The sequence below is a fragment of the Equus przewalskii genome, chromosome 19, assembly GCF_037783145.1.
Source record: "Equus przewalskii isolate Varuska chromosome 19, EquPr2, whole genome shotgun sequence".
Taxonomy (NCBI): Eukaryota; Metazoa; Chordata; class Mammalia; order Perissodactyla; family Equidae; genus Equus; species Equus przewalskii.
Genome location: NC_091849.1, coordinates 51239667 through 51311375, shown reverse-complemented (window position 1 = coordinate 51311375; position 71709 = coordinate 51239667). Strand labels below are relative to the sequence as shown.

The window sequence follows — 71709 nt, the reverse complement described above, 5'->3', positions numbered from 1 at the left end:
ACACAATAGCATTTATAATAACACAAAAAGTATAACTATCAAGTGCATTAGAATGATTGCTATTGGTGGGAGTGGGGATGGAAATCAGAAGTAGAAATAAAAATGAATGATTGAAGGAAACAGAAGAATCTAGCACAGACCAATGACCAAATTACGCTATAAATTAAAGAGGACAATTGGCTCAACCTTCAGCACATGAGAAGAGAAAACAAAACAAAGTCCTAAGTCTTTAGATTGACATGTAACATCTTCTGGTTTGGACTTGACCTACCTTTGTAACTTATTTTTTATCATTCACCTTCAAAATCTAACATTCCATCAAAATGAAATACTCACCATTGACTGTAAAGAGCCTATTCTCTGGCTCCACAATGTAACTCATGATGGTCCTACTGTCCAGGTCCCCCCTCTACATCACAACTTTCCCCCATCCTTCCAAGTCTGGTCCATACATCCTCTCCCCAGGATGCTTTCCCTAGTGTTTTGTTCTCTCAACTTCCAGTGGAGAAGATAATGTACAGAACAAAAACAAACAGCATTTTATCAGAATTTTGCCTAAATATTTATCCTTTTCTAATTTGTATGAGAGTCTTTTGCATTTACCTTCTGTTCTAAAGATCCAGTTCTTTGCAGTGTAGTATCCTAGGAAATGTACCAGTTGAATTCATCTCTGTATCCTATGATGCTTAGCACCATGTCTCAAATACTCCAAGTGTGCCCTAAACGATAACGGGGGGAAGAAAGGGAGGAAGGGAGACAGAAAAGGCTGGAATGAATGAATGAATTGGATTTCAATTCATTGGTTCTTTCAAGGGAGAAAACTGATCAACAAAACACCCAAACTTGTCTAAAACCATAAAAATGATTTAACAACAAAAGATGTCATCGATTTTATATCTTTTATTTCTCAGTTTTGGAGTTTCCTTTTTTTTAAGCACTTTAGCGTATACATCAAATGGTCTAAGAGAAACAAAAATAAAAGGTAAAAGCTGAAAAACACATTCAGAAGGCTTTGTGCTAGGACACTGCCCCCACTTTAGGCCTGCTGGAACAACAGTACCGTATTGTGGAAGGGGAGCTGCAACCCACTGCACTTGGAGGAGAAATGTGTTTCCCTCTCCTTACTCTACTTAATCCAGCCAATCACTTCAACGAAAGGCAAAAACAGCAATGGAGACAGAAGAAAACTCAACGTCTTTTTATAGGAAGTGGCACAGGTGGCTGTGGAGAGGCAGTTCTGGGTTCAAATCCTGCGCCTGGTTTTCCTAGGTCTGTGACCTTGGGCAAGTCACTCAACCTCTGATTTTCTCTGTTGAGTTTTCTAACGTAAAAATGGGGTAATGGCTTCTGTGCTCCCATTGTTATGATTGACTCCCCTGCCTCAATTTTCTTTTAAATGACTTGATGCCTTTTGGGGAAAAGGGAGCCTGTGGCAGTTTTCTTGTTAAGAGGGGGATGGGGTGGAACTGCCTAGAATTTCCGTGAATACCAGGATCTGGGGGAAGGCTGGCCAAAAGGAGGATTGAGGGCTCCAGATATGCAATAAGGTAAGGAGGTGCTGCAGAAGCTTCCCTAAGAGACTTCAAGACCACCCAGCTTTGAGCAGAGCTGCTTCCAGACCAAGGAGAGCAAGCACAGTTTGGCATTGGGGACAGTCCCCTTCTTGCCTCTGCACAGCGAAGCCATCAAGGCTATGACAACTAAACCATGGTGGACAGGGACCATCAGGAGACCTCGCTCTCTGTGCAGACCCGGGAAGTCTTGCACGACCCTCCTTTGGGCCACAGGAAGTGCAGTAGTCATGGCCAGGGGCCAGAGCAGGAGAGAGAGAACAACGTGGGTCCCTTGCGATGATGCTAGAGGGCCCAGCTCATAAACCTGGTATAAGGCAGCCTTTCCAGGGGTCCCAGGAATACCTAGCCGGATACCTGGAAAAGTCGGGGATGAGGGGCAGGGCTGAGGTCAAGCAATCTCATTCTGGGGAGAAGAACCATAGTAACTTGGATATTAAAATTTAATGATATTTCATTTTATACCCCAGGATGAAATCAAGACTTGCCACTGACAACAAGGTGGACATCATGCCGTTGTTTGCCAGTTCTAAGATGCTATTAGTTGAAAGCTGCGCCATTAATTTAAATAAGGAGGTTTTTTGGGAAAAATTTTTTTTACCCTATCCATAACATTAATCACAAACAATGATCATAAAACATATCCTGAATTCAGATATCATAAACTATAACAAAGAAAAATCAGTACTGAGGAACTATGATATTTATACCATTTAACAAACTTTGCTATTATTCAGAAAATAAAAAGTTAACAGTACTTTGCTTTGATAACTATGGAATTCCTTACAAACATTATTTTTACATTTTCAAATATACATATACAGTTTTTACATCAAGTTTTTGCACAGAGGTAAGGATGGAATGTAAAAGATTTTGATCAACATCCTTTCCCACAAAGCAAGATAAATTTACTTTTAATGTAAGCTATTTAAGCAGTAACTTCCAATTGAAAACAAGCTGATGATACACTCAAAAGGTAGGGGGAAACATATATATTTAATTTTATTTTTATTTATTTATTTATTTATTTGAAGAAGATTAGCCCTGAGCTAACATCTGCTGCCAATCCTCCTCTTTTTGCTGAGAAAGACTGGCCCTGAGCTAACATCCATGCCCATCTTCCTCTACTTTGTATGCGGGATGCCTACCACAGCATGGTGTGCCAAGTGGTGCCATTTCTGCACCTGGGATCTGAACCAGCGAACCCCGGGCCGCCGAAGTGGAACGTGCGCACTTAACCGCTGCGCCACCAGGCCAGCCCCTAATTTTATTTTTTTAAAAAAGCTTTGTAAGTGTTTCACTAGGCCACCATTAAAGGTTGCTAAAACTTCATCAGTTTATTCTCTATGAAAATGTGAGCATCTCCTAAACCAAATATTTAAGTAACATTTCATTGGACACAAAACACTATGTGGTTAAATAAATAAGACTTGAAAATGAAATGTAGCTCATATACCATAGAATATGAATAATAAAACACACATATTAAACAGTGAGACGATAATTTCTATTATATATACGGAAAGAGTTAAACCTTAGTTAATTGGGGGATATAAGGAAAAGAGAAATCTCTTTACAAAACAATGGTTATTTTATCTGTAAAAATAGGTGATCATTATGGCTTACTCCAGGTAAAATGAAGATAATGAAATAATAGTTCCTTAAAATTTATAATTACAGCATAGGCAGAAATATTCATTTACAGTTGTAACTTACTTTTAAAAACTGCAGGAAAAGCATGCATAGGTAATAAAAATAAAGGCATTTCCCACTATTACCTGTAAGCTCCATCAAGGGCTCATAGTTGTATTATTCTAGAATCATCGATACACAAGTATTTCAGTATTTATAAACATGTTGTTTTAAACATCACTTTCTCAGAGAGGCCTTTCCCGAAACAATTGCCCCCTCTTCCATCTAAATTATATCCTCACCCCCTTATTCTTTGTATAGCACTCTTTTACCATCATAAAACATCAAAACTTTAAATTATGCGTGAATTCATATGGCTCTTTATTTAACACCAGTCTCTTCTCACCCCATCTGGCTGTAAACGGTGAGAGATCTACCATCCCTTTTGTTCACTTTTGTGTGCCAGCACCTAGCACAGTACCTTACATCTAGTGGGCACTTAATAAATATTCATTAGATCTATCCATATTTCCCCAGTATCCTTACTGTACTCCTTCGCCTGCCTCTTTCCCTTTATCTAACTCCTACCCGTTCCAGCTCCTCCATTAGCCCCTGCAAAGTATTCCCTGACTACTGGAGACAGGAGAACATCACCGAGAAGCAGGAGCTGAACCAACTTAACTCAACGGAGAGCTGTCCTCCGGGATGATGCCACCACCACAAGAGGTGAGGGGGGACACTGATACTCTCTGGAAATGCTACAGGAAACAGGGAAGGAGTGGCAAAAGAAAGGTCACTGACCTCAATGTCCTCACAGCCAACAGCTAACTTGCAGGAGAGCCCCAGGGCCAGTGCCTTCCTTCCCCTATGACACTGGGGAAGAACAAATGGCAGAGATAGCCGGAGAGCTGGAAGTGGAGAAGCAAGGTGGTGAACACCTGGATTTGAACTTGGATTCTGCCATTGACTAGATATGCACCTTTAAAAACTATGGTTAAATCCTCAAAAGGTTGTTTTTTTCAACTGCAAAACAGAGATGTCGTTGCCCACCTCATATGGTTGTTCTGCAAATTAAACGAGAGGACACTTAAGAGTTTGAATACATTGATGGACATACACTGTAGCCTCAATTGATGGAATGTAGCCTCCATAATTATTTGATCCCAGCCTTGAATTCGATGAATCAACCTCCTTGATCTTTTCCTGTCTTGTAGAATGAATCATCTACCCAGTTTCTTCCCAAATCATGAGATATCATATCTTAAATATGCAAAACTATAGTTTATTTTACCATAGGCTCTAATCGAAGAGATCCTGTTCTGCTCCTACTGTACCTTCATACGGTCGACTTGAGTGCAGAGGCACTCTGCGAGCTTTCTCACTAGATAAAGGATGCTGTTCATCTTAGTCTCCGTGCTATGGGCCTGAGCCCTGTTTGGAGGCCACTTGAAATACCTTGAACATGACTTTAAAAATAACATGATAAATGGGCCTGCGCCTTTTATTAATAGTATCTGTAGAGAGGTGTCTTCTGCAGAGAATTTTTTCAAAGCACTTTCATACATGTTGTGTTGTTTAAGTCTCACAATAACTGTGAGACAGGGCCGGGATCATTATCATTTCCAGGTTCTTTTCTTACTTTCTTTTTAATCTTTTTTTTTCCCCCTAGACCCCAGGCTAAGAGGTTAATTTATTTGCCCAAAGTTTTATCCCTAGCACGTGACTGTTGAAGGAATGAATGAATGAGTTAATCAGCGAGCTAGTAAGTGAGGAATCTAAGACTATTAATCCATGTCGTCCCTATTTTATTCCTTTCCCTTCCCTTCATTTTTCCCTCTATTCTTTCTTCCTCTCCCCCTTTTTTCTGGAAACTTCTCATAATCTCAGCCAGTTTTATGTCCTTCCTCTGGGACTCTGGAATGAAATACTAATGCGATTACTAAACTACAAGCCTCAGAAGAAACAAAACATAATAGTCATTGTTGTTTATTATTTCGACACTGTTCTTTCTAAGTGCATTAAAAGAACCCCAGCTTTCATTAATCATGCAACAACACGTTTGCTAAACTGAGCTGTTAACAGGCTTTAAATGTTGAAGTAAATATTTGCAGGCTTACGTTGGCAATTCTTTTTGCCTTTTAAATAAACTACCATATAATCATCTGAATATAAAACGGCCCTAAAACTGTATAAACTAGCCATAACTTGAAAACTAAAACTTGGAAATCTCAAGACATTACTTTAATTAAAATGTAATGACCCAGAATCTCCTTTTTACATGTAGAAAATACAAAAATGGATAAAAGAGAGAAAACTCTTGTAGAGGATTCCATCTTCAGACAGAATTTATGTTGTTTTCTTATGAGGGGAAAAAAAAATCCAACGGGATTTATAAACAATTTGGGGTGTAATATAATTAATATGGATTAAATTATTTCTTACAAATTTGACATCATCAAGTGTATCAAATTTCTGAAAAACGGGACTATGTGTACTTTTTCCCTCTTGTTTTACATTCTGGACGCCTTCCACCAGCCTGTGCCAGGAATTTTATATCCATATAGTCTGCCTGCAGAACATTATAGTGTAATATTAGCAAAGTCATGCCATTGATTATTGGTTTCATCCCAAGTAAATTTTGAAAGAAAAAACCTTAACCATGTAACAACATGTCAAGTCAATTTAATTAACAGACTGAAAATATCAAATCAAATATTCTTTGATATTTTGACACTATTTTGGCTTACTTATAAATCTCATCATAAATCTTTCATAAACCCTTCAGGCTTTAGAAATTGTTTAAATATTATGTTTCTAAGGATGTATAGATGTGTAACAGAAACAAGGGACTATGAATGGCAACTAAAGCATCTGTCTTTCAATAACGTTTCACACTGATTATCTCATCTTGAAGGAATTTAAGAAGGAAGCTATATGCCCTACCTGAAGGAAAAGGGGGAGAAAATTCTCCCTCTCTGCTTTAACGGACAGATTTTTATCCCCAGCTGGAGCAAAGGAAAATTCTCCAGAGCTGGCAGCTTTTTTGCCCTGCAAGATCACAGCACTGGTAGATAAATCCTTAGCAAAACTAACCAGAAGATGGACACACGTGAGTCATCACAATAACAAGAGATGCTCTCCATCATCTTCTTCAAAATGGCATCTAAAGTTATCGAGTTTATTTTCTTATTTATTGTCTGTCTTCTCCCACTAGAAGGAAAGCTCTGTGAGAACAGCAACATTGCCCTTCCCATTTACCCAATGTCCCAGCACTAACAGGAGCCACACAGAGCAGGTACCTAGTAAATATTGGTTAAATAAATTTAACAAGCACAAATTTAATCCAACCGGTAGAGAACTGCCTTATATAATCACAGAAATGTATACATTGTTCAAACTTCCAGAAGTTCTCTGTAGCCCAGGTCAACATTGGTACTAATTTCACAGCTACTTACTGGACACATTTAATCCATGTTATTAAATATTAAAAGACATCTGTAAAAGATTTCTCAGTTATTTGTTTTGCATAGTGAAAACAAGAAGATAGTGCCTCAATACAACTTCAACAATAATCTGACCTTCAAGGACAAATTCTCGCATTCAAGTTTCTAGCTACTGCCATCCCCAATGCAATCTAATTATGACTCAGAAAATCTCCTGAATTTCCCCACCTCATATGCCAGCAACAACAGGCCTCTGCCCCTGACCTTACCGAGGGCAGGGTGAACAGTGATTAGTTCCCTGTACATCGAAACAGGTCATGGTCCCTCACAAACTTACATCTGATTTTCCTGGACAGGATAAAGGGCTCTGCTGTGTGCTTAAGAGACATCTCCAGACAGAGACTTTTCACCTTCAATACCATGAATTTTAGTGAATGATCTTACTAAATGATCCTAAAAAGGAGTGGCCTGTTTTACATTCATGGATTTACTTTAAGGATCACACTTAGGATTTTCCATTATAAAGAAATCATGTCTTGAGGGTCGTCTAGCTGTCCCAGCTCCCACAGGGCTCTCATCTCTCAAGCCCATACTCCAAGGGATTGGTGACTCAACTTCTCATCTGCCTTTTTGTCTTGCTCTCTATCTCCCTCTATCACTACATGACATAAGTATTATTCTAAAACCCAAAAATTATGACAAAGAATTCAAGGGTATAGAGAGAAATAGAAATGTAGAAAAAACAAAAAATATCAAGTTCAAGAGTTTCTTTTGTATAGCCTTGACTCGGTAAAGGAGACTATCTTATTCTGAAAGTCTCTATACTGAACGAAGTTATGCCATCACTCTAGGGCCAAGGAGGGGTCTGAATGTGTAGTCAAAATACCTGGGTTTCAGTGTAGGTTCTAGCATTCAGCTTTTCTCTACCTCAGTTTTCTCATCTCTAAAATGAAGTCATATTAAAATTCTACAAGATTATATAGTCCAGCTGTGAAAATGGGGCCTATCTATTAAGGCAGCCTGTTATATTTTATATTACATTTATATTTTATTAAGACAGTCTTCCGCCTGCAGGAGGTCAGATGAAGGTCCCGTCAGGAAAGACTTGGTGAGGAGGAGATGAGGTGAACCTGGGCAGTGAAGCCATCACCCTGAAGAGGAGAGACACTGCCCTCACCACCTAGCCCCAGCCAGCGATGCCTCTACCACAGAAGAAAGTCATTCTCTTCTTTTTGTTTTAGTTCTTAAAAGACAGTCGACTGAAGATATTTTTTAAAAGAAAGGCAGGGGAGAAACTATCTGCTAAACATCAACTCTTGGAGAACTGGGTTTGTGATGAAATACTCATTGATCAATGTCCACTGCCAAGTGCTGGCTGGGACGGGTCAATAATGATGTGTCCTAACCCCAGCTTGGCCTTGTGCTAGTGGTGCAACTTTTGGGCAAGACAAGAAAGCTCTCAGCCTCAGTCTCCTCCTCCGTAAAATTGCCCTACTTTACATGTGTTATAAGAATCAAATGGCATTATTTTATCAAATATGTGAAAGCTACACTTTTGCACACCAATATGAGTTATTAGTGTGCTCATTCTTTGAGTCCAGTTCTTAGAAATAGTGAGGTCTACAGAGAAAGTTAAGAAAGAGCAAATTAAATTTGTAAAACGTACCAAGGCTATCTTCTATAAGTTTATGCATAAGAAATTAAAACTCAAGATTAAATCAGACTGGCAATGTAGTGCCAAGATGCACTGTAGGTATATGAGAAATGTTCTTTCTTCACCCCTTCATTACCCCTTTCTTCAGTCAGAGCACTCCGTAAGCCACAAAGGCCTTTTCAAAATTTAGGATTTACTGTTTACGCGGTTTTGTTTTGTTTTTAGCAATGTGAGGAAAGTGGAATGAATTTGGATTTTTGAAGGCAAGGAGGCCTGGAATCAATTCCAGTTTCTGCTGTTTACTTGTGGTTTCCAAGGGTGGCCTCTGAGTACACTTCCTAATCTGTGAGCCTCTCTAGGTGCTAGAATTTTGAGTAACAAGGGAGTGTCTTTCTGGGAAAGTCTAAAACTTCCTTCCACTGCAACAGCAGAAGCATCCATGGCTGGGAGATGTTTTCTGAGCTTACTGCTACTTGAGCGTGGCAGTGTTGGGCCTCCTGAAATTCCTCGCCTTGATTCATGCAAAAGAAGTACCACTTAATGAGCCCTCAATATGTGCCAGATGCTCTACATGTTACTTTCAACCTTTACAACCACTGGGCAAAATATCACTTCCGCCCCATTTTACAGACGATGAAGCTGAAGCTTGCCCAAGGTTAAAGAGCTGGAAGCAGGCAGAGTTGGGATTCCAACTCACTCAAGCCAAGGCTTTTTCTAGTATGCCATATTCCCTGATCTAAAGAGTTTTCAGACTTTAAAACTGAATTTTTAAGAAATGTAGACAGGGGGACTAAGACCTCTGCAGTTGAATGTTAATATTGGTACAAGTATATAACTAGTCTCACATGGACAGGAAATAAGACACTGTGGAGAGGAGACTAGGGCTGGATCAGTAAGAGGCCACGAGAAAAAGAGAAATGGGATAAGGAGGGCTCCTAACCCCTCCTGTCATGGGCTCTATCAGTGCACTAGAGATTAGCAGTATATTAGATGGCTATATATATTTGTCCTCACGCTAACTGCAGATAAAATACTAACCCTTGTACACATTCAGTTCTCCTCAACTAATCATTTTGATGACATTAGTGACTCTTGCAAATATTTAAGGAAAGGTACCCATGTAATACTTAGAGTTAATCCTGATATAGGTTGACCAAGGTTTCTCCACTTTGGCACTGTTGACATTTTGAGATGAATGATTCTTTGTGTGGGGCTGTCCTGTGCATTGTAGGGTAAGTTATTTTTAGATGAGTTGATTTTTTCCCCCCAAAGGTGCCTGTTATATTTTAGCTTAAGTTCTAAAATAGGTGGCATCTCACAATTTAAAAAAAGAAAAAAGAAAAGAAAAAGAAAATAAGTGTCAGGGGGGTATGGTGGGCGGAAAAATACCTTCAGGAAGTACAATTATGTTATTCCTTTTTTTTTTTTTTGCTTTTAGGAACTGGTCTTATCGAAGCAAAATTGCTCAATAACCAGTACAAATGCCTTTCTACATAGATGTAATTATGGTTGGCACTTTTTCATACCTCATCATCCACAAATGATGGGTTGCTGTGTGCCAAAGTACAATCATTTGTTGTTATCTAATCTAGAATGAAGTTGACATATAAATATATGTGAAAGGGGAGGAAAATGGCGTAGACTAAGATTAGGAATCTTAAAAGGGTAAATACATGCCTTAAAGACCTTTCACCGTTTGACAGGGGGCCTACTTTGACCATAATAATTATCCATGCCAGCTATTGTGAAACAGTTTACACCACATGTGACCAGCAAGGTTTTTCAGTTTAGTTTTTAAGTGCAAGGTCCCATAATTTAGAACAATAGCTAGAAAATTTGGAATTAAAACAACTGGATAACGTCAACCATCTCCAATTTCAGGATGAAGAAAATTGATTTCCAGTAAGAGACTGGCCTGTTGCTCACTCCTTTCCATTTCCCGGAACACCCCTCATACCAATTGCTCAAATGGTCTTTTACATCTCTCTTTCTTCAGTGCTCACTCAGAGCTAACTATTCAAAACACACTCCAGTAAGATTTGCTTTAAACTAAGGAGAGGGGGTAAATGCTTGAAATAAGATTAGCCATGCTGTGATACTGAAGACGGGCGACAGGTACATCACATTCTGTCTTCTGTATTTTTGTGTTTGTTTGGAAACTCCCATAATAAAAACTTGTGTTTCTTTAACCACACTACAGTGAAAAGAGTGTGTCTACTGTATGTAGCTGTTCCGTTTCCTGTCCCCACACGTCTTTCCCAGCATCCCACAGGAAGACAACGATACTGTTATGAAAAAAACTTACCACTTCACATGTGTTCTGGATCCCATCAAATCATGTCTCCAGAGAGCTCTTGCTTCTAAAGGAATCCTTTCTCACTCCCACATCTTTAACCTCATCCTCTGTTTGACTCCTACTCATCTTCTTTGCACGCTCAAGCTTCCCCATCTTTTTTTTTTTTTTTTAAAGATTTTATTTTTTCCTTTTTCTCCCCAAAGCCCCCCGGTACATAGTTGTGTATTCTTCTTGTTTTCCAGTTGTGGCATGTGGGACGCTGCCTCAGCGTGGTCTGATGAGCAGTGCCATGTCCGCGCCCAGGATTCGAACCAAGAAACACTGGGCCGCCTGCAGCGAAGCGCGCGAACTTAACCACTCGGCCACGGGGCCAGCCCCTCAAGCTTCCCCATCTTAATGAAGGCCTTCACTTAACTGAGCAGACCTTTTGTAACCCTACATGAAAATGAGCACGTGTGTTTTTAAAAAATACATATGAACTAAAACTTGGCTTTAAAAACTAAGTTTAAAAAGGTGGGTTTTTTTTTTTTTTTTACTTAAAATGATAATAGCACATCTCAGCAGCACGTGTTAGAAAACTACACAAGATTTGCACTCTTTCAACTAATTTAGTAATGTTGACATCAGAGAATGTTTAGCTTGGAAGGGAAACCTCATTTCCTCCAGACTCTCCTTTGAACAAGTGAAGAGGGAGGAGTCGCTGATGATAAACACAACATCGCTTAGATTGACCCAGCGGATTATCCTCTGAGTTTCGGCGAAGACCCCAGTGTCTTGGCCACCGCTTTACTATTATAAGGCCCTGGGGGCTGTCTTCAATATAATCAAATTAAATTTCAAATATAATGCAATTGTAGGAAGAAAATCCTTTCTATATCTTCTGCATTTTGTACCGTGTACACTGAAGTTAAGAAATAACTGTTTGTTCCTACCAATTAATTACCATAAAAAGAAAGAAAATCTTAAGCACCTCACTGGCAGATCAGAGGCCTTCTGGGGAAAGGCTGTCTCAAGGGACAAAGACGGAAAGAAGCCCTACTACATCTAGCCCTTGAGACTCAGGAGAAAGCGCACCAGCCTTGAAATCACGCTGGAGTGCAAATCTCTGCGTGGCCACTACCTGCCACGTACTATACTGGACCTCAATTGCCTCATCCATTAAACGTGGCAACAACCAAGACTGTTCTATGGATTCCAGACCAGAGTGCTTGGCATAAAGCAGGTGCGCCATACAGAGTCAGTTACTGAGACCATCAAGGGGATGCCCGGGCCGAAGAGAGCAGTAAGGGCTGGGACAGGTGACCGCAAGTGGCTGGAACCTACACGTCCCTCCCTCAGAGACGCCTAGGCACAGCCCCTCCGCTTTCTTCACTTGATCTCTGCGAGGCCCGCTCGGGGCTCTCCGCGGCGCCGCTGACTCAGGAGAAATGGGAATGGCGTGACCACAGGGAAATGATACATTTTTTCCTCCTTGCCGGGAGGCCCGAAAACTGACGAGCCTTAAACGCCTGCTGCAGCAGCTGCCCAGCGGTCGGGAGTGGCGGACAGGGACTCTGCCCCGAGCAGCCTCCCGGAATTGACCTCCAGCCCGGAGCCGGCACAAAGTGCTGAGTCACGGGGAGGCGGGCCGGCGCAGTCACGTGCTGGGGGCTGTACCACAACAACGGCGCGGCGTGCAGCGGCCGCAGCCCGCGCCGCTTCCTCCCGCGACGGACCCGCTCTCCGAGCATGCTCAGCGCGGCCGCGCGGCTGCGCGCAGTTCCCAGCCGCCGGGCTCCACGCTCCGGGTTTTCCGGGCGGCCGTGGGGGGCGGTGCTTGCCGTGGTTCCGGGTGCTGCGAGGCCGGGAGGCGGGGTCTGGAGCGCCGCTGGCTAGGTGGGGTCCCGCCCCGGGAGCCCTGCTTTTGCCCGCGGGAGAAATGACTAGGCATCGTTTTTGGGCAAGGGCTGGGGAAGAGGTTATTCTGCTAGATATGAGCGGCATCTTTTCCCTTTAGCGATCGTGAAAGTCTTAAACGATTTGTCTGGTGCTCTCTGCTGAAAACTCAATCCTAGAAGTTGAAACCAGTCCTGGGTGCAATCTACAAGTGAAATCGAGAAGTAAACCTAAAAATGCAAAGCACTGTCAAATTGAGGGAAATGATTGTTGTTGAATATGACTTCCGTTCGTCTGTGGTGGGTTTTTTTCCCCCCTTGAGCAGCAATTGGTAAAGGCACTGTGGAGGTCATGGTTTAGATTTGACATAACTGCCAGGCGGTGCCATCACGCTGCACTCGATTTGGGATTGTCCGGAGTCCAGGGGCTGTCTCTTGGGGTGCTGTCTCGGAATTCACCCCTGGGAAAGGCCCCCTTTTGCGTCAACCGGAGTTTGGGGCTGAGTGACTCAAGTTGTAGTGTTAACTCTCACTACATTCAGTTTCACGTAGGGCTTCGGCTAGACTAGAATTTAGCCTCTTACTGAACTGCCCCTGTCTCTGTTTCCTCATTCAAACGAAACTGGCACTTTCTCAAGAGACCAACTTCACGGTATTATGAGGAATTGCTGCAGGTGTAGGGGGAAATTGTGTGCTTTGCAAAGGGTGGATGTTTACACCTGCGCTGTTTCAATGACGTGGAATGCAAGCCACATGTGTAATCTTAAGTTTTCATTAGCCACCTTTAAAAACTAAAACAGATGAAGTAAATTCAGTAATATACTGTATCTTAACATCCGAAATACTGTTATAGCAATAAGTAATCAATATAAAGTTATTAATGAGATATTTACATTGGTTTTTTTTTGTACTAAGTCTTTGAATCTGGAGTATGCATTACACTCACAGTCCATCTCCCAAACCACTAGATTTTCATTGGAAATACTTGATCTATATTTTGATTTCATAAAATTAACAGAAGAAAAAGTGGCTTCACATTCCCAACCTCTTCCAAATTTACTTAAAAGTTTTCCAGTAACCGAATGGAATATCAATTTTGAAATTTATATTTAAGTGGATTAAAATAAAACTAAAATCAGTTTTTCAGTCACATTAGCCATGCATGTTTCAAATGCTCAGTAGCCACATGTGGCTGATGGCTTTTGTGTTGAACAATGCAGTTCTTTGTAAATGTGAGATGAGATTATGAGAATAACAAAATGATCCTTTGGATACCTCACCTGCATGGGAAACAATGACCAACACTGTCCCCACTCCCCACCCACTGCCTGCCTTCCATAGGAAGCTAACATTTATACGAAGGACTTTTCTAGAATTACAGACGCATACGAAAAGCATAAATCATCTCCATCCCACAGGCAGTCACTATCTAGCATGGAGATATTTTTTAAATTGTTCTATCACAATGTGGAAATAGAAGCATGTACGAAAGCAACCAAAATACAGAGAGGAGTAACTGGGACTCAAAGGATGAACAGGAACGTGTCAGGTGAAGAATTCAAAGCGGAAAAAACAGCAGAAAGCCAGAATCTTGCAGGTCCTGTGTGGTTGGTGGGGAGGGTACAAGGAAGCATGGGGGCAGTAGCTGAGGTTGAGTTGTCTGGGGACTAATTAGAACGAGGTTTGGTTTTTATCCTGGCTGTCTGCTGGGGATTGAAGTATCATCTCCTGAGCTTCAAACACCCCACACCCCACACATATACACACACCCCACTGTGGAAATTACAGCCAGACCTTGGGTATCCATGTCTCCAAGCCCCGGGGTGGGCACATCCAACATGAAGGGGCTGGAGAGGAGACTTCTATTATCGTATATCCATTCAGCAGTTAATAAGTGCTTACTACTGGTTAACTTTGTAGCGTGAGGGAAGCGGACACAATAAGTAAACACCTGTCCTCAGTAAATGTAAGATCTAGTTGCTGTCATTTTCCCCTGACCTGTCAGGTCATTGCTCTGTCAACACATATTTATTGAAAAGTTATTTGGGGACCAGGTGCCTGTTTCCTTCCTTTCTCTGCCAGGATAGGGCCAACCTCAGTTGTTTCTAATATGTTCTACCCCCATGATAAGCTCACATGAACATCATTTTAATCACTTGGATGAATCTTAGGTTTGGATTGGGGATATACTTTTGGACATGATTCCTTCAAAAGAGCATCTGGAGATGTTGACAAAGCCCCTTTTGTTGCAATAGTGTCTGTGCCATCCAAAGAGCACACGTCATCAAATAGCTAATTTAGAGAATACACAAACGCTTGCAATATATACATGTCTAAAAACTTGTAGACAAATTGATCCTTCTTAATTATTTATTGACCATCAATCTACGCATATCTGCATTGTGCACATTCTTACAACACCCATAAAAGACAGAATTAATATAATTTTACACAGGCATGAAAATAACTTGCCCAAGATCTCACGGTAAATGGTGGAGACTAGAATTGAACCTGTGTTTCATCTGTCTTGCAAGTTAGTATTTTTCTTGCCATACCCTGCTGCTCTCACCCTTTTTAAATGGAAGGCCTTTCTCACCTAAAAAATAATCTAGTGGGTTCCTCATTAATTCAAATCAGCTTTCTTCCCCAACGCAGAGTTTACTTCTTTGGATTGGAGAAAAATGGATTTTTACATATCATATGTGCTTACAGCGAGGCCGACTTCACTGGGCCCCCACCTCGCCCCGCTCCCTCCTCCTCCCCCGGGAGCTCCTCCCCTTCGACTCCGCCCCAACCACGCCTGCGCACGCCTCCTCCGCCGCCCCCGGAGTCTCCCGGGGCGCTCAGCCCGGCCTCCTGTCCCGCACCGCCTCCTGTCCCCGCCCCCGCCCGTAGTCTATAAAACCCGGAGCGACGGATCGCGCCCGGGAGCGGCGAACGAGCGGACGGGAGCACTGGGCATGCTCAGCGGCGGCGCAGGTTTTGGTCACAAGTAGGAAGAAGCCAGTGCACGACACCGGCAAAGAGAAGCGGGAGCCGCTGTCGCAGCGCGGCTGTGGGGTCCGTCGCCGCCGCCTCGGAGCAGGAGCGGGGCGGGCGAGGGCCGAGGCCGCCGGGCCCAGAGCCGTGCAGCCCGCCCTCCCGTCCTCCGCCTCTGGGTCCGCGCGGGGCGCCGGACCCCTGGGTCGGTCACCTGGGCGGCAGGGACCCCGCGCCGGGAGCCTGAGCGGAGCGGACCCGACCCTCCCTCCGCCGCTGCGGCCCGCGGGCGCCCCCCCGGGGCGGTGTAGCCGCCGCCTCCTGCGGGCAGCTGAGTGCCGGTCCGGCTCGCGCCCCGCGCCCCGCGCCCGGAGCGAGCGGCGCCGGCAGTCCCGAGGAGGAGGAGAAGGGGGCCATGGGGCTGCTGTCCCAGGGCTCGCCGCTGAGCTGGGAGGAGACCCAGCGGCACGCCGACCACGTGCGGCGGCACGGCATCCTCCAGTTCCTGCACATCTACCACGCTGTCAAGGACCGGCACAAGGACGTGCTCAAGTGGGGCGACGAGGTGAGCCCGCGGCCCCCGCGCCGCCTTTGTTCGGCCGGGCCGCCCGGCTCCCCGGCCCCAGGCCCCCGGCGGGGCGCGTCCTGCCCCGCGCCCGAGGGTCCCCGCGCGCCGCCTCGCCCTCCGGCGACCAGGGCCGTCCCGAGCCTGGGGCCCTGCTCCGAGACCTGGCTGGACTTCTCTCTCTCCCATCCATTCATTCGTTCGGGTTTCCCCTTCATTCAGCAAATGTAGATTGGGCGCTGGGAGGACGTGAGCGAGAAGAAGTGTGACGCTTGGTGCCTCGGGGAGTCTTCAGCCTCCCCTGTCTGCCGGCCGCCTATCGCAGTCCCTAGTCCCGTCTCGAAGTGCCCTTTTGCGATTGATACGGAAAGGACTAAGTTGTCTTAGAAGGCCCGTTGCTGTTAGGAGTCAGGTCTTCAGGTCTCATATCTGTAGGTGCTGCTGCCCCATCTCATCCAGGTGTCTTTTAAACCTCCACCTTCTCCTTGTCACCAACCTCCTCCTCCCCCACACCACACTTTGCAGGTATAAATTGAAACAAATGACGGCTCGGTTTTCATAAAGGGGAGGAAACTTCCTGGTCCTGTTGAATCCTGATTGGGAACGCTTAGAGCTTCAAAATTAGGATTTGTTAGTGCCTTTCCATGGCCTAGATCCAGCATCTAAACCTTACAAATCTAGGCAACTTGTGTTCTGCCTGGAGGGGAGATGTTCCTGGATTCTCAGTAGGTTGAACCACTGTTTATTGGAAAGATCTGGAAAGCTTTGCCTCCTGTTAGGTTTCAAGAATTAGGCCAAAGCTTTTTGTGCTGTCCCTTCCCGTTTTAAAAAATCACATGTGTATAAAGTTGAGATAATTAAGTGACTTCTTGAAAAGTCCACCTATATTTTTTGTGCTCTGACCTTTTGTCTTCCGTGGCTTGCTCAGGTGTAAGTAATTTATCTTCTGGTCCCTGTTACCAGTCGCGACCTGAGTGTCAAGGTGCTGCCACACCAATGTAGAGTCTCTCTCTCTGGAAGAGTTCATTTCTCTTTTTCTAAGATTGGAAGGTAGTTCTGCCTGATGCAAGAGGAGGAATTGCTGTTTTAAAGTTCAAAAAGTATAATGACTGGTGACTCACATTTCTACTATAAGTGATTTGTCATACTTCTTTGAACAGAAAAGGGATACAGTGTTTGGTGGTAATTCTTCAATTTTAGTCTAAAGTTCATTGTTTCTTTACAGCATCTGACATTTTACATATTCATTTGTGTATTGTGTGTATTTTATGTTCTATCCTCTCTATCCCCTTAGATATTTTTCTCTCCAGGACTTTTTAAAAAATGAAATGGAGTAGGATGAGAGATATCAGTTTGTCATACTTAAAGAGTATTATGTCATACTTTTGAGTTGCTTGTGGGTGTGTGTGAGGGGGTGTGTATTGGGTGGCATGTAAATTATTTCTTCCTATGGTTGCAGTAAAGGAGTTTGAAAGCCAGAGTCTCAACCTTTATCATGGAAGCCTTCCTTGATGAGATGAGCCTTTGACAAGGAGCAAAAGAGACATCAACGCCTCCAGTGTTAGCACTAATCCTTGCACATAGTAGGAGCTCACTAGCACATCTGCTGAATAGAAGTCTGCAGGCAGGGCCAGACAGCAAGCAAGCTTGTTTGTATGCAGAAGTCTTGGAAAATAACTGAGAAACAGGCTGAGCAGATAAAAGTAGATAAAGCGGGGAGTGGGGCTGTGGGCCCAGAGATGAAGGATGGCCTAGCCAGACAGACGGTGGTGTTTGTGATGTGATATGTGGACTGTGTTGGTGTGATACCAAAATACTGCTCTTCAGGGGAGGATCTCGTGTTGCACTTACCGGGTCCTCGAGTTGGATTAAAAAAGAAAAAATGTGCTTTCAAACTGTGGTCGCTGATATGGTTGGAAGGAGAGCCTGCCTCTTAGAATGCCCGGCCTTCGGCACTAGGACAGCGTTTCTCTCTGGTGTTTGTCTGAAAGCATCCTGGATTGGGAGTTCCACTTGGGTTGTATTCCAAGGCCAGCCCGACTGCCTGTGTGATCGTGAGCCTCAGTTTCCTCATTTGGAAAATGAGAGGACTGGACTCTTTCCCTTCTGGACTTCTACAGTTTAAGTACAGTTGGAATAAGACTGTGTGTGTGTGTGTGTGTGTGTGTGTGTGTGTGTGTAGTGTGAGGAAGATTAGCCCTGAGCTAACATCTGCCGCCAGTCCTCCTCTCTTTGCTGAGGAAGACTGGCCCTGAGCTAACATCCGTGCCCATCTTCCTCTACTTTATATGTGGGATGCCTGCCACAGCATGGTATGCCAAGCAGTGCCATGTCCGCACCTGGGATCCGAACCGCTGAATCCTGGGCTGCAGAAGCGAACGTGCGTGCTTAAGTACTGCACCTCTGGGCTGGCCGGAATAAGATTTTTTAATAATGTACATATTTCAAACCAGAATGTTACTCTTTGAAATTCACCTGGAGATAGATCATTTTTAGACTGCTGAGTAGAGAGAGGGCTGCGACCAATCACGGCGGTAAAAATAGACGGTGTTACAAGGGTGTGTGTATGCCGACTTTTTGGAATTCAGAAGTTCTTTCCTGTGACAACCTTATAAATAGGTAGATTCCCAAATCAGCGAACAGATGCATGTTTCACCTTGAGTGTGGCACGTCCTAACCCTCGCCGCCATTTATTGTGCTCTTTCTAGGGGGAATAGAAGTTCTGAGTCCTAGGTGGAGGGAAAGACTTCATTTTCCCCCGGGGGGTGGGGGGGGGGCGAAGGTGAGATGGATGTTGCTGGGGGCTCTGTTGCCTGCTAAGCTTTGTGTGTGTGCAAAAAAGTAAGGCTTTTCTCTTCACAGCTCACACACAACTTTTCAGGTACAGATCTTGTTCATAACTTGGAGCCCGCACATTAAAAAACAAACCTAGGAAATTGACGCTGCAAATGTGGCTATAAATGCATACGACTCTTGAGTTTTTCCTAATACTCTTGTGTTAGCTCCGTATTGGGCCTTTTCAGCTACTTAGTGGCAAGGGCATTATTAGAATTGAAATCTGTGTGACTCCAGGTCCGTTTCTCAAACTCAGTATACCAGGTTTTGGATCATTTACGTTGAGATTTTGTCGAGTCTCCTTTTACGGAGTTCTAACTCTGTAAATGGTTGTAGAGGTGCCAGAAAACAGCATTTGGAAGCAAATGTAATTTTTCCAGTTTTCTTTTTAAACCAATGTAGCGGCTTTGAAAGGCGAGAAGGTAAGTTGTCCTCTAGTTAGCAGAAAAGTCCATGTGAACTTTGAGAGGAAGATGTGTCTTTCATGTTTATAAGTGTGTTCTTATCAAGCATAAAACCAATAAAACTGAGGTGAGATTTATTAAGGCCTGGTATACCATCCATTGAGTTTGAACTGCAAGTTTGCCTTTGTAGGTTGAGAATGCTTAAGTGACTATTTAGAAAGTGCACAGCTTGTTAATGAATAAACTGATGACCCAATAACAAAAAGAACGTCCTCCTGAGTTATAAATTCAGAGTGGACAAAAGCATAGTCATTGCAGTCTAATCAAAGGTTCTGTGTAGCTTTGGACAAATAGTTGAACTGCCCTTAACCTCAGTTTTGTCATCTATAAAATGGGGACAATAAAACCTTCCTTATAGGGTTATTAAGATTAAATGAGATAATGTTGAAGAAATGGTTTACAAGTACCTAGGCTTTTAAGTAAAGACTCATAAATGATAGCTTAAAATGTTTACTTGGAAATTCTTAAATATCTAGCCTATCTCATTTAGTAACCATAGTCATTGGAGACTGAGACATTCATGTATGTGGAATTTTTTTTTTAACCAATTAACTGAAATTTGCTCATTTAGGTATAATTATATTCCATTAGCTTAGTGACTTTTTAAATGGTATTTCTAAATTGCATTTCAAAATCTAAATCGTGTTTTTAAAATACGTGATTTGACACTGACTTCTTACAAGAAGATATTGATGACTTATTCCTTGCTGGTCATTCTGAGGCTCCGGCTTCTGACATCAGTTATCGTGTGTTCTGTGCACCTGAAGCACAGTTGTACATCCTTCTCTCTGAGCTGTCACCGTGGACATTAGTTGGACAGCATTTGTTGACTGTGTCTAAAGCACAGTGGTGAAATCAAGGAAAAAAATTGAAACAATGTTGGAGCCTTCTGGTGAATGGTTTTTTTCTTTGAAGATTACCTTTTTTTACCAAGAGGTTCATTTTTGTAAGTTAGGAAACCAGATAACTGACCCTGTGTTTGTATCAGGAATTGTGGTTGAGAATTTAAGCTTGGTTTAAATGTGAGCTTGACTTGTACTTCTGATGTAAACCTCAGGGTTTCTTTACCTCTCCTCATTTTGTGTTAGAAAGTTTTGTGTGGGCTTTCTTTTTAAACCAATTTCGTTGAATTATAATTTACATTCAGTAATATGCACCCACTTTAAATGTGCAGTTCAATGACTTTTAACAAGTATATACAAGCAGATATCCCCCACCATGGTTGAAATAAAAGATATAAACAGAGAACATCCGTGCATATATAACCTCCCGACCCCCTGCCAGGAGTTCCTTTGTGCCCTGTGCGCAAATGCAGGTGAGAGAAACACGGCACTTCAGGGGATTCTGGTTCTCCAGGCACCACCTTTGGGAAGCTGCCCCGAAGAGTGTGGCCCTTCATTTGGTGGAGGGGAGGCATTCCAGTCAAAAGAAGAGTGCAGTAAAGGCGGGAAGGCGAGAAAGAGCATTGCCAGGTCAGGGTTATGTGCACTTTGGGCTGTAAGTGCAGCGAGTACGTACGATCAGTTTCCAGAGGTCTTTGTGTAGTTCTGGGTAAGTAGAGGTTTTGCTGTACTTTAGGGCATGAGGAAAACAGCATGGAAGAGAGAGGTTTATTACATCTGTACACCTCGCTCCTCTAGGCAAGCATTTCTAGACTGCTGAACCAGTTACTGTGACCCCACCGTGTCACTGTTGAGTTCCTCTCTGTGAAGAGGAGTGTCTAGAATACCACTTCTAGTAACGTCTACAAGTGGTGCTAGCAAATGTACTTACTAGTATTCTGTGTATAGCTTCATTGTGTAGTGTAAACCTAGGTAAAGTTCAGTAAGACACTACATCTTGAGAAAATAGGTCAGAACATTAATTGAGCCTCTCACATCAAAATGTGTGTTTCTGAACATTTTTAGCTACTCAAGGCATCTGATGGTATTGTTAAAGTTAGAACGCTGTGTATGGGACGTTACTGATGTTGCTGGTATTATTGGGTGGACCAAATCCTAATGAGCTTGCTAATTAATATTCTCTTTCTACATTCATGATTTAACCAAGTAGGGTGGGGTTTTTTACATTTTAACAGCTTTATTTAGATGGACATAGTTTAAATTGACACATAATAAACCTCTGTATTTAAAATGTACAGATGGATGAGTTTTGACGTATGCACACACCTGTGAAGCCATCACCACAATCAAAATAATGAACATATCCATCATCTCCAAAAATATCCTTGTGCCCCTTTGTAATTCCTGCCACCATGCCCCCTTTCTGTAGGCAACCACTGATCTGCTTTCTGTCACCATAGCTTAGTTTGCATTTCCTGGAGTTTTATATCTAGGAAATCATACAGCGTGTACTTTTTTGGTCTAGCTTTTTGAACTCTGCATATATATTTTGAGATAATTCGTGTGGTTGCCTGTATCAGTAGTATATTCCTTTTAATTGCAGAGTAGTATTCCATTGTATAGCTATCCAACAATTTGTTTATTCACTATTTGGATTGTCCCCAATTTTTAGCTGTTACAAACAGAACTTCTGTGAACATTAATGTACAAGTCCTTGTGTGGACTTAGGTTTTCATCTGTCTTGATCATTACCTAGGAGTGATGTGTTTTAACTTTTTAGGGAAACTACCAAACTTTTCCAAAGTGGTTGTACCATTTTACATTCCCACCAGCATTGTATGCTAGTTCCACTTCATCCACATCCTTGTCAACACTTGGTAGAGTCAGTCTCTGATTTTAGCCATTCTGATAGATGATGGTGGTATTTCATAATTTTTTTTTTTGGAAGACTAGCCCTGAGCTAACATCTGCCGCCAATCCTCCTCTTTTTGCTGAGGAAGACTGGCCCTGAGCTAACATCCATGTCCATCTTCTCCTGCTTTATATGTGGGACACCTGCCACAGCATGGCTTGACAAGCGGTGCCATGTCTGCACCCAGGATCCAAACCAGTGAACCCTGGGCTGCCGAAGTGCAACGTGCACTCTTAACCAGTGCACCACCAGGCTGGCCCCATCATGATATTTTTAATTTGCTTTTCCCTAAAGACCACAAATGTCGGATATCTTTTCATGTGTTTATTTGCCATCTGTATATCCTTTTTGTGAAGTGTGTTAAAATCATTTGAGTTGTTTTCTTATTACTGAGTTTTGAGAATTCTTTGTTCTGGATGTAAGTCCTATCAGATAATGTGCTTTGCTCATATGTCCTCTAAGTTTATTTTCATTCTCTTAACTCTGTCTTTTGAAGAACAGAAGTTGTTCATCTTGATGACGTCGAGTTTGTCCATTTGTTCTTTTCTGGATTATGCTTTTGGTATGGCATCTGAGAATCTTTCCTTAATCCAGAGTCACAAAGGTTTTCATCTAGAAGTTTTATAGTCCTAGCTTTTGCTTAGGTCTGTGATTCATTTTGAGTTAATTTTTGTATATAGGGCAAGGTGTGATTTTTGGTTTGGGTTGTTTTTTGCCTATTACCCCAGCACCATTTTTTGAAAAGACCCTCCTTTCTCCACTGCCAAAGGCGCACGGCCTTTGTACCTTTGTCTGATGTCAGTTGTCTGTGTGTGTGGTTTTATTTCTGGACTCTTGGTACTGTTCCATTGATGTATTTGTCTGTCTTTATGCCAAAACCACACTTTTTATTGCTGTAACTTTATGATAAGTTGTGAGATCAGGTCCTGTTAGCTCTCCTGCTTTGTTCTTTTTCAGTTTGTTTTGACTCTTCTAGCTCCTTTGAATTTCCATATGAATTTTAGAACCAGCTTGGCAATTTCTACCCATACCAAACAAGCAAACCCTGCTGGGATTTTGACCAGGATTGCATTAAATCTATAGATCAATTTGGAGAAAATTGACATCTTAACAATAATGAGTCTTCTGACCCATGAACAAATGCATCACTCTACTTATTTATAGTTTCTTTAATGTCTTTCATCAGTGTTTTGTAGTTTTCAGTGTACAAGTCTTTTGTCAGATTTATCACCGAATAGTTCATATTTTTTTATTCTATTGTAAATGATATTACTTTTTTTTTCTTTTTTGGTGAAGATGATTGGCTCTGAGCTAACATCTGTTGCCAATCCTCCTCTTTTTGTTTGAGGAAGATTGTTGCTAAGGTAACATCTGTGCCAATCTTCCTCTATTTTGTATGTGGGATGCCTCCATAGCATGGCTTGATGAGCAGTGTGTAGGTCTGTGCCCAGGATCTGAACCTGCGAACCTCAGGCCACTGAAGCAGAGCATGTGAACTTAACCACTATGCCACCAGGCTAGCCCCCAAATGTTACTATTTTCTAAGTTTTGATTTCTGGTTGTTCACTGCTAATATAGCAAAACAAAATTGTTTTTGTATATTTATCTTGTATTCTGCAACCTTACTAAACTCACTTATTGAACATCTGGAATATAGTTCTAATCACTGTTTTAATGTCTTTGCTGATTCTGTCATCTTTGTCATTTAAGGTCAGGTTCACTTGATTTTTTCTCTTCATTGTGAGTATGTTTCCCTGCTCCTTTGCATGCCTGGTAATATCTGATTGGATGCCAGACATTATGCATTTTACATTGTTGGGTGCTCGGTATTTCTTTATTCCTAAAAGTAGTCTTGGCTTTGTTCTGAAACATAGTTATTATCTTATAGTTACATCTTGCTTTTACAATTGATTAGACAGAGCCAGAAAAGCCTCAGCTGAGAGCTAATTCTTCTCTCCTCCTCAGGCAAGACCTTCACAAGCCCTTTCCCGAAAGCGCCTGAATTAGGAGTCACTCCATCTGCTTTGTGGGAACACACTCTGTCTCCACTTTGGCTACTTGCCTCACGTGCAGGGGTTGGATTTCTACTGAATCCTTGAGGGGGGCCCTCTGCAGGTCTCCGGGGGTCTCTGTGCAGCTCTCTTCCTTTGGTACTCAGTCTGTGAACTTGAATCGACTCGGTTTCCTCAGATGGGCAGCTCTCCCTTCAATAGGGGGAGTCCTCCCAGCTCTGCTTCATCTGCCTGCCGTGGTCTGCAGCCTCTCTCCAGGCAGTCATTGGGGGCAGTTAATTGTAGGGCTCACTTAGTTTTTTCCCCATATCTCAGGGATCTCTGCCCTTTCTTGTCTGATGTCCAGTGTCTTGAAGAAAACCATTCTTTCATGTATTTCTCTCTCTCTCTTTTTTTTGGTTGTTTCAGGCAGGAGGGTTAAATAGGTCTCTATTACTCCATTTTGGTTAGAAGTGGACATCTTTCTTACTTTTTCTGATATTCTTTGAGCTTTGCTCTCCTTTGTAAACTTTGTCCAGAGTCTGGCTACCCTCGTGGTTATATCTCCAGCAACCAAGATTTAGTCAAGTTTTTTTAAAGTCAGGATTTTCTTTGCCCTTACACCAAAATGTTCAACTCTTAGTATTAGTGTTACCATCTCATCACTGGGTATTTGGTGAAAGCAGATTATTTTGAAAGTTGGCCTATGTTTTATGAATGGACTTTAATTTGAAGATGGAGTCCAAGCCCCGCGTCTTCCCCCAGATGGTCCTGTGATCTTAGATGCAGAACTTAAATTCTTTGGACCACAATTTTCCTCAGCTGTAAGACAAATCAAAAAAATCCTGTCATTTGGTTTCGAATTGTGTGCTTACATTATATGTGTGTGTGTATATACATATCTAACTGTATCGTTAACAGGTTAACTGTCTCAGAATGCTTTAAACGCTATACAACTTAGGAGAATCAGGAAATGCATATTGGAAATGGTAGAATCCACTTCCTTGCCCTGTCACCTTTTGGGTTTTTGGCGTTTTTTCCAAGATTGCAATACTTTACTGGCTGTTGGAAAAGTAACCTAATTATAAAGCCATAGATGTTAGGTATGTAGAAATTTTTTCTTTAACTCCTTAAGTAAACCTATTTGAGCCTCACAACTTTTTTGTAAGAAGCAAGATGGTATTGCAAAATGTTTCTTTAAGAAAAGCCGAGACTTAAGCTATACTTACGTGTGGCAGAACACTAAAGTCTTCATTTCTGTGATGGATGACTTTTAAATTAAGAAGTAGTTATTGAGTGCTGTCCATATATTGAGGCCTTTCTGTGCTAGATCACGGGGTTGGAGTGAGGAACCAAGAAAAGAGAGAAGCTCTCTGCCCTTGAAGAACCCCAGTGGCGGGTAGGGTGGGTGAACAAGCAGGAGGGCGAGGAGAAAGGTTTGCTTCTGTAGCTAGAGATCTTGGGAGTCTTATAGATGGGGGAGAGGGGACAGCTTGTGGTAGGATCCCACAGGGAGAGGGGGAAGGCAAGGAGAGGGCACATGCAGGGGTGAAGTCACGGAGGGGCCTGAGGTCGAGGGAGTACTGCTGTAACCTAGGACCGAAGCAGGGAACAGGGGCTGCTAGGGGTTCAGGCTAGAAAGGTGGGTTGGGTTCAAGCTGTTGAAGGCCCTTTATAATAGGGGAGACGTGGTATTGTGAGTCCAGGAATGATGGCATAGGTGGTTTCTTTTAGATCCCTTTGGTAATAGTGTGAAAAATGTTTTGGGAGAGATCACTAGAGGCTAGGGTCCCCCACTACAGAGGACATCTGATTGCTGGAAGAGGGAAGAGAGTCTAGCCTAAGGCTCTAGAGAGAGAGTTGTATATTAAAGAGACACTTTGGAGGAGACGGACTGAGGACCTGGCAGCTGAGTGGTTGTGTCTCTCGCCCAGCTTCCTAGCTTAGATGACTGAGTGAATAAGAAGCCCTACAAAGGATAATTAGTTCCTGGGGGGACTGGTTTGGAACCCTTGATTATAAGGAGCCCAGTGCTCATCCAGTAGAGACAGCACATAGACAGGAGAGCGAGCTGGGGCCACATCTGAGCTGGCTGTGCATGTGGCTGGACAGCCAGAGGCCTACGAGTTGTGGTTAAAACCAAAGCAGAGAGCGAGATAACCCAGGGACAGAAAATGTCGGCAGCCTCAGAGCCCTGATGCATGCACTTCAAGGACAAGCATTGAGTGTGGGGTCCTGATAGGGAACAGTGCGAGGGGTGGTGGACTGCCGCGTACAGGAAGAAGGATGGCGGGCTCTCGAGAGGTATGGAAGGGTGGGGACTGAGAGGAAGCGCTGGGTTTGCTGGTTAGACAGGGACTGGCGGCTTCGGCACCAGCCTCTCTCAAACCCATTAAAAACTTGGGAAGAGAGCAAGAAATTGGTTTCTGGCCAAAATAAATGGCACAAAGCCCATGCATGTTTTCCCAGCTTGTACAATCCGTGAAATCTTGGTTAGAATTTTCAGAGAGAAGCAGAATTGAACTGAGAAAGCATCTAAGTTTGGGCCTCTCAGGTTGAATCTCCATGGCTGCTAAGTTATCTCTGTTGGATGGTAAAACTGATTGTGATGGACCAAAGATACTGGAATGATGCTCTGACTCTCCACCTACAGGCTGGGTTTCTCAGACATTGTTTAGGAAGATGGGGAAACAGAAATAAGCCTCGGACTTCTCGCCGAAAGCGTTCGTTTTGGATACATCTTCATAGGCATCTGGAAACTCGGTTGTCTAGCTCTCCGTATCCTGGGAGAGTTCACGTGGCTAAGGTTCCACTCTGTGGGACGCGCTTGGAGAGTTCTCTGTATTCTTAGATTTTCGTGTCTGTTACGGTCAGGATTTAAACTTATTTTCACAACAAGATTACAAAAGAACCCCCACACCAGATGTTCCTAATTACATAAATGTTCACGCGGACCCACTGTGGTCTGTCTTCCCTCCTCCAGCTCCAGGTTTAGTCCTTTGGATTCAGTTACCTCCTTTCTTTTTGAACTGGATGCTGATTTAGCAGAGTTAAAAGTCTAAGGCTAGAGACTCCACAACCCTTTTCCTGGAAGCAGCTACGAACCTGGCTGCGCTGCCCCATTTGCATAGCCGACAGGGGCTGGGCCATGCAGAACTTCACATATCTTAATGCTCCGGAGAGATAGTAAAGGTCTTGAAGCACCTGTGAAAGCTGGCTGACACTTCTCGGAAGTGTTTTAACGAGTTAGGCATTGCAGCAGTGACCTTCAACTTAAGTGACCTGAGATGTTAGAAAGGTAACATTCTTTTAAAAAAAATCTTATTTGTAAAGTATATACTCTAAGAACTGTAAGCCTCAGACGAACCTAAGGAAGTCATTTGGGGGTGCTTCCTTCGTTTCCCTCTCCAAATGTTCATGTATTTACACAGATCAGATCCTTGGAAGGTGCATTGTTATCTAGCGCGCTTCTGTGCTGAGCACGTGGTCTCCTCCTCCTGGCCCCCAGGACCCCCATTACCGTGTTAAGTTCTGTCTAGGGGTCGTGATCCACTTGCTCCACTACTCAAATAGAGCGACAACTAGCAAAGAAGCAAAAGTCCTCTGAGTACAAAGTTCACACGCTTTACCACTCACTTTATACACCATTCCTGCACGCTTGGTCATCTGGCTTCTCAGCTTAGAATGAACTGCAAAAAACCAATGGAGGCAGAGATGAGAGACAGAGCAGCTGCGAAAAGCACGTCTGGACGGGGCATCCCCGTGTGCTCCGAGGGCCTTGCTCTGTTATGACTCGAGTCAAAGACATGAAATTGCTCATGACGTCTGAAGCCTTGCTAAAAAGTGAAAGTGGGCTTAGTATCTTCCCACTGATAGCAGAAGAGGATGTAATCAATTTTAGAAAGATTTCTACTCATTTATACATAAAATCTTTTAGGGCACTTATGCTTAAAAGGGTAAGCTTTAGGTACCATGACAGTGCATTTAAATAAAGTTCCCTTCCTCGCAGTGCAGGGTAAGTAACGTATTTGATGAGAGGGAAAGAAAAATGGATAGTCATATGCTAAGAGAATTTCTGGAAGAGTTTAATTACAGAAGTAGTAGTTGAGAGCTGGAAGGAACTTTTGGGTTTTGCCCTTATTTTTTGGAGGTTGAAACTAAGGCCCAGAGACTAAAACACATTCTGAATGTCTATCATTGTAATATTTGTGAGAAGAGAGGGAAAATTAAGACTGCTTTCGGGAGGGTAACCACCTTGCACAACTCCAGGAGGCACTAGCGTAGGTGGCACCCTTTGAGGATGGGGACAAGAAGGGGGTCACAGTGTTGGGGAGTCAGCAGAGGTTTCTCTGAAGAGGTGATACTTGACTTGAGACCCACAGGAGAGCCAGCTGTTTGAAGGGCTGAGGGAAAGTCTTTCCAGGCAGAGAGAACAGAAGTGCCGTCAGGGCCTTGAAGTGGTGGTTGGAGAAACGGAGAGAAGGCCGGTGGGGCTGCACCATGGTGGGGGTGGGGTTGAAATGGAGGAGGCAGGGGCCGGCTAATCAATCGGCCCTCATCCTCTTGGTGAGGGGGGCACGACTTGTGCTGGGCAGGAGCTGTTCAAACGTCTCAGGGAGGGGAGCGACTTGGTATGCTCCGTGAGGGAACCCGGGGCCGCCCGTTTGCAGTGAGGCGGGATGCGACAGTAGTGCACAGCTTTCACTTTTAACTAAGACCAAGAGTAGCCGAAACAGACGCCATGTGAAACAGTATTTTCATGAAATGGTACTTCCCTTCCCACAAGTGACACTTTCTGGTATTTTACTCCATTTCAAAAGAATTTTTTATAATATTGATTTCAACCCACTGTGGCCTCCTAAGGGGTTGTAACCAGCATTTGAAAAAAAAAACAACTTAGAAACACTGTTCTACCTCAATCAGTGCATCCCTGCCCTAGAGCTGAAAAGTAACCACGAGCATTTGAGGGCTGCTGTGCACTTTCTGCTGTTTTTGGCGCTCTGTGGTGTGTTATTTTTTGTAATCCTCCCCCGTGCCCCCATGAGGTGGGTATTATCCCCATTTCACAATAGAACACGCTGAAAAACAGAAGTTACCAAGACTGAAAGTGACTTGAGGGCCTGCACGCCAGCCGCTCTGCCATACCCCACCTGCAGATCAGCAGGATCGAAGAGCTCGGGGCAGGTCTGGAGGCGCCCACCGAGATGAGATGGAAGGTGGGAGGAAAGGAAAGGATGGTGTGACAAAGGAAGTAGGCTTTTTGTTTTTTTGAATGGAAGTATGAGTGTCTTAGAGCCACTAGTGCAGGCGTCAGTGTTTTTCTTACCGGAGGGCCAGTGATTCCCTTCTAGTGAAATGCCAACGCTCTTTCAAAACCCTAATATCGGATATGCCTGGGAAATTTCTCGGTCCACAGGACAAATGCTAACAGGTTTAGTAATGTGACCGCAGCCTTCCCAGCTAATCTGCTGCTGGCAGTGGAGCCCTGTGAAAAGGCAGATGTGGGTGAGCCCTTTATGGGAAAATCAGGCTGACCTCACTTGATAGCTATGCAGCCTGTGCGACCTCATCCTGGGGCACAGGTAGTGGGCCGGAAGCAGAGCCACGTCAGGAGCTGTGTCTTCCTGAGATTTTGGTCCTTTAACGTAATTGCAAATACGGCCGGAAAGTATATGTCAGCAAGAGTGTCCACCTTCCAAATCCCATCTTCCAAATCCCAAATCCCATCTTGAGGTGGTGAGAATTGCTGACTTGGTGGGGTCTGCCTTGACAGCAGCTGTGGTTCCTGAGGGGAGCCCCGAGGCTGCCTTTATGGGGGGTGATTGTGGAAGAGGCTCACTCAGGTCCTTGTAATGGTGGAATAGCACTAAACTTGGAGGTCTTGAATTACCGTCACCCTGTCACTGTGGAGTTAGAATTCTCTGTTTTCGCACGGCTCTCGCTTAGTCTTTTTAGAAAGCACTCTTTTTTTCCCCCTCGTTGTTGGGTGTATTAGTCTACCAGCGTTTCCTAAGAACTGAAACCCTGAGTTTCTCACAGCCAGTCCCTGAATCTAGCCCAGCATAGTTTATAAACGCACTTTACAAGGGGGCAGGCATGCTTTCTGGCTTGCTCAGCTCTGGGAGAGCATCAGGCGCTGGGCTGGGCCCCACCATGGAGGGGGCGCTCTCTCCAGCACCCGTCGTGCCCACTGCTGGAGCCCTAAGCCCTCCTAGCCTGGCAGGAGTCACCACGGAGGTTCTGGACAGTCAGCACCCCCTGCGGAGTCTTCACACAGCCCGCTGAGCATTGCAGAGCAGTGGGTCCAGAGCAGCCTCTGTCTGGGGACCACGATACCCTCTTTCTCGCCAGCCACATGGTGACGAGGACTCTGATGGGAGAATGTTCTCAGCCAAGGACTTCACTTGTCCTTAGAATCCGGAAGCTGCAGTACTCAAGTGGAGGTGTTTTGAGGTAAATAAAAGCTATCTATATTTACAATATCGTTTGTTTAGGAGGAAACGTCTTCTGGTTTGGGTTTAGGTTTCTGAGTTGCAGAGTGCCTGCGATATGTTGGTGGCCATAGCCGACGTCACCATTGGTGGCTTGACTTCACGTGCTGCCTTTTCTGAGGTCAATTTGTGTGAGAAGGCTGGTTGGGTTCTGCTCTATTTGGTTCACAGATAAGGAAGGAGTTCTTTAACGTGGTCTCTCTGACCTTCAGAGAAGTTAGAACTGACCTACACCTGAAGTGTAGTGATAGGGTTAAAAATATCAGCCGGGGTAGATTCAGAGGCCCAGAAGATAAATGTCCCATGCCACCTGCGGGGCGTGAAAGAGCAGATGTGCATTCGGGGATTCCCCCTGTGGTGAGTTCGTGTGTCCAGGTACAAGTCCAGGGTTGTGCTTTCTCCTGGGTTTTAGTCGATTGCTGTCCAGCATAGCTTTGTGCAGTAAGAGAAATGTTTGTTCCATTCAGTCGGTAGCCATTAGCCACAGGTGGCTGGTGGGACTTGGAAACTGAATTTTTAATTTTATTTCAATTGATTTTAAGTCTAAATAGCCACCTGTGCCTAGTGTCTATTCTAATGGACAGCGTGATTTTTTTCCTTTCTTTTAGTGAAAGGTGTCATTGTCCCCCCAGTAGGAGAGTCACCATAGTTTTCCCTGCAGCTCCCATTTCCTTCCTCTCTTTTAAGTCTTTCTCTCTTTAAAGTCTTAAAATGTTTCGTTTGGACTTCATATCACCAGTCTGGGCGTGCGAAGAAGAGTTTGTTTCTCTGTGGGGGCCGAGATAATGATTCAGGGAAGTTACTGCTCCTAATCATACAGGAAACTCATTGATTTTATGCAGTGTTAAAATTGAGATTAACATGTTACAAGTGAAAAAACAACCTGCTCTGTGAGCTGAAGTCCTAGTCCAGGACGCCAGCAGAAGACCAGGTCAGGGCAAGGCCCCAGTTATTATGGTTCTACAAGCGTGAACTTCCCGTGGAGGGCGCCCCGCATGAGTCTGTGGTATGAAATGACATTTCATAGTAAGGAGAAAAAGCCAAAGTATATCGGATATTGTAAGAATTTGATATAACTTTAGACTAAACTACTAAAACATTTCCTTTTGGGCACATAGGACAGTTTAATATAACATATTAACAGTTACCAGGTTAAAATATCCCCATATATGTGGCTGTGCAGAAGCACATGTGTTCCAATTTCTACCTCAGACTTACTGGGCCCCAAAAGTGCTCAAACATGGTTATAACCTAGCGAGGGACTATTGTGATGTGATCTCTATGGGGTGGGCCCGGTTTATCTGCATCCATGACCAGCCAGAGAGGTGATTATGCTGCAACCTGAATGGTGGTTGGGAAGGCTCCAGGCATCGTGTGGGAGGCTGTCTTTATGTGGACGCATCAGTGGACCCTCTCCTTTGCCTGGCCAGCCCCGTTCCTCACGGAACCAGGGAATCTCCTAGACTGGATCGGATCCTCCTCCTACATATGCACAGCTCTGTTTGGTCATCTCGAGCAGTCACCAGCTCATTAGCTATATGGTCTGATTGGCTGTCCTCCAGCTCCAGTGTGAGCTTGAGAACAGGAACCACACCTGCCTGGCCCCTCTCAGCGTTCCCAGCACGCTGCCTTGTTGAATGGGTGCAAGGACAAAGAGGGGGTTGGGGGAGCAGCAAGACAAGGTGTTTGGCACTGATTGGTCCTCAACTCTACCCACAGCCCTAATCCTCAGAATGGCTGTGAGCTGCTTTTGGAGTTGGTGTAAGGAGAAAACTGTGGCTCTGAGAAGCAACAGGTGGTTCTAGCAGGAGTCAGGCCAGTGGAAGAGAGCCGACAGCAGCACGGAGGAGCTGACCCTGAGCTCCGAGTTTTGACTCTTGGTGGGGTGGCTGTGGACCCGGCCCTGCAGCCCGCCCATCCTAGGCGAAGCCTCCACTCGCCGGCCCTCCTCCACCTGACCGCCTGGATGCAGCGCCTGCTCAGGGTGCAGGGAGCCAGGAGTCCTCATCCCTCTGCCTGGGGGGGGATGTAGGACCTCATGGCTCGCTGTCCCTCGGGGACGTCGTGACAGTTCCTTCTCTCTAGAGGTCAGGCACATGATGGGTAAATACTTTTGAGAGGTGGCTCAGGGACCTTCCGTTTGCGTAACACTGTTTTTGTGGGAAAATCCCTTAGTTCTAATTTAGACAGACACTGACCAAGGAGCTTTCTCAAAGTGTAACCTCTCGAAATAGGGAACTGCCTATAACTGCTTCTGAGTCTTAGACAACAGGACTGTTTCCTAATTAAGCACTGTTTTCACGAACTCTAGGGAGCAGAAATTTAAAAATTCGTATTTTATAAATTTTCCAGCCTTTCCTCGAATTCTAAGCTCCCTGAAACCCTTACCCACATGGTAGAGTATCAAAGTGTTTTTCTTTTTTTAAAGAAAAATTTTTATTTTAAACTAGTGGTAAATGCCATGTAAAGAGAACATAAATCCTAAAAATGCTAATATTTTAATATTAACAGTTATTATTAACTGTTATCTTGAACTGTAATGTCATGCGTATTTCCCTGTCTGCTGTATGTTCTGCATTGTGCTGGAGTACTTACATCACCCTCAATTAAGGCTCTTTATTTTTATTGGCCTAATTTCAGATGAACGTAAAGCGCCGCCCGCCTGTGCAAACCTGCATTAAATGACTAGAGGGTGGTTGTGTCCCGGTTGTCCCTAGCAACACTGTGTAACATGTAAGCTACATAATAGTCTCTAGAATGGGCCTCTGTCTTTGATTCAACAGCTGAGATATTAGGAACTTTCTTTTCAGTAGGATAAAGTTTAGCCTTTTAGAAGTAGAAATCTTCTACTTGTAAATTTTCATTTGTAGAAAAAGTGTGCATTTAAAATATGAGTGTGTCTCACAGAATGATCGAGTCTATTTTATCATATTTTATCTATTCTCGCCCCCCTGCACTCCCCGTTTAAAAGAATAATCGTTGAGCACCAAATAGCAGTGTCCCTAAGTTACATCTAGGGAATTGCGATCTGTGTACTGAGAATAGAGCCCAGTGGCTATTTTCGCTACTTCTAAATGATATGTTAATTACACGAATCTGAATTAGTCACTCAGCAGCCTGTTTATAATGCTCTTTGGGTGTACGCTTTTAGAGTTGTGTGTGTGTGCAGTGTACGGGGAGAGGTGTTGCTGTAGCCCTTGGTGTCGAGCCTAGATGCTGTTCCATGTTAGGAAGCTGGCACGGTCTAATCTTGGAAATCTTTGTAGTGGACAGAGGGCCTCTATATCCTGTTTTTTTATTTTCTCTTTGAGTCTGTCTTTTCTCTCATCCTTTGGAGTGCAAAAAGGAAGTTTAGGAGGGGGACAAAATCCAGAAATAATAAGTCATTGCGGCTTTAGGTATTTTATGTTGGGAAAACATTGTCTTAATGTATCACTTTTTATGACTGAACAGCTAGGTCATTGAACCAAATTCCATTTCGGCTCTAGTTTGGCTCCTAAAAATCGAGTTAATTATTTGAGTGCTTGTATGAACTAGAAATAAACATAAATATATTGAGGTGGGGGGGGATTAAATACTCTAACAAGACAACCAAGAGATTAAAGAACCACTTTGAGCAGTGATGCTGAAAGATCAAGGTGACCTTAGGGGACGATTACTTCAGAACACCTTAAATTTGAGTTTGAGAAATGTTCAGGGAATTCTTAAGGCTTCTAAGTCCACTCAGATTTTATCCAAAGGTAAGTTTGTTTTTCTTTTTCATTTGGTAAATATTCTGATGATGTTCTGTTTCATTTGCTTAATGAGATCATGGATGATTATTTTTTAATTAAGGAGAGTCTGCTTTGTTAGCATTTTAAATGTCATCCATTTGGCTGATATTTAAAACTCAAATGAGTTTAAGCTTTTTGTTTCTTTACTCTGCCCATGCTTTAAACTTGTGGACTAAGAGTAGTTTTGAAAACTAAAGATTTCAATTATTTCAAAACTAGGAAACTAATAAAAGTTGTTGCAATTTAGGTTATGTAATTGGTATAAGCATTCTTGCTCATTTTGATAATAGATAAATGATGGGAACTCAGTAAGCTAGGCAGCATCTCTTCATCTTTCTTTCAGGAAGTGTGTTATCTGGTTCAGAGGATAACCCCAATAAGAGATGATGCCAGAGAGACGTGTTGGAGCCAGTGATCGAAGAAGGAAGCTTCCTTCTAATTGAGAGTTAGGAATGCTACATCGATAGAGCAAACGAGCCTGTCCTGGGCCTAAGTGACAGGCCGACCCATCTATTTAAATCTGTAATTCTGTTAGATCTCGGCTTCTATGATACAGCGTCAGGCCCGCTTTATAAATTTGAGGCATAATCAGTCTGAATGATTTTTCAGCCAGTATTATAACCTGTAGCTTACAACAATGTTTTTAAAAGCTTATCATCACCCAAAAAGATTAGCATCTGCTATAGTCCTATCGGCAAGGTGTGCAGGCAGGGGTGGATTCAAATCCCTGCTCCAACGCTTGTGGCCCTGGGCAGCTTTACTTAGCCTCTCTGAACTCCTATTTGCCCATCTGTAAAACAGATGACGGTCATGCCTGCTTTGCATGATCGGTTTGAAGATTAGGATTCATATATGAAAAGTTCATGGCACACCCTTTCTCAGTGTGCTAATTTAAAGGTTAATTTGCTTCTCACACTTATATTCTCATTTCTCCATCCTGAGACTTAACAAAGTGTCCTGTTCCATCAGGTGTTAGCTGTTCAGGAGTTGTGGATCTGTAGATGCTATCTGAAAACCTACACTTAAAGGTGGGAGCAGTTCCAGACTCTGCAGCCTACGGAGTTCAGGCGTTTGACACTGAGTGATTGTGTGGGTGCAAGTCTCACGTTTCTCATTCGTGTACATAAATCAAGCCATCTTACCCATTTTTTGAACTAAAAAAGTCTAATAGAGAAGCAAGAACGGGAACTTAAACTCATCAGTAAGACAGCTGTCTTAGTTCAGGCTGTAACAAATACCGTAAACTGGGTGGCTTCCACAACAGACGTTTACTTCTCACAGTTCTGGATGTTGGGAGGTCCCAGATCAAAGGTGCCAGCAGATTCAGTTCCAGGTGAGGGCCCTCCTCCTGGCTTATGAATGGCCACCTTCTTGCTGTGTCCTCACATGGTGGAGAGAGACCATCTTTCTCATCCGTTCGTTCTCATCAGGGCACTAATCCCATCAGAAGGGCTCCACTCTCGTGATCTAATTAACCCCCCTAGGCTTCATCTCTAAACACTATCACCTTGGAGATTAAGGGCTCCCACATCTGAGTTTGTGGGGATACAAACATTGCCTATAGCAACAACTAATAAAAGTTAATTGAAGGTTTCTTTTTTGTTGTTGTTTGAACCTGCCAGGCTATTTCCTGTGGTTCCTAACGTTTTTTTCCCCTTTATAATTATATTTCTTAGCCGAAGGGCAAAACAGTCACTGGAACATTACCGTCTCTCTGATAGGGATGGCTGGCTCACACGCCTTCCAGAGTCAGGCAGGTCCACATAAACAAGGGAATAGGCCACTGCAGACCACCGGACTCAGGCCTCTGCTGGGCTTCTGGGCGTTTGTTTGTTTTTAAGGCTGGGAATCTGGATTTACATGTGAAATATCAGGTAGATAGTGGATGTATTGTTGCTTGCCTTTTTAAAAATTTTATTTTAACACTACGATAAGCCAAGCAAAATACATCTGTGGACTGGTCTGCCTTGTGGGGCACCAGTTCCACCTCATCTCTTCTCTTAGTTTCTTGTGCAAAGGGTACTCTCAGGTGTTTGCCTGAATGATCCAATTCCACACCTCTTCACCTACATATGGTTAACGCGTGTTTTATTTCAATCATAAATAGTGATTCGTAATCCTTAGTGTTCACACCAACAGTCATGATTTGCAGCCTGTGATTTCAGGGAAAATAACAGCAGGTTCTGTTTGTGCTCTGCCTAGAAAAGTCTTACCTTGGTATTTAACTCTTGATTTTTATCAGAATTCCACCAAGTCTTGTTGTGCACTAGTGCACCGTGCATTGTAAATTTCCTGTGGTTTCAGAGTGGGGAGGTTGTCTTAAATGATCTTGAAAAACCAGAACTAAATTAACTCCTAAAGTATCTTCTCCAAATTGGTGTGTTTATGATTATGGTTTAACTCTCCAATAGCGGACGCATTATTGAATAACCTGGCAGTAGCTGAGGGTAATTTGCCTTGATTACAACGCCCAGATAACTAACCGCTGTCATCAACTATAGAAAGCCAGTTGAGGAAATAAATTTTAAAATGCAACTTCTTCCTACAACAGCAGGGTACGGAACCTTAGCTTCCCTTTGAAGTCAATCATGGACCACATAGCGATGTTTTGGGCAACAGTGGACCGCGTATATGATGGTGGGCCCATAGGATTAGTACCATAGAGCCTAGGTGTGCAGTAAGCTGTACCATCTAGGTGTACGTAAGTCACTCTAGGATGTTCACACAACCGCGAAGTCGCCTAACAATGCATTTCTCAGAATGTATCCCCATCATTAAGCAACGCATGACTGTGCAATTTGTCATAATGGGCATTTTGACCTTTCTATAGGTTATTAAGTAGAACAGGGAAAGAAGAAATCGAGGAATCAATGCCACTATCGCCAGACCATTTTCCCTACGTTTCCATATCATGCAGACAAACACTCGTGTGCTATAGTGTAAGCCAATGTGACTGTCTCGAGTTACTGTGGGTCCTTTCCCTGCCTTTCCCTAAAGGTCACGCTGAGGACGAGTCTGGAAGAATGTTAATCCTTCTCTCTTTTATTTTCAATAGGTGGAATACATGTTGGTATCTTTTGATCATGAAAATAAAAGAGTCCAGTTGATCCTGTCTGGAGAGGAAATTCTCGAAACTCTGCAAGAACAGGGGGAGAGGACAAACCCAAAGTAAGCTGCTGAACTGAAAGGTTGTCTTAGTGTTTCTGAAACGTTACAACCGCTAGAATGGAATCTTCTTCCCACAGATGCGTAGGAGGCAGGACGGCATAGCTGTTGAGAGCCCAGGCTCTGGTTCTGAGTCACCTGGCTTCACATCCTGGCTCCTCTTCTTAATAGCTGGGTAGCCTTAGGCAAGTTACCTAACTTCTCTGCCTCAGTGTCCTCATCTGTAAAGTAGGGGTGATAATAATAATACCCACCTCATAGGGTATTGACATTTTAAATATATTAACATATTAAAGCACTTAGGACCGTAAATTCAATATGAAGCTTATTTACTATTCTTAAATGTTAAAAAATAGAGCATTGCCAGAGTGTTAGTGAGATCACAGACCACGGCGCCAGATAAAACCTGCAGACAGGTTTTGTTTGGCTGGTGGGATGTTGTTCAAACGTTTCTTTATTGGAGTAGAGAGGCGAGGGGTGGACTCTCCTCTCGTTTTCTACTCCTTGGGTTTTGGAAGCCACGTTTGAGCCGGGAGCCCAGCACTGAAGTGAAGGCCAGCAGCTCCTCTCCTTTCCTGCGAGGTGGGCTAGCTTGCTCCTCTTGGACAGTGAGTGCCCCCTGTGCATTTTTAGCTATTGATAAATATTTTGGACCCAGTACTTTTAATGCTTAGACAGTTGAATGGTTTCTAAATTTTTTTAAGCAGCGTTTTAAAAACTTCTAAAAACTGAGTAGTAGCTGGAACGAGGTTTTATTCTCCGCCCTAGCCATCCTACCCTTTGGAGACCAGAGTACGGGAGTTATATGATTGAAGGGACCCCCGGACAGCCGTACGGAGGAACGATGTCCGAGTTCAACACAGTTGAAGACAACATGCGCAAACGCCGGAAGGAGGCCACTTCGCTATTAGAAGGCCATCAGGCTCTTTGCACAATTACTTCCTTTCCCAGGTTAGTTCCTATATGAACATGCCCCAGCATCATTTCAGAGCTGGAGGTTATGAAGAGAGCAACCATGACCCAGGCATTTGACCGTCCAGTTCTCATCCTTTCGCACAGTTCATACTTTATGTACTGCATCTGATAGAATCGGTGACATTGGAGCTACGGACAGAAATTGCACGCCAGCTTCAGTCAGTGGGTTTTGGCCTGGAGCACTGCGGTGACAGCATTTGTCTGGGCTCAGTGAGAAAGGCCACTTGGAGGAGGACCACCATGACTGCTTTGCCATGTGGCGCTGTCCGCCGCAGGTGGGAGTGGGAGAGCAGGCATGGCCCCGTAAGGAGCACCTGTAAGGAACAGCAGAGACTCCTGCTGGTTATCAGGTGCTCCTCTCACTCGACTGTGACAGTTGCTCCCTCGTGTGTTTGCAAACCAGCAATTGGTGGCATTGGTGGCAGATCAGAGGGTCAGCTGTTGGGAGGCTGGCATCAGTGCTTCCTGTGCACTGTCAACGCGTGTTAACTAGGAGTAAGGGGAGTCACTAGAAAATTTAGGATTTGTCATCAACTCTAGTTAGGGCTAAAAGTCCATAAAAGTAAATAAAAATAGTGAAATGATGTTAGCTCAGAAGGAGGTACATAAATATTGTGCAATAATATGTAAATCTCTGTGTAAGAGTGCAGTTCTATGAAGTTATAAATCTGATTTATCTATGCTCCATATCTGTCGGATTGTGACAGAGTATGCTTACCTCCTCAAAGTTCAGAGAGCTTTAGGGCTTGGTATCCATGCCTGGAACACTTTGAACTATTTTTATACCTTCTTTTTTTTCTGATAAATATCCATAATTAACGCATGCATTCAGAGTCATATCATTGGTCTTCAAAGGATACTTACACGGGAAATTTCTTCTTTAAAATCTCCACTGTAACATCTAAATAGTTGAACCCTTATTGAAGCAACTCCCACGTGCTTCAGCATCTGGAGGAGCATCTCTTACTCTCTCTGATTCCTTCGTTCCATTGGTGCAGGCCCCTTCCTGCCCCCCACCAGCTGGAGGAGGTGGATGGGTTGGCTTGGAAGAGAGTCGGCATGTTCCTTTGCCCTGATGTTTTAGGGAGGAGGTGAAAACATCATGACTCTGCGTTCGCTCAGATACTTGATGAGTGCCTGCTCCGTGCCAGACCAGCAGCGTGGGGCACAGTCATGAGGGAAAGCAGGCACAGCCTTGGGCTTCGTGGAGCTAGTGAGAGAGAGTAATCCAATATCCACCGATCCAACGAATATAAAGTTGGGGCAGTGCCATGAGGAGGAGACGTGGAGCAAAGAGTGTGACATGGTGTGTGATGGACACTGCAGAGGAGGAAGGCTTCTCCAAGAGAGGATGATTGGAGCAATGGTCAAAGTTGCAGTAGGAATTTTAATAGGAGTGGGGAGGGGAGGGAGGTTGTAGGGAGAGAGAGCAGCATGAGCAGAAGTCCTGGCATGAGCCAGGGGAGCTGGAGCCTTCTGAGAACTAGAAGAAAGCTGGCCGGTGTGGCTGGGATGCTGAGGATGAAGTGGAAGTGTCAGGTGAGGTGCCGCTGGGCAGGTAGTTGGCGGGCGAGGTCGTGTTAACTGAGGATTTTGGTTGCTGTCCTGAAAGCAGTGGGAGGCCCTGGGAGGGTTGGCTTGGGCAGGCATCAGGTTCTTGTTCTGCAGCCCTCACCTGGGCTGTCGTGTGAGCATGGCTGTGGAATGGATGCCAGCTCTTACGAGGAGTTGAGTGAGGGGCTCCCTCAGGGCAGATGATGGCAGCCTGGTTGAAGGTGGGTAGTAGAGCTGGAAAAAGTAGAGGGATCAAGAGACGACAAAATCAGCAAACGCGGGGGTGGAAAGAAGAGCTGTCAAGGCTGTTGGTGTAGGTAATTATTATGAAACTTTAAAATAATAAAATAGGCCAAGAAGAAGGTTACAGGTGTTCTTTGACAGCCCCTAGTGAACTGGAAAATTGAATATCTTACATTTTCCTTAACATTAAGAAGGTTGTAAATTTCACTTAGCAAATTAAAAAAAAAAAAATTGTAACAAACCAAAAGTGTTTTGTCTTATCTTTTAAAATTCAGGAATGTATAGTATTGATTGGTGGTGGGAGTTCTTTCTAGGCCACAAAAGGAAGTTTTTGGTTAAACCTAATGTGTCTTTTACCTTAAGTGAGAATGGCTCCATATGGAATAGTTGCCTTTTTTTTTTTTTTAAGATTTAGCTTCTTAAGTTATTATGAAGGGAGAATTGAGACAAAGGAATAAGTTTTATTCTAAAAATCTTTTTTCTTTTTTTTAAGCCTAGCCGTATGTTTTACGATGGGAGGGTCTTTTTGGACTAGTAAACAAAACAAGAATAATTACTTACTTAGTTGTGGAAGCCTCGCCTTACACCCATAGTAAATGATGAGGGAAGTTTTATTGTATTTTCGAGATCAAGAGGGAAGGAAGTACTTGGTTTCTTAAGTGTAAACAGTGTGATTTTTCTCTCTGTAAAGAGGCAAAATTCAGTCATGTGGAAACTGTAGTTCAAACAGTGGCCATATAACTATTTATATTTAAGTTAGTCAAACTTACGTAAAATGAAGAGTTCAGTTCCTCAGTCACACTAGCCACATTTACAGTGCTCAGTAACCACATGTGGCTAGCGGCTACCGTATTGGTATTGGACAGCACAGATGATAAACATTTCCATCTTCCAGAAAGTTCTGTCGGGTGGTACTGATCCAGAAGGAAAGCAGTGCTGAGGAGTGTGAAGATCTGAGTCCACCTGCCTTCTTTCTGCCAAACCAGCACACTCTCATTCTCCCTTCATCCATCCTGATTCTGGTTAGCCAAGAATCCCCCCAGATTTAAGTTTCTCACTCTCCTAAAGGACTTTCCCTAAGGTTGCAGGCTCATAGTAAATAGTGCACATGACTACAAAAATTCCCAGGAACCCTGATCGTCGCTGGGAACTGTTTTCCAGATAAGATCAGCAAACTCAGTTGTTGTTTACAAGGCGGATGTGGGCAGCCAGCAGGTGCTTTATTGTATAAAAGGTAGAGTTTGAAAATCAGGCATGGGCTCATCTTGGCTCTCAATCTAGGCATTTCCTACCCTGATCTAAGGCCTGACAAAAGCCTCTCTGGTTTTGCTTTCACTAACTTTGTTAGTCTTTGTCCTCCCTCACAGCACACTTAATGGTGACCTTAAAATTCTTAGAAGAACTGGTTGCATCACCACAGGTGGTGTGGAATTTGAGCTTTACATTTAGGGATAAATACAGGGCTTCCTTTTCTGTGCTGGAATTAAAGCTCTTCTTTAAGATAATAGGATGGGCTTTCAGGCTTCAGAGGGAGATCTCAGGGGCGATGGAGACACTGTCTGGTCCTGAGGGATTCATGAGATGACCTGCAGAGGCCAAAAACAGGAGACCCCCTCCAGATTGGAACAGAGCTGATCAGGAGGTTGGGGGCAGTGGAACTGTGCAGGGGTCAAAAGATAAGCCCAGAGTCTAGAACCAGTAAAGGAAGACACCCCAGAAGCTGCAAACGGGAAACCTATAACCCATGACAATGGACGTGACCAAGGGAAGTAACTTCTGTGCGGTGAGTCATCGCTATTAGATGAAGAGATGGGTGGGAGGTAAGTGAGCGCTCTGCAGGCACTGAGTGAATGGAGGCTCTCTGATGAAGTCAGTGAAGGGCTGCTGTCACAGGAGGCATCTCGGTAGGCACGACGACAAAGCACAAGGGGTGGTTGTAAAGGGGCACAATATATGCATGGCATCCATGTGCCAGGCCATCTGAAAAGGAGAATAAGAGAGGTCAGGTCTTTCACAGGTGCAGTGATGGCGAGACGGAAGTAATTCTTGGAAACAAATGCTATCTATTTAGTTCCTCCATTTGTTGTAGATTAGGCTGTCCTGGGTTTACGCTGCCCGAGTTCAAACCCAACCCGGTCGAAGGAGGAGCTTCCAAGTCCCTCTTCTTTCCCGATGAAGCCATAAACAAGCACCCCCGCTTCAGGTGAGTGTGGTTCTGTGTTTAAACTGGATGTCCCCCACTCAGATCCCTGCCTGCCCAGAGGACGGTGTTCCTGCCCGGGGATCCTTGTGGGGCATTTACTGCATGCTGGCTCCTTTTGTAATTAACCAGAGAAGGCAGCAGACATGAATGCACACCTGTTCACATCCTCAGCACCCCCAGGGGAACTTCATTGTCGTTTCTGGTATCCAGGCTTGATTTGCCCATTTTCCAGCTCTGTCGTCTCCTTTAAGGAGCAGATTCCTTTCAGTCCTCGTTCTGAAACGCCTCTTGGGAAGCTTTCCTGTAGTTATTCCCACCTTTTTTCCCCTCTCAGTTACCACCAGTGTCTGTGATCCACTTGTCCCACTCTAGATACCTTGGTAACAAGGTAAAAATAGGTACAGCTTCTGGCACAGAATCGGCATCTCTACCTTCTGTTCTGTTAACTCCCAGGTCTGTTAGTCTGTAGTTGAGTTTCTAGGGTTTCAGTTGCCTCAGGGCCCAATCAGTGTGCTCTTGGCTTTGTACCCCAAGTCTCACCTGTCATCCCGAACCTAGGCTCCTGCCCTGGAGTGAGGATGTCAAGACTCTCAGTGTTTAATTCCTGTAACGGGTCTGCACACCTGCTACATGTAGAGTCTTTTGGGGAGACAAAGATTTATAGACATAGATCCCAACTTCAAATGTTATAGTGTGCTAAGGGGAAAATAGATTGAGCTGCAAGAACATGTAGATGATGACGGACATCAAAGGATGGGAGCGCCAGAGGTCCTCTGTGGAGAGAGGAGGGTGCTTCCCACTGAGGGCATCAGAGCAGTCTCCGTGAGAGGAGCATCTAAGCTGAGCCGGCAGCAGCACTGCCCCATGGAATTGTAATGTGAGCCACAGGTGTGATGCTCGGTTTCCCAGAAGCCACATGAAAAAAAAAAAGGTGGACTTAATTTTATAATATTTTGGCTATATAAGGTTAAATATATTTCAACTTGTTAACTTTATTTTTGTACCAATTCTTCAAAATCTGCTGTCTTTTACCCTCACAGCATATTTTAATTAGGATTAGCCACAGTTCAAGTGCTCCGTAGCCACCATGTGCCTGGTAGCTTCTGGATTACAAGTGGAGGGTCTGGGGGTTAGGTATTAATGCTGCAGATTGGGGGCGGAAGTGATGAGGTCTTGGGGCTCCAGAGATGCCTGGAGAAAGCAAGTACTAAAGTTTGGCTAAAGTCTTTGGAGTTAACATGGGAAGTGTCAGAAATGTAGGGTGAGACCAGACCATGGCAGACCCCAAACACTTGAGCTTGATTTGGTAAGTTATGTGCAACCCAGGAATCGGGGGTCGAGCAGGAGAAATGGCTTTCTTGAGCAGGAGCCAGAGGAAGTGTTATTAACACAAAGCCTTCTTTCAAGTATGCCTCAGAGTATCTTGATCCACATAAATCTCCTGTAGGTTTGCTTTAAGAGAATTCCTGTGAGGTAGGATTTCATTCCATTTGCTTGTATGTGATCAAATTCTTCTTTTACGTGATGGTTCTCAGGCCGATTTACGACGTTTGGTTGTCTGTTTTAGTACCCTAACAAGAAACATCCGACATAGGAGAGGAGAAAAGGTCGTCATCAATGTACCAAGTAAGTCTGCAGAGAAGTGGTGGGTGGGAGAGGTGCGTGCTGAACTGCTGTTTAATCCTCGACTCTTACCCCTTTCCTTTCTTTTTAATTTAATAATACAGTATTTAAGGACAAGAATACACCATCTCCATTTATAGAAACGTTTCCCGAGGATGATGAGGCAGCGAAGGCTTCTAAGCCCGATCACGTTTACATGGACGCCATGGGATTTGGGATGGGCAACTGCTGCCTTCAGGTACCGTTTCAGGTGCACGGGGGCAGAGTCTTCATCCATTTCTGTTTACAGCTTCCTTTATGTATGCATGCTTCCTTTTTAAAAATCACGTTTTCATCAGGTTGCAATGGTAGCCAGTATGCCTTTCTGAAAACCAATCAAGTTATTTTAGTAAATTCATTAGAAACAATCTCTTGATGGAGAATTTACAGGACCTACAGTTCACTACAAAGATACATAGTGTTAATTAACATGAAATATCCTGTGGTCACTGTCTTAATCTCTGTGTCTAATTTTTGCTGCCATCTAGTGACAGTCTAGTTTTGAGGTTGTAAACGTTGCTCAAATCTCTTACTGTTTGTAACGATGAACTCGGATAGATGCACTCCAGTTATTTTGTGATCCAAGGGAAGGATTATTTGGACTTTAAATTTCGGTATTCGTGCAAGGCCGTCTAGCGGTATAAAAAGAATAAATACTTAGCAGCCCGCGTTTGCCTTGCCCCGGCTAAGTTACACAGGAGAGAGCGTAGCCTCCCTCTATTTACTCTTAAAACTTTCCCTGGATCTGGTTAGCTTACTGATGTGCCTGGCAGTGATTTTTGCCCAAGCTCACATGGGGCCTCGGCAGGCTAGCCAGAGCCCAGCGGGCAGCGTGCAGGCCTGCGTTGGGGTTTTGGCTGTCCCTACTCTGGTACTTGGGTAACTCTCTTCACTTCTTTTGGCCTCAGTTTTCTCATCCGTTGAAAGAAGGGTTTATATTTCAGCCCCTTCCAGGTCTAACTCTAAGCCAATATTTATTTCACTGTTTTTGTTAACAGAACAAAACTTGTTTTAACCTTTAATTTGTTGAAAATCATGTTAGCATAGAAGTAGGACTTGCACAAAATATAAATTTGCAAATTGCAAAAAAAAAAAAAAAAAGAGAGAGAGGCCTCTTGTTATTGTCCAAGGAGATTTTATCGAGTTCTAATTACTTCAGCTGATTAGAAAGTTTCCTTAGAGGCCTGGAGCTGTGCAGAGCGCCACGAAAGGGCCCCCTGGGCTCCAGTCTGATCGCTGTCAACACAGAGGCCAAGAAACCCACATTCCCATCGTCTCAAACAGCTGCAGCATAGATACGCACCTTCCTGCACGGATATCTCTGATGTGTTTATTTTTCCAACTGTGTATATTCAAAATTGAATGCTAGAGTCAGATTTTTTCATGCTAATTGTGTTTAAATAACCATGGCCAAGGATAAAATTTTTTTCCTGCTTTTCCTGACTTAGATAGGTAGCATAAAATGTGTCTTCCAAACAAACATAGGCCAGTAAGTTTCCTTACAAATGGTCACACTTCATTAAAAAGAGAGACCTTTGAATTTTAACTGCGTATCTGTTTTCCTATCTTAATTACAACTGTTCTAGAGAGAACCATGAAGCTCCAGAACTTTAGTGCATGGCTCTAAAACTGTGTCAGTGCTATCAGAGTACCGACCGCCTTTCCTTGGTTTAATATTAAACTAGGGTGTTTTTGCCATGACAGCGGAGTGGCTCCATTCCAAAAGGATATTCTTTCCCTTGAAACACTGTATTTATACAAATAAATGTGTCCTGATAGTAGGTAGTTAATATTTTTATTGCCCGTGGATACAATCTTCCTTCCAGTTTAAGCTTTGTCGTGGGTTTGGGATCAAGTTTCTTGTTCTCAGTGGCGCGTCCAGCACCCTAGTTGGAATACTCCACTTAAAATCATTAGACAATGATTTTATTGTCTAATAAATGAGATGAATGCCACAGATCGCCACGGAAGTCCCCACTTTGTATCTCTCAAGTGGAACACTAGAAACCGCTTATTACAGTAAAGCAGAAAAGTAGTTTCAAGGTGATTTTTTTTTTAAGGTTTCTGGAAGACTCACTGTACAAAACAGAAAGCATTTAACCACATTCAAAGTTTTGACTGTGGGGGAGCTTTTCAGGAATCATTTGAGTTCATGTCATTAAGTTCACACATGTTGTAAAAGGTGTCCCCTCCCCAACAGAAAATCATGTGGCTTCAAAATTGGGTTCTAGATAAATTTTAGAGTAGATGTTTAGGTTCCTAACATCGATTTTTCATACTTTTCCCCCCCTCCTCAGTTTCCTTAGTCAGGCTTCTCTTCTTTACATGCTTCAAAAGGACACTGGAAGCCAAAGCTGTCCGTGTATCCACACCTTTTTAAGGTCCAAGAACTTTTTTCCTTCCCCCACTGAAGCCGTCCTCGTGGTGATGTCCTGTGTGGCGTGGCAGTGGCTCCGTCAGCTCCCGAGTAAGGAAGCTGGTCACTAAACACCTTTGGGAGAACTAAGTCACTTCACTGTGGTGGCCCAGCGGTCGAATCCCAGGTGCTCGTTTTCTTAAGCACACTTCTCCAGGGTCGACTTTTCTAGGATTTCCCTGTGACTTGTCCAGTATGTACTGAGCCGTCTAAGAGAAGCCAGTCAGAACTCTGAAAAGAAAAAATGGTTATCCCAGTACCTTCTTAAGAACAGAATTAACAGACACACGCTGAAACACCTGAGAGTAACGAAAAAGGGCTTAAATAAAGTCAGGTACATGTTCAGAAGAACTCAGCGTCAGAACACCTGGGGAACATTATGATATTTTTAATTTCAATCCATATGAATTTGACCTTGAGGGTCACACTTTTTCAAGAATCTCACCGTTTCATAAAAATAAAACTTATATCTGCCCCTGTTCTCCTCTCGAGCACCTTCTTTCCTTCAGGATACTCTGTTCATTTAATAAGTGCTTATTAAGCACTAAGTAGGTGTCAGACACTGTTCTGACACTCGGGATAGAAACCGGAAGGCAGATCCCAGCCGCCTGGAGCTGACGCGGTGGCGGTGGGGTCACGGCGGATGTGAACATCGTACCCGTCTCTTCCCATTCAGTCCTCACCTCGGCAGAGAACTGCCCTTGTTTTGGTTATCAGTGACCAAATTGCCAATGCTTCTCCATCTTGATCTGTTTTAACCTTTGAAACTCTTATTCTTTGATGTCTATGACACAGCTCTTCACATTGAATTAATTTATAAAGGCTGGTTAATTATATTTTAATTAAAAGAGAGCACTGACTTAATCATTAACGTAGAAGTGATAGGAGAGTCAGGCTGTGATAAATTGTCTGGATCACTGTTGCTGTCGTCAGTCATCCCGGGACGCGGAATGCCAGTATAACTTGGCAGGTGCACTGTCAAGGCTCCCCCAGAAGGTCTCTGCTGATGAAAAAGCAAAGTTGAGACCTGGCTAAAGCTGTTGGAACTAACAGGTTGGGATTGTAACAATACACATATTCACTCAGCTGCTGTTTCAAGCCTTAAGCACTTAAATTATTTCCTGCACCGACACTAAATTCAAACCCTTACTGTTAGATGACAATAACAGGAAATTAGAACCATCCCAATTGGCAGTTAATACAAATGTGCTAACATAGCCATGCGCGCGTTCCTTGGCCCTCCACCGCTCCCCACCCTGGAGAAGGCAGGACTTTCTTGTGGTCTCTTGGGGTCATTGTTTTTACAGGAGTTGTACTAATCACTTAGTGTGATCTTTTTCTCTGCCTGACTCTTCAGTGTGCTCCTGACCCCTCTGCAGGCTTCTGGGGTGCTCTTCAGGACATCCTCTGAGCCTGCTCCCCAAACTCTCTACGTAAGGGGCTTCTTTGTTCTGTGGCTTCGTAAGCCCACTGTGTCCTGGTGCCTCGTCTTCCTGTCTGTCCGAGGAACCCCGGAGCCAAAACCTGTCGCACCCACTGTCCCCAGAGCCTGCTGCTGAGGCTGTGCTGGGCCTCTTCCTGCTGGCCCTCCTGGGCTTTTTCCCTGACAGTTGTAGTATTTTAACTACTCTCCCTTCCTGCAGTCTTGCACCCTTCCAGACTGTTCCCCGGACTGCCCCTGGGAACTCTGAAACCCATCATTCACATCCCCAAGTCCCTTTTGTACCGAGATTTATATAACCCCTCAGCTCACTGAAGTGCACGGGGAGCCACACGAGGAAACGCGCCAGCAGAGGAGGAAGCGGCTTCCTGAACTTCATCGTTCATCTCCTGTCATCTTTTTCTTTCCTCACTTCTTAATCTCACTGAACTTAGCAACGTGGTTGTTTATGTTAGTTGTGAACGTGATTAAATACCACTTTCTAGCAAAATTCATCCGAGGCAGCTTTTAAGCAAAGCTCCTGTAATAATATCATGAATGGAATGATGATGCCACACCATGTCCCCGTCTTCTCCAACCATCTTCCTCTCTGACTTTGCTCTTGTGGGGGGATGTTAATGACTTGTTGTTAATAACATGTAATTCTCAAACAGGTAACATTCCAAGCCTGCAGCATAGCTGAGGCCAGATACCTTTATGATCAGTTGGCCACCATCTGCCCAATTGTCGTAAGTAGAAATTACATCTTATTTTAATTACTTCTCTGTGTTAAAATAAAGACTGCATGTGCAAAATTTGCTGACTGTGCGCTATTTCAGTCCAGTCAAGACTTCGTTCAGAAATGAACTAATACCAATAGTCTGCAGACTGAGCCAACAGACTAAGAGTCTAGGCTAGGGACGTTTACCGTTGCTAGGAAGACATTTCTGTGTTAAAATGTCAAGTTTGAGTGTAGCCATTTTCCCTCTCCCCGCCTTCATGTCCCCCCCGTTACAGAGGATGATTTAAATGAGTCGGATCCAAGGATTTGAGTCCCTTCTGATGCATGTCACCGTGAGCAAGCAGGCCCAGACAGACGTAGTGGAACTCCGTATGGGTCACATGCACTGATGCCTCTTGCCCAGAGAGAACTGCGTGGAGCTTTTCTGAACCTGCCGGTGCTGGCTTCTGTTTGTTTCTAGATGGCTTTGAGCGCTGCGTCTCCTTTTTACCGAGGCCACGTGTCAGACATTGATTGTCGCTGGGGAGTGATCTCTGCGTCTGTAGATGATAGAACTCGGGAGGAGAGAGGCCTGGAGGTGGGACTCATTTTCCTCAATAGGCTTTTTAAATCAAGCAACTAAGATGGGGCTATTGTAACTCCTTGCAACTTTGAAGTCTCCCTTCAGTTTTTATCCTGAGTGGGTTAGTCACCCATGGGAAGAAATTTCCCAGGTTATAAACCTGCCTTTGTTTGGCTTCATAATGTTTGTTTTGGAGTGAATTATGTGGGAAATGTGATTTGGTTTGGGTGGGGAGTTAATTTTCATCATTTGTTGAAATCTGTATTTGTTTTATATTCTAAAATTAGTAGTGAAATTTTTCTTTATTTTGGAAGTCAGTGCTGATGGCTGTTTTTACCAAAAGGCTTTTTGGCACAACCTGGGTGATTTGTCTGTGATGCTTTCTGCTGTGGAAAGTGTCATCTGTCATCGAAGATTCCTTTGCCCCATATAAAGGGTTAGGTTTCGCCTAATAAGGGTAGGTTGTGCCTTCTGTTTGCATGTTGGACGATGACCCTGCATCTCTCCACGCACGAGTGTGCATCAGAACCACCTGTGGAGGCCTCTAAACCACAGATGCCCAGGCCCGTCCTAGACCTGAGAATTACCTCCAGGACTGGAACCTTGACATGGGTGTTCTCACACAAGTCGACTGCTCGGGTCTTTGTGTAGTTATTCACAAACTGGTGAACATGCTTTCCAAGTAGAAGTAAACTTTAAAGGAGAAATCATTTTGATAGCTCTGTTTTACATTCTAGGCTTATTTTTTGACTTTCAACCTTGGCATTTATTTTCCTAGCCCAATAGCAGTGAAGGCAATCTGCTTGGAAAAAAAAAGGTGTACATTTAAATCATATCAGAAAAAAGGCTACTTAAATTGCCTCTAGGCGTTTTTGATTTTTCCCTAATAATACTCTTCAGGGTTAACTTTTTTCCAGGGTCTATGTTAAGGTTGGACATTTTAATGTAATTATTGTATGTAAAAATATATGTCATTTTACTATTATTTGGGGCATTCATTTATTTCCAGATCATTTTATATGGCATTCATTCATATTTTTTTCAATTTTAGCCACTGAAGAAAAATAAGTATAGGATTAGTAAATCCCGGTATGATTCAATAGACAGTTATTTATCTGAATGTGGTGAGAAATATAATGACATCGACTTGACAATAGATAAAGAAATCTATGAACAGCTGTTACGGGAAGGTGAGCTTCCATTCCATTTTTTTAAATTTGATTGTACGCCTTTAGTTCTTCAAAACTCTTAAACGTTTTTTTCTGACTCCTGGTCTGGTTTCTCTTTATAGTGTAAAGTCTATAACTTTTCTTATGAGCCTGCTTGTTCATAAAGTTTCAAGTTTCAAATACTTGCAAGATCTTCTTGACTTTTAGCAAAAGGAACTTACTTTGGAGATCTGTATCAAGGTCCACACCAGTGCCCCATTAGGCATAGTGCAAGTAGCACATAAAACTCTGACGCTTCCCCAAGGTCTGTAAAATCCTGGGTGACACAAGAATCCCGAACAAACCAGCCATGTCCTAAGCTTCTGGACACCCTGTCTTCACGCTTCCTCGGTCGTCTGTCTTCTTACTGGACTTCGAGAGTGGCGGCATCTCGAGCACTGAAGGGAGTCCCTGTGCCCTCTCTCTGCAGGCCTTGACCACCTCCTGGCCCAGCATGTTGCTCATCTCTTCATCAGAGACCCACTGACTCTGTTTGAAGAGAAAATACACCTGGACGATGCCAACGAGTCTGACCATTTCGAGGTACGTCCTCTGCTTCACTTGCACGGCCCTTCACTAACCAAGGTGGAGGCAGTTGTCTATGCCTGTGAGGAGGGAGTTAGCGACGGGAGGCATCTCCTAGGCCTTCCGTTACCCAGCGCAGTGAAGAACTAAGAACAGTTTGAGATTGGCTTAAAGTGCCTCTATTTTATGAGTCTCACTGGTCGTATCTCCGATTCTGAATGTTTTGTTCAGTATTTTATGCTGTTTGCCTAACGGGGAAAAATTCAGACGTGCTGCCCAAAAATAACACAGCCAGTCATTTCAGTGCTGCTGACCTGTCGCCTGGCTTCTGTTAAACGCTCACTGTTTGTTTTCCTAGCAGGTCACGCTCCAAGAAAATCTCCAATTGTACCTTTTTGTATTTGTGAACTGAAGAGTGTCTGCTACGCACAGTGAGCAGTCCTCTGCACTGATTACATATCGTATCATCTTAATATTTTCCTGGATATGTGGAAAGTTGGTTTTGTCCTCTGCTTTGTTCTTACAGAATATTCAGTCCACAAATTGGCAGACAATGAGGTTTAAGCCCCCTCCTCCAAACTCGGATATCGGATGGCGAGTAGAATTCCGACCCATGGAGGTAAGACGCGCTGGGCAGGAGGTGGCTCAAATGCACCCATCCTGACTGCCCGTCACTGTCCTGTGCTCGCGTTGGAGGCCCTTAGCTTAATTGGAAGGCAGTACAGAGCCAGTGTGTGCATGTTAAAGCAGGTCCAGAAGCTAAGGAGCATTGGTTTCTGAGGATTGATTGTGGGCAGAGGGCTTCCAGACCCAGACGGGGAATTCGGAGACGGCTTGGCAGTGACATGGCCGGAGGAGGGGCCTGTCGGGGAAGAGCGCATCTGTGCCGTGTGGTTGGTCTGTAACCTCTCTGGCTCCTGCTTGTCCAGGTTCAGCTGACGGACTTTGAGAACTCCGCGTACGTGGTGTTTGTGGTGCTGCTCACCAGGGTGATCCTGTCGTACAAGCTGGATTTTCTCATCCCGCTGTCAAAGGTGAGGCTACGTCTCAGTAAGATGGGTCTAGATTACCATCTGTTGCTCATTTACACGTGCTTTTTATTTCCAATCTGACTTGATTTACAGTCAGTCGTTCACCCTTTAGAAGAAATGCCTCTCTCTCCACCTTGTTCTTTTTCTGTTTTAAACCTAAGCTTATGCTGTAGGTTTTGGTTCTGCATTGGTGGAGATTCCTGGGAAAAAACCAGAAGTGGTAGCAGTAGTAGCTCCTTTCCTGGCCCCTTTGAAAGAGATTCGGGGTTGCATTTGAAAAACCGCCTTATTTCTAGAGGGTTTCCATTCAAGATGTCGCCTGGAGGGAGTCCCACAAGTTGATTTCATCCTCTCAGAAATCCCTTTTGGTGATGATGTTAAAATGAGGATGGGAGGGGGAGGTAAGGAAAGGTCACCTCAGTGGAGCTGACCTGGACGTGTTTCTGGAGACTGTGGATGGCACTGGACTATCAGAAAAACAAATCAGTTAATCAGCCCAACCCAGGGGAAAAAAAAAAATGGAGCTTCCTGGAAGCATGTCCCAGCAGAGCCTGGGACCAGTTCCAGGCTTCGAGGCAGGAGAGCTGTGGCCCTGGGGCAGTAGCCAAGTCAGGAGAGGCTTTTGGTCCCTGGGCCCATGGGTCTCTTGGCACAGAGAGTGGCTAGAAAGGCTCGGGACAGGTCTGCTGGGGTTTTAGGGCCGGAAAAAGGAGCAGGAGAGCGGCCCTGTTGTGGTAAGTGTGGAGGGAGAATCACCCTGCCCAGCCCAGCACCTGCCCCCAAGCTACCTCCCTCCCTGCTCCCTCCACGAGTGGCTTCTCCAGCCCGCACTGTCCCTGGCACACCTTTAAGGAAGTCTGGCTGCCAGCCTGTGCCTCATCACCCCCTGGCCAGAGGCAGCCCATGGAATTCTGCAGGCCCACATTACTCGTGTGGGTGTCCCTGCCGGGGAGGCCAGCACACCTGAAGGAGAGCCACGTCAGCTACCAGTCCACGCTTCCATTTACAAATACGAGTGGGTGTCTGAAAGTCAACAGAAAATGAAGAACACTTAACTTAAAGAGAAGGGCCCAGCTCGGCCTGCAGAGTGTTATCCTCAGTGAAACACAGTTAATTCAAGAAACTGGAAAGATGTCTTAATTTCTAATCAGTGCCCTTGAAGAAGTTCTAGAGAAGGGTTGCATCCATAAAATAAACAAGCACTCCGGAGCATCTGGAGAAGAGGAGCTCTTAGAAACAAAGAAACAAGGACAAGCAACACTTACAACCGTGTACTTGCCAGTAGAGCAGATACTGTTAAAGATCAGAGTTAGTGATGTAGGAAACCAAATTGAGATTCATCCCAGCAGGATGGCGAAGAAATGAAAATTATGGAAGAACTGAAGCATGGGAAATGCTCTGGAAAGTTCAGCATTTGTGTAATAATTTAGAAGAGGAGAACGGTCTAGGTAAAAGAGATAGGAGCTATAATAATCAAAGAAATAATAGAGGGAATTTTCCTCTGAGTGAGAGAATCCATTGAGGATGAGACAAATATTTAAAGAAGAACCCAAATCTAGGAATTTCTGAATCTTAAAGAGAAAATCAACTGTCCAGAGAGGAGGAGAACTTAGGAGAGCAGCCAGGAGGGAAAAATCTGCTGATAGCACTTCTCATCTAAACATTAAATGCTGAAAGAGATGAAGAAAAACCTGCAGAATCCTGAGGGGCCAAGGATTACGAGCATAGAATCCTCTTCCCAGCCAACTATTCTTTAATTCCGGGTGATTCTAATAAAGTTGAATCGATTAAGTTAAGGCAAAGAGGATGCCACAGAAGCCTCATCCAGAGCAAGGGATAGTGGAGGGAGACAGCGGGCAGATACACTAGAGATGCTTGACATTTAAAGAGAATTTCAACACGGACTATTTAAGAAAAACTATTAATGGGGGTGGGGGCGGCCTGGTGGTGCAGCGGTTAAGTGCACACGTTCCGCTTCTCGGCAGCCCGGGCTGGGGTTCGCCGGTTCAGGTCCCAGGTGTGGACATGGCACCACTTGGCACACCATGCTGTGGTAGGCATCCCATGTATAAAGTAGAGGAAGATGGGCATAGATGTTAGCTCAGGGCCAGTCTTCCTCAGCAAAAAGCGGAGGACTGTGTCGACAAAAATGATCCATAACCAATCTATAAATGAAAATTTGGGAGAGTTTATTCTGAGCTAAAATGTGAGGACCATGGCCCGGGAGAGTCCTTCCACAAAGGAACAGAGCACTCCAAAGAAGCGGGGGTATACAGGGTGGTTATATACCCTCAAAGAGGATGTTTCACATATGATTGAAATGTCCCTCTTACAATAGTCACAAGATTGCCCTGTCATCACAGCGTTTGATGGACACAGCAGGTAGTGGGTGTGCTATCTCGGCGGGGCGCAGCAGGAAGCAAGTCTATTGTCTCGAGCTGGGCGGTCACAGGTGAGCGCAGCAATCAGTTCCTAGCCTAAGGGAAGATGCTTAATCTTTAAGGAAATGCCAGCTTTGGGAGGGGTAGGGAAGTTGCACCTTTATCTCAAGGGCCTTTGTCCTTGCCATAGGGAATGTCTAAAGCAGATATACAATGCGTGCTCAACGGCCATGGTCAGGCCCTTTTGGAAAAGCAAGGTCAGGCCAAATTAGGTTTACACCAAATGGCTTCCTCATATACTCCAATATATCCTATTGCTTGCCATTTCTATTTGTCAACTGGCAGTAGTTAGCTCAGGGCTAATCTTCCTCAAAAATAAAACAAACTATTAATGGTATGGAAATAGGATTTATTACTTCTCACCTGTGAACTAAAAGGGGTGGAAAAAGATCAAAGTACTTTCCAGTGGCACATAAGTGGGCGTGGGACCCAGGGCGTGTAGCCCAGAGAACATAACGTGGTAAAAATAAGATGGAAACCCATCAGAATAGGCTAACCTCTGCTGTGAAAAAGCTAAAACAGATGATATAAAATAGCAACGTAAAGGTGTGTGTTGTTTGTAGAAGACATGCCTAAAACAAGGACAAAGGTGGAAAACAAAGAGCTACGTAATGACCCTTGAAGACAGCAGGAGTGATAAAGTGATAGCAGACAGAATAAAATGTGAGGTAAAGTGCTGCATGAGGCAGAGAAAGTGGTTTCCTGTGCTCTTCCGAGACGCCGTGAGGGCCGCGCTTCTTTCTGGAAAGCGCCACAGACGTTTCTCAGAAGCATGAGAAGAATTCAGAGGCGCCGCAGTGTGGTGGTGAGCCGGCTGTGGTGTGAGGACTCAGTTCGTAAGTCACTTGTGCTGCTGCTTACTAGCTGTTGAACCTGGGCAGCGTACGTATCCTCTCAGGGCCTCGTTTTGCATGTGTGGATGGGATAAGTGGCTGAGTAAGGCCGTGTGGGACTCATGGAGGTCGGTCACTCAGCAGAGACCTTGCATGTTACCCGGGAACTGACCAGTCATATAATCAAAGGTGAGAGGCCACAGGGGACCTAAAGGACGTGGCTGGTGTGCTTGGTTGTGCAGCCTGCATCCCAGATCTCAGACCACAACACATCTTCTTTTCAAATGCTCTGAAGGTGATTTATAAAAGTTAATCAAGGAAAATCTTCACTTCTCAAAAGTAGACACCACACAGGATGCAGTCTCACCAAAATTCGGCAAAAAGATGTTCAAGAGAAATTTAACTGTTGGCAATTTAAAATAGTTTTCCTAATAGTTTCTAGATTAAGTCAAAAGTAGAATGAAAGTGAATGGCAGTGGGATGCTGGCAAAGCTAGTCTCCAAGGGGAAAATCATTTCAGTGCTTTAACAGACAAATTGAAAATAGACCTAAGCAGTGAAATGGAGAATCGAAAGAGCAAGGGTAAAGTATGCTTTCAGGAAGGAATTCAAAGGAGCAGAAATTGAAATAAAACCAGTGATCTTTATGAACCTTTGTCAAGACTAAGAACACATCAGAAATGAAAACAGATCTTCCCAGCCATGGAGGAATTTTAGACTATTAATTTCAATCTGCTCCTAGAAGTATCTAGATGATTCAGAAGGTCATATGTGTCTTTAACAACAACGACAATGCAATTAATGAGTGTGGGGGGAGAAGTAAGTAATCAGACTTTGTACCGTCTGTCCCACTTCAACATGGCCTTCTGACTTGTGTCTGTTTTATATACTGAGGCTCCCCTGAGGTGTCGTTACAGGAAATAGGGACTCCTGCTAAGACGTTTTAAAAGCTCCACTTTGAGGGTCTTAAGACGTCACTGGCGAAATGGAGAATTCACAAATAAAGAGGAGGTTTTTGGCTTCATGAATGAGGCAACATGGCCAGAGCCCCCACATGGGCAGATGGCATTGGTGACCCTCTGCCCGTGGAGGGCCAGCCTTACTCCAGATCTGACAGCCTGCTGACTCAGTCCCTTTCCTCACCACAGTGAGGCCCGCAAAACCCCAGAGCACTGAGCCCTGGTTCAGTCAGGAGAGCTGGGCGCCCTCACCTCAGAGTTCTCTGCCTCTCCTTCCCTGGCATCTTGGGTGAGTCACTGTGCTGTGTAAAGGGAACCAGCCACCTGTCCTCAGTAGATTTCTTACAAGGTTTAGTCACAGGTGCTTTGAAATGCAGATGAACAAAAGTTTTTGTGTTTTAAGGTAAGCTTCCCTTAGAATTCCCCGTTGTTATTAAAAAGCACATGCCAATCTGTGGTTGAGTGACACAGGCCCCACATAAAAATAGAAAGTCTGTTCTCAGAGCCAGAAGGCATTGGAGGGGAAACTAGGATTCTTGAGGGCATGAGCCCTAACTACAGAGGCGAGGAAGGCAGTCTGACTTCTGTGTCTGCTCGAGAATGTTTTGACTTAGCCGTGATTATTTTTCTCCCTTAGGTTGATGAAAACATGAAAGTCGCACAGAAACGGGATGCTGTCTTGCAGGAAATGTTTTATTTCAGGAAAGATATTTGCAAAGGTATGACATTCTCTGGGATTTCTAGGGTCGCTTTAGGCCACCACAAGCCGCTAAAGCTGCTCGCCCCTCGTCCACAGGTGGCAACGCCGTGGTGGATGGCTGTGGGAAGGCTCAGAGCAGCACGGAGCTGGCCACGGAGGAGTACACGCTGATGAGCATCAACACCATCATCAACGGGAAGGTAGGGCCCGGCCCGCACACCTCGCGGCTCACCCCGCCGGCAGGGGGCTAATGACACGTCCTGCTTCTTGTAGGAAGGTGTGTTTCCTGGGCTGATCCCGATTCTGAACTCGTACCTTGAAAACATGGAAGTGGATGTGGACACCAGATGTAGCATTCTGAACTACCTAAAGCTGATTAAGAAGAGAGCATCTGGTATGGCATCATTTGCTTTTCTTTAAAAAAAAAAAAAATCTCATCATGTAGGCAGACCCTCCCAGTCTTACAATATTCAGTTCCGCAGAGTAGTCTTTTCAAGTATGCCAGCTTTTATCAGTGCGCAGCCCTCACGTTCCACCCCCTGCGAAGGGGTACACCTGATCATCTGACGCTCGCAGTTTACCTGGCGGAGCTTTTTTCTTACTGGCTCCTAAGCGGTGGTGCATCTTTAAGTCGACGGCATCTTAGATGAGAAACAGTCTCTGCTTGCCTGTTTGTCGCTTAGGTCCAGCTGTGTTTGTCGTGCATCGTTGTGGGTTCTTGTTAGAGGCTGGGTGACTCTGGGGCTTAGGTCAGCGACACGGCTGGGCTGTCTGGGTCTTCAGCCTGCCCCCACACTGCGAGCACCCCAACAACCCCCTTCCTGGTTGGCTTTGAGGAGATCACGTGGATGGTGCCTAACAAGTGCCTGGCTGTCCGCTGCGGTAGGAGTAACAATAGTGATGGGAATGGCGTCTGGGTTTCACGTGGGGCTTCTGTAAACTCCCCGGAGTCCCCCAATTTCTCTCTTCACTCTGCTCACTGTTCGTGATTCTCTCCCCCTGTGTGGTCAAAGTTTGCTCCGGGAAACTCGGGACCCTGCCGTGCTCTGAGGCAGTCTCCTGACCCCAGCACATGGCGTCCTAGTCCCCCGGCCCAGTGGGAGCCCGCGTGCTCTAGCACACCTGTTGGCTGCCGCTTCTGAGGAGCCGGCAGGGTCAGTGTGTGGGTAGCGTCTAACAGGTACCATAGCCGTGGGATGTGCGTGTCCTAGTTGCCTGCCTGCAGCCTAAAATTCTTCCCCAGCAGGAATTCTTCAAATACTGGGGAAAACGTGTTCCCAGCCCCTGCCACGTGGCTACACCGAAAGGTCATACTGGTTTTCCTTCAGGCTTATGTTTATACTGGCCATAAATGTCAACTTATTTTTTAAAAGCACTACTACTACCTTACATTGCCTTAAAAATTTTTTTTCAGGAGAACTAATGACAGTTGCCAGATGGATGAGGGAGTTTATCGCGAACCATCCTGACTACAAGCAAGACAGTGTGATAACCGACGAAATGAACTATAGCCTTATTTTCAAGTGTAACCAAATTGCAAATGAATTATGTGAATGCCCAGAGCTACTCGGACCAGCATTTAGGAAAGTAAAATATAGCGGAAGCAAAACTGAGTCTTCCAACTAGACCCTCTGCAGAGGGCAGAGCGCCCTGCTGCCGGCGGTGCCGCCCGCGTGCGCCGCACGGAGACCAAACCATACAAGTGCACTGCGTCCTGGGCCACTCGTCCAGAAGGGATTGGAGGCTGCCTTCAGTAGGCGAACCTAGAGTTTATACAGTGTACATGTACAGAGTAAAGTATTTTTATGATTAACAATGTATTTTAATAACATTGTATCTAAAGTCGTTGCGAACTGGCGTGTACATTTTTCCATTCTGACTCTAGAACAACTACTGTCTCAGCAGTTTTGTAAATGTAACCCACTGGTCGTTGTGCTAGACCTGCATTCCAGAGTTTACAAGGTTTACTGTAAATTTTTGGGTTTTTTTAAGGACTTTACCCGGGGACCTGATTCACTGAAACTGATCGCTTCGTTTTAAAACCAGTTTGTCTGGCTGACTTCCTCTGAGCCGTCGCCCCTGTTGTGTGCATAGGATCAGCGTGGATCCGCTGAGGAGCTCCCAGGACAGCTTGGGTCTCTGGCACCTTGCCGACGATGTTTCTTTCGCAATCAGAATAGCTAACCCCTGGGTCCCCCTGCCCCAAGCTTTCACCACTAAATGAAACCTGTGAACTAAAGGCTGTCAGAGGAGGGACTTCCCTTCTTTGTTTATCTGTTTAAATTTGCTGGTTAAGTTTGAAGACAACTCTGTAGGCAAAAAGGAGAGTATTACCCCAGGTTCACATGTGGTGTTTACTGGGGGTGATGTTTTCTTAATTAAAAAAGGGGAGACTCGTTTTCCTTCCTGCACTTACCAAGAGTAATGTCAAAAATGGCCCCAGCCCTTCTGTTGAGGCCCTTATACACTTAAATTTTAGATCAAACGCAGTTGCTGAAGTTTTTGTTTTGTTACTTTTTTTCTAGTTTGCAGACATTCTTCTGAAAGCCATTCTTACCTGGGGAGGATTCTTCTCAGTGCTTCCCTTCTCCGTGAAACGCATAAAGCAATCATGACATGCACTAAGTTTTGTGAATCAGGACCCTACATGTTTAATTGTAAATAATTTCTCATAATTGTTAGAGCTTTATGTTGAAGGTTTGTTTTTTTTTTTCCAATTAGTTAAAAGTCTTAACTGCTTCTAAAATAACTATGTATAGTAGATTATCCAAACCTTTACCGGCATAAATATTTAAACCGTAATGCTAATTTTAAGAAATTGCAATAAAGCTGCTTCAGTTAAGCCTCAACGTATAAAGACTCTGGTGTGTGCCATATTTCATACCTGCATTTTGGAGGATTAAAGAACACCTGTTTTTCATTTGCGATTTGCTTGTGTAAATCAGGTTGTAAAAAGGCAGATAAACTAAAATGTTTGCGGTATGAGGAAATAAAAGAACGGAATCAGCCTTCTGAAAACTCCTGAATGTGTGAGTTCTGCAGCCACATGCTTGGTGGCGGGGTTTCTTTTTTTTTAATTAGCCCAGATATTCCCTGAAATTATTTCTACATTGCGATCCTCAGATGTTTTTAGAAAGAAGCATAGTGATGAAAAGACGCCTCATCTCCCTCAGTGGCGAGGCGAGGGCCTGGGTGTGGCTGAAATGACCACTGGGCCACCTTCAGTGAATTTTCCTTTTACTCTAAACTGCTGCCGTGCTGTCAGAGGTCTCGTGGCACTGCTGAGGGTTCGGTGCCGTGTACACACTGACTGAGCTGGAGACGGACTGAGGCAGCAGGGCCTACAGAGAGCTGCTTGCAACCCTTGTCTCTGGATCAGCAGCCCTCTCCCAGCCCCCAGCCCCCAGTTCACGTAATACTGTTCTCATGTGGTCAGTCCACTTTTCTCAGTCCAGACGTGTTATCTGAGTGATCCTAGGGCAGTACTTGCCAAACTAATCTGCCTACAGATCTCTGGAGGGGCTTATTAAAGTGCGCCTCCAGGCTCAGTGGGCCGGGCCTGGCCTGGGCCTAGGGGTCTGCATTTCTGACAAGCCCCCAGGTAGTATGGATGCTGCTGATCCACAGGACACCTGGAGTGACAAGGACTTACAGCACTTTCTTTACCTCAGTTATAGGCAAATCAACTTTGTCCCAAATGATACTTGTTTTTAATTCTGATGTGTTGTATCTAGATTTTTCTCTTACTGAAAACCAGTTTGTGGTACTTTGTGTCCAATGTAGAAAGTAGGCACCACCTTTCATGAGCTTTACCGCCTGAACACAGCTGAGAACGCAGGGTTTCAGGAACAGAACTATAAACATTGAGATGAGCAAGAAGGGCTTTCCTTGGTGGAAATAGCTGTGGCCGAGCCCAGACTCTCAGACCTGACCCTGATACTTAACCCACTTCTAACCCCAAATCTGGTTTCCTGCCCATCAAGTCCCCAGGATGAGTAACAGGTTTGCCCCTGGTCCCAGATGCCCGTGACCCCGGTTCATCCCCAAGGCTGGCTGTGAGCCTTTCCAATGAGAAATGGAGGGAGCTCGCCTTGGCTGCCTCCTAAACCACCACCTACACAAAAGTTAACCAGGAGACGTGAAAATCCAGGGTGTGGGGCCGGTTAGGCCCTGTCTGAGGAGCTGATGGGAGGTTTCTTGGGAACCGGAAACTGCGAGGATAAAAGGCAAGTAACCTTCAAGGAGCTGGTAGTGCCTGACCTGGGGCAGGGGACCACTGGCAGTAGCTTGTGATGCTCTCGGCTGGAAATGGGGCCCTTTTCAGAACTGTAAATAGGCTGCTTAATTGCCAGGGTTTTAGAGGTGCTGCTATAAGCTTTCCATTTAGGTTAAGGCTCCCCCCACCCCTCGAAGATAAGCTACTGAGCTCTACCAGCTGCTCTCCTCTCCATTACGCTTTTGTGTAAATAGTTAACATTCCCTTTAACTCTTCTGAACTGCATGCCAAGGGATATTTAGCAAACTGTAAATTAAAAGGGAACTGATGAGGTCTGGACTGGAAGCGAGGTGAGTTGGTGGGTGAGCTTGGCTGGGAAAGATACACTTTCCAGTCTATTTGCATTTCCTTGGTGAGAGGAGGATGAAATTGGCTGGATAATCCCAAAAGCTGCTTTCACTCTTAGCACTCTACGAAATTAAACATTACAAAGCTAAGTACAAAGGAAGATGCGTTAAGAAAGAGCAATGCTGCCTCCAGCTTCTCATTTCAAACTATGTTACAAAGCTATAGTAATCAAAGCAGTATGGTATTGACATAAAAACAGATCAATGGAACAGAAGAGAGCCCAGAAATAAATCCACGCATATATGGTCAATTAGTTTACAACAAAGGAGCCAAGAATATACAATGGGGAAAGCACAGTCTTTTTAATAAGTGGTGCTGGGAAAACTGGACAGTCACATCCAGAAGAATGAAACTGGACCACCACCTTACCCCATACACAAAGATTAACTCACAATGGATTAAAGACTTGAACCTAAGATCTGAAACCATAAAATTCCTAGAAGAACATATATATATAGGCAGTAAGCTCCTTGACATGGGTCTTGACAATGATTTTCTGAATCTGACACCAAAAGCAAAGACAACTTAGATGGGCCAGCCCCATGGTCTAGTGGTTAAGTTTGGCACACTGCACTTCAGCGGCTCAGGTTCGTGGGTTCAGATCCCAGGTACAGACGCACACCACTCATGAGCCATGCTGTGCAAGTGTTATGTAAAGAATTCATACAATTCAATGGGAAAAAAACAATCCCATTAAAAACTGGACAGAGCATATGAATAGACATTTTTCTAAAGAAGACATACAGTTGGCCAACATGTACATGAAAAGATACTCAACATCACTAATTGTCAGGGAAGTGCAAATCAAAACCACAAGATATCACTTCACACCTGTTAGAATGGCTGTTATCAAAAAAGACAAGACATGTTGGTGGGGGTGTAGAGAAAAGTGAACCCTTATGCACTGTTGGTGGGATTGCAAACTGGTGCAGCCACTATGGAAAACAGTATGGAGGTTCCTCCAAAAATTAAAAATAGAGCTACCATATGATACAGCAATCCCACTTCTGAGTATATAGCCAAAGAAAATGAAAACACTAACTTGAAAAAATATCTGCAGCCCCACGTTCACTGCAGCATTATTTCCAATAGCCAAGACATGGAAACAACCTAAGTGTCCATCGATGGTGAATGGATAAAGAAAATGTGGTATATGTATATGTATATATATATACATATATATATATACTCACACACAATGGAATATTATTCAGCCATAAAAAGAAGGAACTCCTGCCATTTGCAAAAACATGGGTGGACCTTGAGGGCATTATATTAAGTGAAATAAGTCAGACAGAGAAACACAAATACCTTATGATCTCATTTATATGTGGAATCTTTAAAAAAGAAAAAAAAGCTTATAGATACAGAAAACAGATGGATGGTTGCCAGAGGCGGGTAAGGAATGGGAGAAATGGGTGAAGGGAGTCAACAGGTACAAACTTCCAGTTATAAAATAAGTCATAGGATGTAATGGACAGCATGGTGACTATAGTTAATAATACTGTATTGTATATTTGAAAATTGTTAAGACAGTGGATCTTAAAAGTTCTCATCACTAGAAAAAATATTGTTTGTAACTATGGTGACAGATATTAACTAGACTTGTACTGATCATTTCACAATGTATACAAACATCAAATCATTATGTTGTACACCTGTAACTAGTATAATGCTATAAATCAATTATACCTCAATTAAAGAAAAAGCAATGGACTATGACAACAAAAGAAAAGAAAGAACTGTTACACGTAACACAGAAGAATCTAACAAATGTCACGTTGAGTAAAGAAGCCAGATGAAAAAGAAGATACACTATATGATTCAATCTCTAAATTCAAGAACAGACGAAACCAAGTGACAATTATCCAGGTCCCACTAGTGGTTACCTCTGGGTGAGAGTGGACCGGTACCGACTGGGAAGAAACTTCTGGAGTGCTGGACACGTTCTATATCTTACTCTGGGTGATGATTCATGGATATAAATATGTTTAAAAATCACTGAGCTATTTAAAAATCACTTGAATGTGCTTTATACGTTTTATGTATGTTATACCTCAAACAGAAGAGAAAAATTTGGGTAGAAATGATTCAGAAGAAAAGCGGGAAGAAAAGGAACTTTTCTGAGCAAAACTCTCTGTCTGTGGTGTATGTTGAATAATTGCATTTTTTTATACCTTTGGATACATTGTGCTTTCATCACAGCATCTTAATGAAAGCAGTTCAACAGTTAACATCTCAACCAAAAGCACTGTGTTCTGAAGCTCCTAGGAAATTTGTCAGGACTGGGTTCGGAGGGGATCCACGTGCTTCTAACGTAAAAGCAAGAGCATAGACTTGAGTTCAGATCCTGATATTCACACGTACTGGCTAGGTGACTTCAGGCAGTGACACAACTTCTTTGTCTCTGTTTCATTTGTAAAAGAGACATGAGAACACTTTGCAGAGCTGCTACGGGTAGAAATGAGACGATGTGCGTAAAAGCAAAGTGCATCACTGTTCACGCGCACTCTTTACCCTAGAGAGTCAGAGGACACGATTTTATTAAAGGTGACACAAGCTGCACCTACTTCCTACCAACATGTTTTCTTAACGACCTCCTTTGAAATAATTTACCCTTCCAAGAATGCAACGGAGAAGTCAGCAGAGAAAAAACAATCATATCGATAACTGAGGAACTAAAATTTCTGGAGGAAAAAATGAAACATGAGAATGTCCTCATGCTTTTCTGTCATTATCACTCCCAACACAGTTCTGGTGAGTTTCCCAGAACATTTTTTTTTTCCTCTTTTTCCAAAATAAAACCAAATGTCCTGGATACTATTGACCTTCTTGCACAGCAGAGAAGTTTGCATCCTCAAGACTCTTGGTTGCAAGTGAGAGAAAATCCTGTACCAGCTGGCTTTGAATAAAAAGGAAATTCAGGGCTGGCCCAACGGCATAATGGTTGAGTTCACGCACTTTGGTGGTCTGGGGTTCACAGGTTTGGATCCCAGGCGTGACCTACACACTGCCCTTCAAGCTATCCTGTGGTGGCATCCCACAGATGAAATAGAGGAAGACTGGCATAGATATCAGCTCAGGGTCAATCTTCCTCCAAAAAAAAAAAAAAAAAAAAAGGAAATCTACCAGCTTGCATATCTGAAACATCCAAGAGGTGGCACTAAGTTTCAAGCACAGCTTCTTGGGGGCTCAAATGCCACCAGGTCCTGATCTCTCCATCCCTGGCCTGTGCTTGCCGCTATAATGGTTTTACCCTCCGGCAACCTTTCTCCATAGAGTACCTTCTCCCCCGACTTTGCCCACCCCTCCCCACAGCAGCTGCAGCAACTCCAGGCCTACATCTCAGCAGCTGGGCAGTCCCAGTGGAGAAGAGCTCACTGCCATAAGTCCGTGGGAAAGTCTGGGTCTGTCTCTGATTTCAGGAAGAATCAGGATGTGCTGTAAGAGTCAGGAAACTGGGTTCTGACTCTTTTCCTGGTATTTGTGTATGTGGGGCAAGTCATTGCTCCCTCTGGATCCCAACTGTCTCATTGGTAAAATAAAGGGATAAAATCTCAATGCTATCTCAGGTCTGATCCAGAGCTAATGTTTCAGTTTTCCACAATAAAAGCCTTTTCCTCCGGAGATAGATAAGAGTGCCCTCTAGTGGTCTTTTATGTAGTTGTCTTTTTATTTCCCTTCACATTCTGAACAAAGTTACCGTCAAATGAAACTCGGTGATGAAATCTATTTTATTTCTATTCTCATTTTAAAATAGAAATAGTCTTGTGTTCCAACATGAGCAGTTAAAGGTATGGATTTCACTTTTCTTTTTTCTTTTTTGCTGAGGAAGATTTACCCTGAGCTAACACCTGTGCCAATCTTCCTCTATTTTGTATGCGGATCTCTGCCACAGCATGGCCCCTGATGAGTGATTATAGGTCCGTGCCTGGGAACTGAACTCAGGTCACTGAAGTGGAGCATGCCAAACTTAACCACTGGGCCATAGGCCGGTGCCTGGATTTCACTTTTATTGCTATTTTAGCTACATTCACATATTTTCTTGTGTTTTCATTGTTGTTTGGTTATAAGTATTTTCTAATCTCTTGTGATTTCTTCTTTGACCCATAGTTATTTAGTAATGTTTTACTTCATTTCAAAACCTTTGGGAATTTTCTAGACATCTTTAGTACTGAAGTCTAACATAATTTCTTTTTTTTTCTTTTTTTTTTTTCTGCTTCATCTCCCCAAATCCCCCCTGGTACATAGTTGTATATCTTAGTTGCAGGTCCTTCTAGTTGTGGCATATGGGACGCTGCCTCAACATGGCCTGACGAGTGGTGCCATGTCTGCGCCCAGGATCCGAACCCTGTGCCGCCGCAGTGGAGCGTGCGAACTTAACCATTTGACCACGGGGCCGGCCCCCTAACATAATTTCATTTTAGTCATAGAATATTCTGTATGATTCAATGCTTCAAATTTTAGACTTGTTTTATAACTCAACATATGGTCTTTATTGATGAATATTCCATGTGCACTTGGAAAGAAAGCGTATTTGACATGTGCAGGGTATGGGGTTCTTCACTAGGCTGAATTTTTTACAATGTTCAAATCTTCTGTTTCTTCCTGCTTCCGGTTGTCTACTTTACCATCAGTTATGGAGAGTGGAGGGTTGACATCTCGGAATATGATTGTGGATTTGTCTATTTCTCCATTTAGCTTTGTCAGTTTATGCCTCTACACTTTGACTGATATGGGATTATATCTTCTTAATGAACTGACCCTTATATCATCATAAAGTGTCCCTTTTTTTCTCTGGTAATACTCCTTGTCTTGAAGTTTACTTTGTCTGATATTAATATAGCCACGCCAACTTTCTTATGACTCGTGCTTGCATAATAAATGTGTTCTATCATTTTACTTACAACCAATCTGTGATTTTATATTTAAAGTGTCTCCCTTGTAAATGGCTCAATAATTGAGTCTTATTTTTTCCAATCCTTTTTAATTGAAGTACGTAGTCCATTAACATTTACTATAATAATTGATATGGTTGGGTTGAAGTGTACCATCTTTTTGTCTTCTGTTTATTGTAGCTGTCCCAAGTTCCTTTAATTCTCCTTTCTTGCCATCTTTTGGTATTCCATTTTATCTCCTCTATTGACTTAGTTATATGTCTTTAGATTTTTTTTAAATAGTTCTTCTTTCTGTATTTTTTAAATGGTTACAATATGCATCTCTAACTTAGCAAAGTTTAGCATGGATTAACACGACGTCAGTTCACATGTAACGTTAAGGACCATACAACAGCATACTGTCATTTTCCATCCCCCATTCTTTGTCATATTGTTGTCATGTAATTTACCACTATGCCTGTTATGCCACTAACAATCCAATGTTGATGTTTTACTTTAAAAGTAAAATGACTTAAGGCCTTATATCTAAAATATGGTAAGGAACTCTCAAAACTCAACAGTGAAAAACAAATAATCCAAGTGCTTATAAAATGGGCAAAGATATTTCACCAAAGAAGAAAGAGGCACATGGCAAAAAAAAAAAAAAGTACATTAGCCATTAGGAATCCACAAATGAAAACTACAATGAGATATTACCACAAACGTCTTAGAAAAGCTAAAATAAAAAGTAGTGATAATACTAAATGCTGGCTAGGGTGCTGAGAAACTGGGTCACTAATACATTGCTGGGGGCATGTAAAATGGCGCGGCCACTCTGGAAAACAGATCAGCAGTTGCTTATAAAACAAAATATATAATTGTCATTCAACCCAGCAGTTGCACTCTGGGGCGTTTATCCTAGAGAAATGAAATGTATATTTACACAAAAACCTATACACAAATGTTCCCAGCAGCTTTATTCCTAGTAGCCAAACAACCCAGATGTCCTTCAAGGGGTGAAGGTTAAACCACCCGTGGTACATCTATATTATCAAATACTGCTCAGCAGTAACAAGGAACAAACTATCGATACAAGCGACAATCCGGATGACTCTCCAGTGAATTATGCTGAGTGACAAAAGCCCAATATTGATTAGCGGTTGTCAGAGTTTAGGGATGGGGGAGGAGAGAGCGCAGGAGAGAAGGGGGTGTGGTAATAAAAGAACCGTACAAGGGACCTTTGTGGACCATCGACCTGTTCTGTATCTAGACTGTGACGAGGGATACATGAGTCTGCACAGGTGATAAAACTGGATAGGGCTAAACGCACACACACAAACCGGCGCTAGTCAAAGGGGGGAATCTGAATAAGATCAGTCAGCTGCATGAATGCCAATATTTAGGTTGTGACATCGCACTATCGTTCTGCAAACTGTTTCCACTGGAAAGAATTGGGTAAAGGTACATAGTATCTCTCTATTATCTCTTCCAACTGCATTTGAATCTCTAATTATCTCAAAATAATAAGTTTAATTTTTAAAAAAGGTAATGGTGCCAGGTGCCAGGAGATATAAAAAGGTAACAAATGTTCTTGCCATTAAAGAGCTTATGATCATGGAGACACAGAGTTAGGAAGCCAAGGGTTTTAGAGATGGCAAAGCCCTCTGGTCACATCTAGGAGACAGTTTAGTTGTGAGATGTGAACCCTGTTGTCAGATGATCATACTAGTCAACGTTTATGGCACAGCTCTAAACGCTTCCTATGTGGCATCTCATCTGATCTTGACTACAGCCCTCTGAAGCAGGATATCCCTATTATCGCTGTTTTGCAGGTAAGGAAGCTAGAGCATAGTCAGGCTAAATAATTCGCCAAAGTCCCTTTTTTTTTTTTTTTAAATCTAGGGCAGTCCTGAATTAGCCAATATTGAGCAATATTTTAGTGTTATAGAAAGGGCACTGGATTATTTGTCAAAATTCTTGGGTTCTAACCTCAGTCTGCTACCAATTCACATTTTAACTTGAAAAGTGATTCAACCACTCAGTTTCCCCATTTGAAGAAAAAAATTGGAGTACATTTCTAGAATCCTTACCACATGAGCATTCTAGATTGTTATGATTCTCCAACTCCAGAATGAGCAGTAGAAAAGAATGTCCCCCGTCCTCATTTTGGCAGTTAGAGCTATCTCCAGTGACGTCACTCTTTCCCTGTCTCCCCTTTTCCTGAACCCTTCAAGGGTTTGTTGAACATCCGCTCCAGGCCATATGTTGAATATTTGGTTTTCTTTGGGTTACTGATGTCCCTCACCTCGCCTTTTCTCTACCTTTCCCTGCAGAAGGCTCCCCTAACGCTCTCATGCAAGGCCAGTTTCAGGTGATAATAGCAGTCATTCAGGGAGGGCTCTTCAAGCGCTAAAGACTGACACAGCGATGCCGTTTAGTTAACACAAAGCCCAGTGACATGGATACTATCATCCCTTTTTCACGTTTGCGGCTTAGGAAACATATATGTCTGGTGGAAAGACTCTAAAAGCTGTAGGTTGAGGCAGGTCTCGAAGCCTCACCTACCTAACTTGGCCACACCTGGAAATGTCGTCTATTCCCTCAAGCCCTGCAGAAGGTAATTTTTTAGGGGATGCATTGTTCCATTATGATTTTTTTTTTAACTTGCTCACTTTCCTTTCTAAAACTTTACAAATGTCATAAATCGTTTTAACCAAAAGCGCCTTGGAATACCAGCAGCCGCCTTACGGTGGCGGTATAAGACCAGTCCATGTCCTGGCCGCCTTCCCCGTCAAGGAGCTAACTTGCAAGCGATGTAATTTATCAAATCAGCTTTTGGTCAGCTCTAGAGTTCCGTAAAATGCAAAATGAGGGCACTCTGAAGGGAAAGAGAGTTTCAGGCATCCAGGATATTGACCCCAGAGACAAAAGAAATTCAACAAACTTGCAAAACAGAGAAAATAACTTCCTCTAGGGAAAAAACAAAGCACCTACTTGTTGCTGCCCACCCATTTAATAACGGGCCTTGGGAGTCTTCCAGCAGCGCACACAAGAGCCCCAGCCACAGATGTTTGCCCGTTTCCTCTGTCCCCTTGAAAGCAAGCATTTGCGAATAAATAGTCCATTTCTACTTTCTTGATTTGCGCCAGTGGTTGTAAACAAGGGGACAACTGGCATATAGAAATGCCGCATATTTTTCTGGGTCACATACGAACCCCTGCCTAGGGATCAAATGAAAACAGAATGAGGATTTGGCCAAGGTTTTCAAAGTGTTTGCTCAGGACAAAAAGCAACCAGGCAGGAAACCTTTACTGAGTTAGGCCAAAGTACAATAGACACCTTTAGGTTGACCGCCCAGCACAGGACTATTTTTTTAGGGAACTGTCCCATCCATCCACAGAATAAGCCCCCAGGAACCACGTGTTTACTGCGTGACTCTTGGTCACAGCTGATTGGACTAGAGGCAGACACCGGACTGGAGAGGTGGCAATCCATTGGCTGGCCAGGAGCCAATGACGTTCCCTCTCTTGAGAATTTCAGAGGGGCAGTTTACTGAGCCCCCTCCTCGGTGGGGCATCAGGAGACAGGCACAAGGCTCCTGCTGCTGAGGCCCTGGTCCTTCAACCTTCTTCAGGTCCCAGGGGGTACCTAGTAAATTTACATTTTTTTTTAAGCTTATTTTGAGCAGGTTTCAAAAACATGCATTCTCGAGGAAAGACACCAAGTTCCTGTGCAAAGTCCAGTAGGGATATAAAGGAAAGTACGATTTGTCCCCTGCCCCATGGGAATGGGCAATCTTCCTTGCTAGAGAAGACAACTGGGTTTCTGGAATTCAACCCAGCTTCGTGACCCTGGGAATGTCCTTTGTTTCTCTCAGCACCGCAGCTTTGTTCTCAGTACACGTGGAAATGACAACGCTTGCCTACCAGTCATTTCCAGCGGGAAGCATGCATCTGGCCAGGTGTCTGGCACCCAGCAGATGCTCCATAAACGTCAGTCTCGCCTCTGCCTTCAACCAGGGCCTCCGGCTGGTCTCAAATGCAAGTCTCACGAACACCATGGGAATTTTTACTAGAAGATACCTCTATCATTCTTATAAAGAGAAAAGAAACAGCCATAATAACATTATTATGGCTGTTTAGTGAGGGATAAACTTTTTTTGTTTAGAGCCTGGGTGAGGAGGTGGGGATGGTGGCTCCTAAGAAATAGGCTTGTGGACTAACAAGACTGAGGCCTGTTTCCAGAGAGAAGGGGAGTGAGTAGTTCCTTTCTTTCAAGCCAGTGTAGAAGGTTGGTTAGGAAAGTCTGGCAGAACCCTCGAGGCCACATGCTTGGAAATATTGGAGGGGGACGAGTCTAGTCCTCCTAACTGGCCAGCTTCCCCCTCCTGCTAACGGTCTCTCTTGTGAAGAAAGTTTTCACATGATCTACTCATTCTCTTGAAGGGCTCAAGGGCCCAACATGGGTGCCCCTTCTCTAGGCATTTTCAGAGAAGTTAGTGACGATAACACAAACAGAAAAAACTCTATTCCTGGAGTTTCAGGCACCATTGAGGAAATCTTTTTTCTTAGACTGGCTTTTGGAGTGTCCCATTATAGGTGGCACATTAGAACACCTGCCCTGCCTAGAGAAATGACTCACAGTCTCTGGGGCTGCTGGAAAGTGACCAAGGTCCTCACTGCCCCGTTACTGAGAGATTGTTGACAACGTATGGTAGTCTGCACCTGGCAGCCAGCAAATATGTGTACTGAGCATCCACTCAACGCCAGGGACTGTTGAACTGGAAAAGCAGGGTCACCAAGACAGTTCCTGCCCCAACAACCCTTCCTTCAATGAGTATAAACCAAGGGTCACATGTAGGGCTTATGACTCAGATTTTTTTCCAGTCCAGCTCTCCTAGTTTCATGTCTGAGTTCTATGGAGAGCACAGAAAGCTGTTTACTCAAAGCCCTTTAGAACAGTGGGGCACCAGTGTCACTCTTTACTATTCCTTTAAAAAAACAAAACACGGAAGGCAGAGGATATTCCCACCCATTTGGCAGCTGATGGTGGATTAGCTCTGCCACCTCGAGAGTGTCAACCCCCATAGGCACTGCTGCCCCTTACCAGGTATCGTATTCCTAGTTGGGCCCCACAGTCTGGCTGCCCAGGTCTGACAAGTATGGGAGGTGACAGACTTTGTGAGCAGGCATGAGTCGGCCCCTGGGAACACACTGAAGTGCTTCAGGCGCTTGGTATGAAGCAAAGG

The 71709-nt window shown here is 44.0% G+C and overlaps 1 protein-coding gene across 2 annotated transcripts; it reads left to right on the top strand.

Annotated features, from left to right (window-relative positions):
* The first annotated feature begins 15448 nt into the window (after window positions 1-15448).
* On the top strand, window positions 15449-59978 carry GCLC (glutamate-cysteine ligase catalytic subunit). 2 transcript variants are annotated; one of them, XM_070584801.1, is made up of 16 exons: window positions 15449-16014; window positions 37378-37490; window positions 38256-38438; window positions 42349-42462; window positions 44030-44088; window positions 44190-44323; window positions 48635-48709; window positions 49163-49279; window positions 50316-50454; window positions 50903-51015; window positions 51524-51616; window positions 51927-52031; window positions 56898-56979; window positions 57057-57160; window positions 57234-57354; window positions 58375-59978. In XM_070584801.1, exons 1-16 carry the CDS (start codon window positions 15865-15867, stop codon window positions 58584-58586), a joined length of 1914 nt encoding a protein of 637 aa, XP_070440902.1. In that variant the 5' UTR covers window positions 15449-15864; the 3' UTR covers window positions 58587-59978. The 2 variants fall into 2 exon arrangements, with proteins under 2 accessions (XP_070440902.1, XP_070440903.1); XM_070584802.1 differs by lacking the exon at window positions 49163-49279 and having other exon boundaries at window positions 15732-16014.
* The last annotated feature ends 11731 nt before the right edge of the window (window positions 59979-71709 follow it).

Coding starts and splice junctions, on each gene's coding strand:
- GCLC (XM_070584801.1), top strand. CDS start 15,865: ATGGGGCTGCTGTCCCAGGGCTCGCCGCTGAGCTGGGAGGAGACCCAG. Junction 44,089..44,189: donor GGTCGTCATCAATGTACCAA/GTAAGTCTGCAG, acceptor TTAATAATACAG/TATTTAAGGACAAGAATACA. Junction 52,032..56,897: donor TTCTCATCCCGCTGTCAAAG/GTGAGGCTACGT, acceptor TTTCTCCCTTAG/GTTGATGAAAACATGAAAGT.